The following is a 72089-nucleotide window of genomic DNA, read 5'->3' as shown; positions in this document are numbered from 1 at the left end:
ATTTCATATTAATATAAAGATAGTATATATGTATATATTTTGTATTAAATATAAATAAATAATGTATAAATGTCTAATATAAATTACACATAGCTTATCTCTATCCACTGAAATATTATGTTTGTGTATGCACATGCAAAAAAAATACAGGTGGCATACTATATATAATACTCTACTCTTAGATATTTTCCTAAAATAATATATCCTGGAGATTATTCTGTATTGTACATAGTGCCTTTTCTCATTATTTTAGGTATATATACATTTACATGTTCATACAATTTCACTGTCTATATATCATAATGTATGTAATTATCCCCTATTGATAAACATAGCTAATTTCCAAATTGACAATATTAATATAATTCCAATATAAATAACCATTGGCATATATTTATATTTCTTAAAGTATATGTTTTTATTATTATTTGTTGTTATTATTATTATTATTATTATTATTATTATGTTAAAGTTTTCCCAAGTTTTCCCCTGTGGCCCTCTTCCACCTAGCCCTAGACTGTGGGATACTCCCACAGTCAATCGCCACACTGTTCTCCATGCCCACGGATTATTCATAGGTGTTCTTTGACAAGTCCCTTCCCCCTTCTTTCCACTATTACTTCTTCTCTCTTCCCCCCGGTCACTGTCAGTCTGTTCCATGTTTCCATGCCTCTGGTTCTAGCTTGCTTATTAGTTTATTTTGTTGATTAGATTCCTCTTATAAGTGAGATCATGTGGTATTTGTTAGATTTTTTAACAAAAATTAGATTTTTTAAATTAAAAAATGCACATGTAACTTCATAATCTACTGATAAATTTACTTATATAACATTCTGCCATTTTACTAATTGACCAGCAATATATGAATCTGTTTTTAATAGTGTCTTGCCAATATTTTATACATCAAACTTTTAGATCTTTTCAAGATACAGTACTTGATAACTGATATTCAATTTTAGTTTGCTTTTTACATCTAGTAAAGTGAGGATAAGCATGTTTTCATATTGTTTGCAGGGGTTGCTTGCAAAGTTTAGAATATCTTAAAAGGTAAATCCTTGCAAAGAAAAAATATGGAAAAATGTTTTTGAAAATATTGGAAAAATTTTAATGCTAAAATTATTGAAAAGTATCAGTTTACCATAATTATGAAATTTACTATAAATCACTTGTTATAAGAGATTTTGGAGGTTATTTCTGGCAGATATGTTAAAGGCCATGTCATTTAGGATTCTCAATTCTATTTGCCAATGAAAATCACCAGGAAATTTTTAAGAAATGAGACATTTTAAGTCAGGGACTTGTTACAGAAAATCTTAATAAAACATTTGGGGGTGGGATTAATCATATGGATCAGCAGTCATTAAAATATAACCAGGTGTTATAATGTGAAGAAAAACTTGAGAATCATTGATTAAATACTCACATTTTTCACATAAGTTAGCTTGTTCAAGGTCAGTTTGTAAAACCAATATCAACTATATTACAAGGTCACCGGTAATCAGAACAGTCTGGCACTGGCATAAGAACAAACACATGGATCAATGGAACAGAATAGAGAGTCTGAAAATAAACCCAAGTCTCCATGGTCAATTAATATTCAACAAAGGGAGCAGAAGCATAAAATGGAGTAAAAATAGCCTCTTCAACAATTGGCTCCACCAACTTACCTCGACCACCAATTGACACCATATACAAAAATAAACTCTTTTTTATTGAGTTGATAAAAATACTTAAATATAAGTGATGACACCATAGCAGTCCTAGAAGGGAACATGGGGAGGAAAATCTCAGATATTCTATGCAGCAATATTTTCACAAATATGTCCCTTAGAGCAAGGGACATAAAGAAAAGAATAAACAAATGGGACTACATCTAAATAAGAATTTTCTGTACACCTAAATAAAATATCAGCAAAATGAAGACAGAACCAACTGTATGGAAAAATATATTTGCAAATGATACCTTGGACAAGGGTTTGATCTCCAATATATATAAAAAACACAAAACTCCACTACAGGAGGGCAAACAACCCAATTAAAAAAATGGGTAAAGAAGCTGAACAGACACTTCCCTAAGGAAGACATAAAGAGGGCCCAGAGACATATGAAAAGATGCTCAGCATCATTAGCTATCAGAAAGATGTAAATTAAAACCACAATGATATACCACTTCACACAGGTCAAAATGGCCATAGTAAACAAATCAACAAACAAATGCTGGCAAGGCTGTGAAGAAAAGGAAACCCTAGTGCACCATTGGTGGGAATGCAGACTGGTGCAGCCACTGTGGAAAATAGTATGGATTTCCTCAGAAAACTAAAAATAGAACTGCCTTTTGACCCAGCAATTCCATTGCTGGATTACACCCTAAGAACCTTGCAACACCAATTCAAAAGAACCTATGCACCTCAATATTCATAGCAGCACAATTTACAACAGCCAAGGACTGGAAGCAACCTAGATGCCCATCAGTAAATGAATGGATCAAAAAACTATGGTACATTTACACAACGGAATTTTATGCAGCAGAAAGAAAGAAGGAGCTCCTACCCTTTGCGACAGCATGGATGGATCTGGAGAGCATTATTCCAAGTGAAATAAGCCAGGTGGTGAAAGACAAATACCACATGATCTCACCTATAAGTGGAACCTAATAAACAAAACAGACAAGCAAGCAAATATAACCAGAGACTTTGAAATAAGAAAAATTGACAATAATCAAAGGGGAGGCTGGAGAGGGTTAATGAGGGAAAATAGGGGAAGGGTCATCAGAGAACATATATAAAGGACCCATGCAGAAAGCCAATAGGGGTAGGATCAAGGGTGGAGGGAGGGATGGGGCGGGGAGGGGTGGGGGGAAATGGAGAAAACTGTACTCGAACAACAATAAATAAAACTGTGATGTTATGTACATATAATAAAATACATAGTTCTAAATTCAAAGTCTGAATTCTGAAAAAATGTGTATATCTATGTAGCTGTTACTTCAAAACCTGACAGCTGCTCACTGTTGGAAATATTAGTAAATGTCTCTTTTACAAAGTGCTACTTTAATAATTCTTTTTTTCAGTATCTGCTACATATTATATATTCACAAACTTGGAAATGTTTTCCTTTTCAAAAGTTCTTTAATAAGTAGATATTAGAAAGTAGAAACTATTTCCCACAGCAGTAATATCATTAAGAGTATTCATGTTCTCAAACTATCTCCTACATCATTACTTAATCTAAAATGTGGTAATAAAACATAAAAGAAAACAACTCTCATGGAATATTACTAATTAGACAAAACAGAAAACAATAAAATGTAATAAGAACTCATTTTAAGTTTATTTTGATGCTGATATGCAATGATTAGTAGACCCAAATGAGTAAAGAATAAGTAGATGGAAGAAAATTGGTTTACATTTATTGAAGAAGAATTTGGGGCTTTCTAAAAGGGCTTTAATGCATTATTCGTATTGTCTTTGTTATTATTAATTATTTCTTTTTTTCGGTTAAACTTTTAAAAATATTAAAACAGCACCTGCTAATTTTATGTTATATTGTTATAAATCAAGACACCCATGGGGTTTTGACCGAATGAACTGACTGATCTGGCATGACTGAGGTTATTAAGTGATCCATATTATTGCACTGCAAGTAAAAATAATATTCAATAACTAAGCAGAGAAGAAAAGCTAGTTGAGTAAATATTTTAATATTGTATAATGACTAGAGAAATAGTATTTCTATGCTAGTAGTTTTCTTGTCATCTGCTCCTAAATCTTTAGGAGATTTGAACAGAAATGAATCATAGATAAAGAAAGCAATCTGATAGCAATATTTGAAGTTTTAAGTTCAACAAATAATTAACTAAGATGATAAGGGGGAGTAAATTGTCTCTTATGTCTCAGGTTTTGGGAATAATGTATGATAGTGAACAGGCACTAAGACTCAACAGAATTAAATAAAAGGTTAGTGCTAATATTCTATAAGCTCTAAAGGAAACAAAAAGAAAAAAACAAGTTATTATGAGTAATTGGTTATTTATAGTTAATAAAAATTTAACCTCTTGGATTTAGGAAGTCATTTTAAAGTTTATTTTGACAAAAAACTATCAACTTAAATTGTTTATTTTGAGAGATATACACTTAATTATAAAATATTTAAGGTTATATTAATTTCTAAAAATGTTCACTTTTTTGCAAAAAAATAATCTATAAAGCCAAATATAATCATTTAAAAAATAAAGAAAGAAATGTTTACCAAAAAAACCCAGGACATTTGTAGATTAGACTTGTACAATTTTTTTTCCAACTGTTGAAATTTCAAGGAGTGTTCTATATAAGAGGTTCAAGGTCAGTATATATTTCTGTGAGTAATGAACTCCTTGTTTTTTTCTTATATTTTGGTTTTAATTTGCTGTTGTTTTTCTAGATACTTAAGTTAGAAACTGAAGTCCTTAATTTGAGACCTATTTTTAATGTGGATATTGATAAATGTAGGATTAATTCTATCTCCTTGTTATTTGTGTGTATATATTTTATTTGTTCCTTTCCTCTCATTTCTACATCTTTTCTAAAGATAATTAAATATTTTTATGATAAATTATATCTTTTTGATGGTATGTTAATTATTCTCAAGAAAAAATTGACTGGATGTAGTAAAACAGGCATTCAAGATTTTATTCAAGATTATTGAAAGAGGGAACAGAGACTGAACTCAAGTCCATTGAAACAAACAGTGCACCCTGACTGGTGTAACTCAGTGGATTGAGCGCGGGCTGCACACCAAAGCATTGCAGGTTTGATTCCCAGTCAGGGCACATGCCTGGGTTTCAGGCCATGGCCCCCAGCAACTGCACATTGATGTTTCTCTCTCTCTCTCATTCTCCCTCCCTTCCCTCTCTAAAAATAAATAAATAAAGCCTTTAAAAAAGAGTTCTTTAACGAGGGTTTCCAAATGCTGGAATGAGATAGAAAAAATACTGGAGTTTGGCTGTAGGAAGTTGATCATTGAGACTAGGCAATCTGTGTTTATGCTAACTTCTGTTTATAGAAGTTAGGCTCCTCCATTTCCGCTGAAACTGGGAGATAGGGTCCTGGGTGGTAAGACTGGCAAAGTCTGGGAGAATATTTATCTAGAAAGGGCAGAAAAGAATTTACAATTGCAAGCTTTTTAGAGTAAATACTCCAAGAAAGGGGAGATAAGGGACCTCTGGCGAGAAAGAAACGTCTCTAAAATTTAGTTAAGCTGAGGAGGCTCTTAAGAACATCTTATCAGTATAATCCTTTATTTGGTCACGCCTATAACTCTCAGTCTACCTTTAAGTGATGTCCTACCTCTTTAAGTAAATATAAGAAAATTATGACTGCATATTTCCATTTCCCCATTTTTCTCCTTTCGCTATTGGTGCCGTGTATTTTATTTGTATTTATGTTGTAAACCCAATCCTGTATTTTTATAATTTCTGTTTAACTTAATTATATTTTAATAAGGTTTACTTGATAAAAATTGTGAATCTTTACATACACAATTAACATTTCTGTCCTACACTCCTTTATGAAAATTTATATTTTGGCCTAGCGTCATTTTCCTTCAAACTAAAAGACTTTCTATAATGTTCTTATCATGTAGATCTACTGATTTCTTTCAGGTTTATAGACAGCTTATAGATAATTTTTATTTGTTTTCCACTTAAATGTTTTTCTACAACATCCAATCTACTGCTAATCATCTGCAGTGTAGTTTTCATAATATCCATTTTAATTCTTATTACAAACAGTTCAATTTGTGTGTTTTTTAATATCTCTAGTGCCCTACTTAAGTTTCTGAACTTATTAAATACAATTAAAATAACTCTGTTAATACTGTAGTCTTCTAATTACAATATCTCTGTCACTTAGGGATCTGCTTTGATTATTTTTTCCATTATTATGAATTGCAGTTTTCTACTTCCTTGTATGCCAGGTATTTGTGTTTGGATGCTACATAGTATCAATAATTTGTTGGTCATTTGTATTCCTTTCATTATTTTTGACCTTTGCCTTGGGTAGTTATTTGGCAGTAGTTTGAGCCTTTCATATATTGCTTTAAGGTGTATTAGGTTAGCTCATAGCTTAGCCTCTGGATAATTATCCTCACAACTTGTACTAAACTCTCTGATTCATCTATTCAATGGCTTGCAAATCATGAGGTTTCTTCTCTACCCTCCAAAATCAGGCCCTGTGTGAGCACTGGATACCATTCCCTCCACTTGTCTCAAATGGTTTTTCTTCTCTCCAAGGTTATTTTCCCATAGCAGGATTGACTGATTAACATGCAGCTGCATACTCAAGGGTGGCCATCCTCAGGTCTCTGGAATGTTCTCTCTATGCCTCTTTCTTCTCATGAGCTCTGTCCTTTTTTACTCCAGGTGTTTCAGTTTCCATGTTCCCTCAGCTCAATTTCCTAAATTTTAAGTGTTTACCAGGCTCCCTGTACTGATGACCAGAAACTCTCTCAAGAAGTAAGCTGATAGAATTTTAGGGCGCTTCTTGTTTGTTTTCCAGTTCTCAGGGATCTTTATCTTTCTTTTACTATGTCTAGTTTAATGCCTAATGTCTTAAAGACACTTTTTAAATATATTTTGACCATTTTTGGATCATTTCAGGTAGGAGGTTAAATCTGTCTTGGCCAGTGATAGAGTCCCAGATATATTTTTCCTAAGCTCTAGTACTGTTAATGGATTTTTTGTACTCAGACTAAATTCCCCAACTCTATGGCCTCATAAAATAGTGTCAATAAATTTTAAGTAAAAATTATATTGGAATATACACTTTGAATCTAAATCTCAATATTCCCAACATTCTTTAATACTTGGAAGCTGCTCTACTATTCAAAAAGTAAAGGACAGTGTCCTATATATTGAGATTGGAATCTATCAGGTAAGAGGGTTTAGTATGAAGATTTGCTTGATGATACCAATACTTGTTTTAAAAAATCTCAATTAAAACTAACGAAGCAATAACTTATGGTGGGATTAATTATCATCATGAAGCAAAGTTTCATAAGTTATGATAAAGAAATGTATCTTTATTGCCCTGGCTGGCGTAGCTCAGTGGATTGAGCGCGGGCTGTGAACCAAAGCATCACAGGTTCGATTCCCAGTCAGGGCACATGCCTGGGTTGCAGGCCATGGCCCCCAGCAACCGCACATTGATGTTTCTCTCTCCCTTTCTCCCTCCCTTCCCTCTCTAAAAATAAATAAATAAAATCTTTAAAAAAATAAAGTCAGTTCAACAAGTATTTACTAAAAATGTTTAAAAAATTTAAAAAAAGAAAAAGAAATGTATCTTTAGTTAAGCATATATTAAATGCAACTCGTGTTTAACAGGTGCCATTTTGTATAAATGAAGAAACAGTACCACTATTCCTAATTTAAAAATCCTTGCCACAGTCTCCTCAAAATCACTGCTTCCTTCCTGGAGACAAAGGGTTGGGTCTGCATGTGTAATAGAAAGCATACTTACTTCTACATGTAGAGAAAGGAATTACATTCTAAAATTATGTTATTTATCTCTGCATCTTTTCAACAAGTTTGATCTCAGAGGTAAATGTTATTTAAAATGCTTTTTCCAGTTTCTCTGGAGGCTTTCTTTTGAAGGTTAGGTGAATACCAAAATGTTATCCTTTGTTTTCTTCTGATACCTATGCATTCTGTGAGACTCCACATATCCTACTTTGAAGTGATGTTTTTTGCTGTTCTTATGCTGCTCATATCCCCTTCTAGTTCTGCTTGCTTTTGACTCTCCTCAGCTTCCTTTTTCTTTTAGTTTTTTTCTGTGCAATTCCATAGAGTCATATGCTGAAAAGATATGACTTGGCTGCTAGCTTTCAAAAGTCATAAATTGAATAATCTCAGGAACTTGAGATATCTTGGTCTCTTTCCTAAATGCTGCAGTTTGGACAGTCAATTACATAAACTTGAGAAGACATGGGAACGTAATAAAATTATGGGAAATACTGACTGGAATACCAGAAAAGAGACCCAATATTAATTAAATTGTAGTTGTATTATTGATTTTGTTCTTTAAGAACATGCTTGAACAAAAGTAAAATATATCATTTTAGAATAACATTTTAAATCAAGTTACAAACCATATTATAGCAATATTCTGAAACATAACTTGATATGATATATTCTATTTAATTTAATATCAAAAGTAAGAAAAAAGGAGAGTTCAGTTGTAAACTTCAGACTTCTAAATTTGTGGGTCAGTTTACAAAGTAAAATTACTACAAAATATTGTATGATTAAAATTAGAAAATGTTGAAGTAGTATCTATTAGGTGTTTAATGTGTTCATAATTAGAGTTAGCTGCTGTATTCTGTAGTATTGTCATCTTAGTGTGTCATTGAATGTATGCATAATAAATAATTGTCTATTTAGCTTAATATAAAATTTCTTCAAACAACATTGTTGAACACGTTAAAAGATTGCAATGTCATTTACAGATGAAACATCTAAAGAAGTCTTCCTGTTGGAATATAGCACTTTAATTCACCAAGGGATTGAAAAGATACTTTAACAGATCTTCGAGAAAAATATAGCAAGTCTGAGCAACTATAGTGTTAGAAAGCTCAGGGAAGATTGAGCAGAATTCTGAAATTGCTACATTTATAATCCTGGACACATAAGAAAGGATATATTTTTATATGTATGTATTTTTAAAATAAATACATGTATTTTAAAAATATATATATGTTTAAAAACTTTGCTGCTAGTCACTTCTATGTGGCTTATACATCCTTACCTGGTAAGACCCAGCATGGACCTTCTCTTTTAGTATTTTTCAACCTTTTGCCATCTATAAACTTAAGGCAGTTTGTTATATTTTTGTTATATTTGAGTTTTTGCACACCCTTCCTGAAAGAGAATGCCTGTGTTTAAGCACATAGCCTCCGCAAAAGACACCATGGTAGACATAATTTTGAAAGTGCCTGAGATCTGGAGGCAGGTTCCCCCAGATTCCATTTCTGGTTCACTACTCATAAACTCTGTAACGTGAGATAATAGTGGGCCTCAACAAATGCTAATGTTCTCATCTATAAAACAAGTAGTAATTATAAAAATGAACATACAATCTGTATAAATACACAATGTGAAAATATTTCATGTTGTACATGATGGATACATAGCTGTCACCTACACATTTTATTTCTCCTTTTGTTCCACAAGAAAACAAGGCAAAAGAAACTCTGAACACATCTACTAATCAATTTATATCCAATTGCAGTGTTTTGTTATATCCTAGTTGTATTCAAGCACCATCAATCAATCGATTCTTATCTACCGTTCATAACCTCCATACTGAAGGCCAGATTTGGAATCCTGGCAAGTATAAATGTATAGATACATAGATATGTATTACTTAGTGGCTCATCATATTAAAAATCATAGAATTATATTACAGTTACATTTTCAAACATTTACTATGCATACTCTATAATAAAATAGTTTTGCTTGTCATTCTGCTGTAACATACACTATATTTATTTCTCTGCAGTAAAGGTGTTTAAACCTACCTGGATGCTAAGTAGATACTAATAACACGGAGAAAGGCAAAAAGCTTTAAAGTGTCTACAGAAATTTACTGACAAATGGCAGGATGCTCCACAGGATATTTTTTCTCTACAGAATTTTCAGTTGGGCAAATTGTGGTGCATCATCATTCAACATACACTTTCAAAAATCAGGAAAATTTTGAGTTGATTACTCAAAGCTGCTATAGCATGAAACTACTTCAGTACTGGTATAATAACTGGTTTGATTAGCCTACCCACATATAACCAGTATAAACTTTAGAAAGTTATGTAAAAATAGCTACTTGAAATTTAAAGGATTATTTAGAGAGTGACCCAAAAGGCAAAAATTTAAGGGAGGAGGATGTTAGAAGAAATCAAACTGCTCTGGGATTTGCCATTATACTTTTTTTGTTGTTTGAGGGAAAATGAAATCCTTATTGTGTAATATGAAGAGAGAAATCACATATACGCCCTGCATTCCTCCTTTTCTGACTGCTGAAGTGCATGGATGAAACTTCAAATTTTGCAAAAGAGAAGGACCATCAGGAAGTCTAAATAAAAGAGCAAAGATTTCAGTTATGGCTCACTATAGGAGAGATGAAGTTTGGGATTTGAATTGAATAAAGTTCCTGCCATATAGGCTAAAAAAAACTATTGAAAGAAAGAAAACAGAATTGAATTCTAACAACTATACTATACATGATGATAAACCCCATGCAGAAGCTAGAAGAAGTGATGGAAATAATGAATAAAGAGATGGATAACTTGTGAATGAAAATGAAAACTATAAAAGCAGGACAAAATGGTAATTCTATGAAATTAAATACAATGTATGTATAATAAAAATTGCACTAATTCGGTTAACAGTAGATCATAGGTGGCAAAAGGAAAAGTCAATGTACTTCAATACAAAATAACACAATTATTTAATGGAAAGAACAGAAAGATAGAGGATCTTTTTAAAACAATGAAAAATGTTTTAAAGGTCAACAGGAGAAAATGCAGAGGCCTAAATAAATTTAATTTCACATTCTGGAGGAGGAATATAGAGAGAAAATTGGATATGATTGTCACTTGAAAAATTATGCTACTAATTTTCTAAATTTGCTGAAAAACATCTTACAAATCAAGGATTCCACAGAATTCTAAGCAGTTTCAATTAAAAGTAAGCCACATGTAAGTGACTAAAACCCAAAGATAAAGAGGAAGGACTTGAAAACAACTAGAGAAAGAAGAATAATGTGCATATAGAAGAAAAGTGATACAAGCTTACTTCTAGGAGAAAATACAGGAGTCCAACTAAGAATGGGCATTATCTTTCTGGGATGGAGGTGAGATGAGCAATCATGAGCATATTCATTTAAAATTTTTCTCCTGGGTGTATTCTTTTTCCAAAGTCCACATTATATGGTATTAATATAAGCCTCTATGGTTTATTTTGATTAGTGTTTCTATGAATTATGCATTATCTTTTAAAAGTTTCTCAGTTAATTTTATGTCAGTTTTTTAGAGGGATAATATACATATGGTTAAACTTGTTCTTTAGCTGTACAGTCTAATGAGTTTTGACAAATGCACGGAGCCAAGCAAACTCTACAATACATCATCTACAAAATGTTATGTGCGTTCAACATCTCACGTCAAAGACACTGATTGAGAACAGGCTGACAGTGACCAGAGGGGAGAGGGGAGGGAATTTCAGGGGATAAGGGGAAAGGTTTACAGGAACAAGTATAAAGGACACATGGACAAAAACAAGGGGGAGGTGGAAATGAGAGGGAGGTGGGGAGGGCTGGGGGTGAACTGGAATGGGGGTAAAAGGCAGAAAAGTGTACTTGAACAACAATTAAAATAAAATAAAAATTAAAAAAAATCCCATGTCAAGTCTGTCCATCACCATTTATTTCCCCTGTACACTCCTCCAACTCTCCACACTCTTCCTTCCCCAGCAATCATCACACTGTTGTCCATGCCCATGTCTTTTTTTCTCTTTTAATTTTGCTCTGTCTCTCCCCAGCTCCACCCCAACAGCTGTTAGTTCATCTCCATCTAAATCTGTCTCTATTTTGCTTCTTCACTTTGTTCATTAGATTCCACATATGAGTGAAATCATATGGTCCTTATCCCTCTCTAACAGGCTTTTTCTACTTAGCATAATGCTTTCCAGGTCCATCCATGCAGTCACAAAAGGTAAAATTTTCTTTTCCTTTTTTTAAATGACTGAGTAATATTTCATTGTGTAAACGTACCAGAGATATTTTATCCACTCAACTCCTAAGGACACATAGGCTGCTTCCAAATCTCCTCTATTGAAAATAATGCTGCAATCAACATAGGGATGCATATATTATATTCACAGAATTTGAATTGCTGGGTCATAAGGTAGTTCCATTTTTAATTTTTTGAGGTAACTCCATATTGCTTTCCACAGTGGCTACACCAGTCAGCATTCCCAACAACAGTGCAAGAAGGTTCCCTTTTCTCCACATCCTTGACAACACTTGTTTGTTGATTGATTGGTTATAACCATTCTGACAGGCATGAGGTAATATCTCATTGTGGTTTTATCAGATGTATCAGCATATATGTTCTCCCACTCAGTGGGTTGACTTTTCATTTTGATGATGGTTTTCTTTGCTGTGCAAAAAATACATGCAAATAAAAAGAAAGAAAGTAGACTACTTTCTTACACTGTACATAAGAATAAACTCAAAATAGTTTAAAGATTTAAATGTTAGATTCAAAACCATAAAAATTATAAAACAGGCAATAAAACCTCAGATGCTTCTCATGGCAATATTTTTTTCTGATATGCATCCTTGGGCAACAGAAATGAAAGAAAAAAATAAACAAATGGAACTACATCAAACTAAAAAGTTTTTGTCTCTAGTTTCTTTCATTTAGCGCTACTCTTTTTCATTTGACCTTATTACTATATTATAGTAAGTAAGTCTCATTATCAGTGAATAGCATCTGTTCCTTTACCAGAGTTTGTTTACCATAGATCAGTTATGGGTATTTATGTTCTCATTTTTGGAAATAGTAAACAAAATTGCTATAGACATTTTTGTATATTTCTTCTTATATACTTTCCTTTTCATTTCTCATGAGTAAATGCCTTCAAATGAGATTGCTGAGCCACATAAGAATTGTTAGTATAATGTTATAAGAGTCTGCCAAGTGTTTTCCAAAGTACCGTATTTTGTGTTTCTACCAGCATTTTGAAGTGCTCCAGTTAATTTGTATCTTCAGCAGAACCTGGTTGTTGCAAATGTCGGTTTATTTTTCCTGTTTAAAAAATTACCTATGGTAAAAGCTATGTATTGTTATCTTACTGCATTTTTCTGATAACCAGTGATATTGAACATCTTATGTTAAGTTGCCTAGAATCTATTTAACTATTTTCTCACTAAGTGATAAAAACAAACTATAATTGTTTTTTTATTGAATTTTAAACATGATTTCTGTATTCTGATATAAGTGTATCATCAAATAATAATTATGCAATTATTATTTCCTGTTATTTTGAAAAGTAACTTTCAAAATGTAAATATTTTTCTTTCTTTTTATTAAATTGATGTGACTTTGGTTAATAAGATTATATAAATTTCAAGTATACATTTCTGTGATACATGATCTTCTTGTTGCATTGTGTGCCCACCACCCAAAGTGAAGTCATCTCTCATCACCATAAATTTGGCCCTCTTTACTACCCCACTTCCACTTTCCCTCTGATAACTACCACTCTGTTGCCTGTAGATACAAGGTTTTGTTTGTTTTTCTTGTTTGTTTGTGTGTTGCTTTTAGTTTTATATTCCACATATAAGTGAAATTACATGGTTTAATGTTTTCTGTCTGACTGATTTTGCTTAGCATGATATTCTCAAGATTCATCCCTGTTGTTGCATGTGGCAGTATTTCACCTTTTGTTGTGGTTGAGTAACAGCCTATTGTATATATGTCCCACATCCTCATTATCCAATAGCCTGTTGAAGGACTGGTTGTTTCATGCCTTGGCCACGTGAATAAATGCTGCAATAAACATAGGCGTACCTATGCTTTTGAGAAATGTTTTCAAAATTTGGGGGTAGATACCTAGAAGAAAGGTTAAAGTATAAATATTTTAACTTTGATGAAGGTCAACTCATTTTGATATTTTTGATATTCTATTTGTTTGGTATTATGTGTAAGAAATCACTGCCTAATGTGAGAGGAATAAATGTTTTCTGTGTTTTTCCAAAGGTTTATTGTTTTACGCTTTATATTTATATTTATGGAACATTTCAAGCTATTTTTTAATATGTTGTTAGGTAAGGGTAAAAATTCATTGTGTTTTTAGGGATACATTTCTGATTATCTAGCACCATTTTTTCAATAGATTTAATTACCTTGGAACTTTTCTTGAAAATCAGTTGAATATATGGGTGCATTTCTAGAGTCTGCATTCTGTTTTATGCTGTAAATATCTATCTTGTGTTCTTAACTATTTTAAACATACAGTAAGTTTTGAAATCAGGTATTGTGTATCCTCCAAATTTGTGCTTTTTTCAACATTGTTTTAACCATTTCTAAATTCTCTTTACTATTGATAAGAGAAAATTAAAACATTTAAATGAATGAAGTACTATGTGTACAGATTAAATGAAAATCAAATTAAATTTCAAGCAACATTTGTGTTGAAACTGGCATATGCATATTAAAATGCATATTAACCTTCATTTAGAAAGCCTAATATGCATTTTATTTCATATTTTTATCTTATGGTACTGTCTATGACTTTCAGTGAATGTTGACTAGGAGCAAGGAGAATGGAATCCTTCCCTTGTTTCCAATTTGGGGAGAATGAACACAGTCTTCCAACATGGAAAATAATTTTAGCTATTGCCTAGGTTTTCACAGCTGTATTTTATCTTGTAAGGGATTTCTTTTACTTCCTGTTTGAAGAGATTTTTAAAATTATGATAGATGATAGATAGAGGTTTTAATTTAGTTGTTGTTGTGGAGAATTGCACTGCTTGATTTTCAGATGTTGAAAAAATGTTGCATATCTTAGACAAGTCACAGTTGGTCATAATATATTATTAATTTCATATTTCTCCTGATTCTTACTAACATTTGTGTTAATGAAGTTTGCATCTAAGTACATAAAAATATTTGTTTGTAGCTGGTTATTTGTCTCTTTCTCTCTCAGTTCTTTTTCCTATAGCATATAGTTATTAACCCAGGCCTTTGTTTAATATTTTGGGGAGGCAGGAGTACTTTATTTTTTATGTATTTATTTATTTCTCACATATGAGTGAAATGTATGTATGTATGTATGTATGCATTTATTTGTTTTAAGACTCAGAATAGACTTTATTTATTTATGTCCCACATATGATTGAAGTTTATTTATTTATTAGAATAGACTTTGTGACTTGACAATGGCTACAGAGTAACCTTAGGCCCATTGCTAGCTCTGCTCTTCTTTCCAATAGTGGAGCGAACTGGGATGAGGAAGGAGAGTACATCTAAGCCCAATGAGTGATGAGAAACCCTAGTGGCATTTCCTTAAAGACTAACAAGCCAACGATACCCACCATAACCGCTACCAGTCAGCATTGCTTTGAAGGACCCTGAACGGCCCCCTTGCACTTCATTTTCTCTCTATCCCCAATTACCAGCTGGCACTTCTCCCTTTCTATTTGCCTTATAAATACATGTAGTTTTAGTCCTTTCCCCTTAGTCCAAGATTTTATTACAGCCCCCCTTTCACTATTTTCAAAATATCTGGGTGGTGTTTTTAGATTAGCCTTAAGTAAATTATTAAACTATCCACTCTGCCTTCCTTTACCATGATGGGGATGGGATAGGAGCATAAAACATTCTTCACTCACAGTTAATTTAATGTTTGGTCTTTTTTGGTATACCAAGGGTGTAGTAGTCATGTAGTTTTATTTTTCCCTTTGTATTTTGTGTTGGTGGATGCATTGGGAGGTGTGAAGGAGGCAGTTGCTGTGACTTTGGTTCCTCACTGGACTCCATTATCTTTTAAAACATATTTCTAAAAAGTTAGAATACAAAATTTTATCACTTAAATATTTTATTAATTTTTATGAACAAATTTCTTTAATATTTCTTGTGTTGCATGTTTACTAGTGATGAATTCTATCAGTTTTTGTTTTTCTAAAGACCTCAGTTTATATAAGTATAGAATTTTAGGTTGCCTGCTGCTTTCTTTCACCCTTTAAACATTTCACTGCTTTGTCCTCTAGTTTCATATTTGGCTAAAAGCCTACTCTTATTCATTTTTTGTGACACTATATAATTTGTGTTGTGCTCTGGATAATTTTAATATTTTCTACTCATTACTCCTTTTAAGAAATTTTATTTAAATATGCCTTACGATTTTTTCTTAATGTCAAAACTTCAAACCACAAATTTTATTCATAATGCACCTAATTTATACAACTGTATGAACAATAATGCCACAAGCTGTTGAAAATTAAGATTCAGTAAATTAGATTTTGTAGGGAAAATTATACTAGTGAAGTGTAATGAACTCAACACATGTCTTCCATTCTTCGCTTTCCCAAGTTAGTTATTTAACTTGGGAAAATAATTTATCTCCCTTAGATTTATCTTCAGAGAATACTTTTCTAACCTCAATACTACTTCATGTGTTAATAATTATTTTAATTTTAATCACTTATTTAATATATTCATCCAAGCAGTTATCAGATGCAAGTTTTGTGTCTGATTCTAGTTTATATACTAGCGACATCATAGTGTAAAAAATAGGGACCCTATTTTTATACATTTTTTTATTGTTATTCAAGTACAGTTGTCTCCATTTTCACTCCACCATGCCCCCCGGCCACACCCATCTCCGCCTCCCACTCTTGAACCTACCCGCTTTGGCTTTGTGCATGGGTCTTTTACACATGTTCCTTGATGGCCCTCCCCCCATTATCCCTCTCCTCCCTCCTCTATGGCCACTGTCAGTTCTTTATTTCAATGTCTCTGGTTGTATTTTGCTCACTTGTTTGTTTGTTGATTAGGTTCTACTTATAGGTGAGATCATATAGTATTTGTCTTTCACAGCCTGGCTTACTTCACTTAGCATAATGCTCTCCATATCCATCCATGCTGTTGTGAAGAGTAAGAGCTCCTTCTTTCTTTCTGCTGCATAGAATTTCATTGTGTAAATGTACCACAGTTTTTTGATCCACTAATTTACTAATGGGCACTTAGGTTGCTTCCAGCATTTGGCTAAATTATAAATTGTGCTGCTATGAATATTGGGGTTCATAGGTTCTTTTGAATTGGTGTTTCAGGGTATCTTATACTTTAAGATATTAAACAATAAAAATGTAATATAATGAAGGATTGTAGAGGAAACTTCAGTACATATTACTAAAGTAAAAGGATCTACTCTGAAAAGGCTACATACTGTATGCTATGGTCTGGATGTTTCTGTCTTCACTAAAATTTATGTTGAAGTTCTAACACCTAAACTTGATGGTATTAGGAGATGGAGACTTTAAGAAGCTTAATTCAGTGTAGCAGGTTCAATTCCCAGTCAGGGTACATGCCTGGGTTGCAGGCCATGACCCCCAGCAACCGCACATTGATGTTTCTCTCTCTCTATCTCCCTCCCTTCCTTTTCTAAAAATAAAGAAATAAAATCTTAAAAAAAAAGAAGCTTAATTCATGAAAGTGGTGCCCTCATAAATGGTATTAGCACCTTCTAAAAGAGGATCTAGAGCAATGTCCAAGCTGTAGTTATTTGTTAAAGCAGCTCAAATAGACTAAGACACTCCATGATTCCAACTGTATAACTTTCTGGAAGAGGCAAATCTATAGAGGCAGTAAAAAGACCAGCAAGTGCCAAGGGTTATGAGGAAGAGAAGGGTGAATAGGAAGAAGTCAGGGAATTTTTAGAGCAGTGAAAGTACACTGAGGACACTGTAATAATGGATATATGTCTTTATACATTTGTTCAAACTCACATTACATACAACATCAACAACAAATTATGATGTAAACTGCAGACTTCATGGTGGGTCAATGAAGGTTTATCAATAGTAGCAAACGTACTGCTCTGCAGGGGAATGTGGATGTTGGGGAAGCTACACAAGTGTGGGGTCAGGGGGTACATAGGAAGTCTCTGTGCTCTTACTGCACTAAAATCTAAAGTCTAATAAAAATGTAGTAGATGTCAGGTAAGCTCTAAGAGAAAAAATGGGTGAGTTGATGAGTAGTTACAGGCTACAATTAGGTAGTGTAATCAGAAAAGTCCTCTCTAATGAGCTGACATTTGAGCAAAGATTAATGTTATAATGAGAGTGACTAAGTGGGTATTTCAAGGAAGACTGATCAAGGCAAAGGGGAGAGCAATGGCAAAGGGCCTGAATTTGAGCACACTATTATTTTAATGGACCTCCCACCCTGCTTAATAAATACTATCAACCAAATGCACTGTGGGCCATTATACCCCTGCAACTACAAGTTGATAAATTAACTGATAACACTTGCAAATATAATTATGCCAGAGAATTATAATGTGTAGAGTTAAACTATCATTCAAAAGTTCTAGACATTTCAATAACAGGAGATTGTGAGCTCAACTGCTAAAATAAATTATATCATTAAAAACATTTCTTAAGATTCTAAAATAAATAACTGAAAAAATTTCTTTGAAATCACAGTTCTAGTTTTAAAAACATTGTCATATGAATGTTATTTTCCTACCAAATTTTCCATGAACTAGGAAAAATATTACTTATTTCACAACAAATGATCATATAACTTTTAATATTACAGACTTATACAAATTAATTTTACCACAAATTTCTATGCTTTAATGAAATGTTTTGAGAACATACCATGAGCCAAGTATTTCATACAAATGTATTTTTCTATCCACAGTGCTACTATGCAGTATGTGTTATCTCTATTTTATTGATGATAAAACTGAGGATCAAAAGAATTATTTAAAATCAAGGTGAAACACTTATGTCTATAAAACTGACTTCAATAACCAGTTCTTATGATTATATCATAGATTTATATTGATTTGTGACAACATATTCATTGAAAATGAAAACATATTTATATAGTATATGTAGTGTAAACATAAGTCTGTATATGTATTGCTATTGATGACACCATGAAAGTAAGGTTTTATAACAATCAACAGTCCCAGTAGTGTTATCTCATATAATACCTTATTTGAGTAGAAAGACTTTAGTAAGATAAGTACATCAAACATTTAAATACTGTTTACATATTAATGCTCAGAAAGGAGGTTCAGAAAAATTCCATAGAAGTTAAATGTTACTCTGTAATTTAAAAGCAAGTTTTCTTGTTTTTAGGTTTGTAAGTCATATGACGAAGGACATTATATATTTATATGTATATGTATATGTATATGTATATTTATATCATTTATATATGAGATGTGAATGATAACACTCAAATTAAAATCTATTTTTTTTGTTCATTTGTTGCTTTCAGTTTTTTATCCCACATCTGAATGAAATCATATGGCTCTTAACTTTTTTCTGTCTGACTTACTTTGCTTAGCATGATAGTCTCAAAATCCATCCATGTTGTTGCAAACGGCAGTATTTCATTTTATCTTATGGCCAAGTAGAATTCCATTGTGTCTATATATGTAACACATCTTTTTTATCCAATAATCTATTAAAGGACACTTTGATTGTTTCCACATCTTGGCCACCATGAATAATGCTGCAGTGAACAATGGGGTGAATATAATTTTGAGATTAAATGTTTTCAAATTTTGGGGGTAGATACCCAGGAGAGGGGTTGCTGGGTCATATGGTAATTCTATTCTTACTTTTTTTTAGGAGTGTCCATACCATTTTCCATAGTGGCTGTACCAGTCTACATTCCACCAGCACTGAATGTGAATTTCTTTTCCTCCATAACCTCTCCAACACTTGTTACACTTGTCTTATTGATAATAACCATTCTAGCAGGTGTAAGGTAGTATCTCATTGTACTTTTAATTTGCATTTTCCTAAGAGTTAGTGAATTTGAGCCTCTTTTGTATATATCTATTGGCCATTTGTATGGCTTCTTGGAAAAAGTGTCTTTTCAGGTCTTCTGCCCATTTTCTAATTAAATCATTTGTTCATTTGGTGTTGAGTTGCATGAGTTCTTTATATATTCTGCATATTAACCTTTTGTTGGAACTGTTGTCTCACATTTTATCTCACATTTGGTGGATTACCTTTTATATCTTTTGGCAGTTTCTTTTGATGTACACCAGTGTTATGGTTATCAAAAGGAAAGGGGTGGGGAGTTAGTAAAGAGTAAAGGGGGGCAGATATATGGTGTCTGAAGATTTGACTTTAGGTTGTGGACACACAATGCAATGTATACAGACTATGTATTATAGAGTCGTACACTTCAAATCCATATAAACCTATTAACCATTGTCACCCCAATAAATTTAATTTTAAAAACAGAAAGGAGAGGAAGAAGAAAGACAACACCAGAATGCCAGAAAGAACTGAAGGGAAACAGAGAGGAGAAAGTGCAATGAGAAGAGGGAAATGAGAATAAGGAGGCATAAGGTCAAAAGAAGAAACTAGTAGAGAGAGACAGAGTTTGAGAGGGAGGGAGAAGTACGAATAACGGGGTGTGCTCAGGAGAAGAAGGAAGTGGAAAGGAGTAAGATTGACAGAAAAAAGAGGGGGGCAAAGATGAAAGAGTTGTGTCCGAAACAGGATGCAGGAGCTTTGTCCAATCATCATCTAATTCTGATCATTTCTGAGCCTCAGTTTTATCAAATGTAAAAGAAAAATCTAATTTTCTTGTTAAAAAGATGCATTTTAAATAATTTATAAGTCCTATCTTTTGATCATGATTTTTGAACTTAATTTTGAAATGTTAAAATGTTAGTAATGAGTATAAGGAAAGCAATTTTCCTAAATGCAGCCCAATTATTCTAGATGCAGGCACCTTTTGTGTGACATTCATTATTTGCTGAGACTAACATGTAATCTGGATGAATCTGTTCTCATATGACTAGAGTTTATTTTTAGTTTCACATAAATTATTGTAAGTATGAAATAAAATTGATTACCTTCTTGAAAAATAAGGATTTTGTATTTAGAATAAATTAATAACAAATCTGGAATATAGGTTACTAAGCCTAATTTTAGTATAAATGCCAATTTTAAAAATTTTAAGTGAAAAATTCTTCAGAAAAACTCTAAAGCACATCTCACAGGGAGAAGACCAAACTCTCACAAAAAATCAGGTATTAAAGAAGCAGACATGACTAAGTTATAATAGAATTTGCAATGAATTTCGGTTTCTTAGACTATTATTGAGTTCTCATCCTGCTGGAGAATTTGCTTGTAGACACTTCAAATTGCATTCATGTTCATGAAAATTACTTTCCTGTCCAAATCAAAGAGGCAAATCTGTTTGCCTCACAGTACAAAATGAAAAAAAATATTGGATTACACTTTTGCTTTATTTATTAAACTAATATTAATTATAGAACTTGAGGAACTTCAAGGAAACAAAAATGAATGATAAATTCTTTGCTTCCAAGTAACTCTCCATTCCAGATTTTCTAGAGAATTTCTCAATTTCAGCATAAAATTATATATTTTAGACCAGTGATTATCTTTTTATTTTTAGCTTCATATATTTCTATGTATGGAAATGTATGCAAATTGGGACACCAAGAAATTATTTATTAATTACAAGGGCTAAATAAACAAAAATTGCCTAATTTTATAGGAAGTAGATTTTAATAATTATGAATTTTAATAACTATGGAGATTCAATAATCTGCATCTAATTAGGATAGTGTGGAGTCAGCTGGTAGTTGGTGGAGGAATATGCATAACAAGAAGTCTTCTTTGCCTGCAATTTCTACACAGTCAGTTATGAACACTCAATGCATAATGGTTATACATTCCCCATTACATTTTTTCATGTTTTTTCATCAGTCTTAACACCTGTTATGTCAGAATGTTATTTTAGAAATAATGAAGAGGAACTACTTTTAAAGGATGTAGTAATAAGGGGGATAAATGGTAATGGAAAAAATACAATAGAAAAGAAAAGTAAATAAAATAAATGATGGAAAACAAGAATGTAATTAAGATTCAATCTTTCCAGTCCCTTTATCTGTTTCACAAATGTGCCGAGGTCAGAAAGTAGCAGGTGGCTTCTTAGGCCATGTCCTGGTAGGAGTCCATGAACTTTAGCACAGTTATCCAGGGATTTGGAAAAATATAGGTATTTACCTGTAATCAACAGTCTTCTAAGGACTCAAAAAGGACTCAAACCTTCTATAAAGACTAATGCAAAAAATATTCATTTTAGACATATTATATTTCAATCACTGTGCTTGGTGATCTTATAGCTACTTCATTTAATTTTTTAAACAATTATTGAAGCAATAACTTTTTGTCACATACAAGGAAATATGTCAAATAAAAGGAAACTGACCTTAAATAATTTTCCTAAGCTTGCAAAACTTGAATGTAATGTAGTATAAATTTCAACATATTTTATTCTTATTCAATATTCACTCTTCTTTTCATACATCATTATTGCCAAATAATTGATTAATGAAATGTGAAAAATTGATGTCAAAAGATTCATACTTTACAATGCTTTTGTAGCAAAAGCTTTTTATTTAGGATTTTTCAGGACATGAAAATCAACGTAATAGACAATCAAAATATTATTTGGATGATTATGGTGTATAATGAAGATAAATGTTTATATCATGCTTTTTAGCCCTTGTTTTCAGAAGATTAAAAAAATCCCAAGGTGGCAGGAAATAAAATGTATTCTAAAAATTATTCAAGAAGCAAGGCACTTTGAAAATAGTCCTGTTTTGTATAAGAAACTGGAATTATAATTGAAATTGTTGCTAGTTTACTAATTGGCTTATTTTGTTCAACGTTCACTAGAAAAGTAACCTAAGTTGTAAAATATAAACCGAAGTTCTCTGAGAAATATAGAAAATTCCTTCCTTTGTTCACCTTCATAAGGAACCTCAAATAACTGAGAAAGCAATGAACTAAAGTCAAAGTATTTTTGTATGATCATATTTAACAAGTAGGAAATTATTTAAATTTTACTTCATGTAAAATTTCTCTTAGGTTTTGTTAGTATCCATTTTAGGGATGTGATTCAGGGATGCTGAAAGCTAAAGCAATTACCCTAAGTGTAATGGGTAATAAAAGGGAGAACTAGGAGTAGAACCCAGGCAGATTGGTTCTAGTGGCCTAAGTTTCACATGAACCCATGTCATGTGTAGCTTTTAAATAATGGAAAACAACATAACCAATTAAAAATATAAAATGAAGTTTTAAATACTTTTGTTACTGCCTTTTTTTCTGATTTTGCATTCAATACATATGTTTACATTTCCTGTAATTACATTGAAAACTCACATAATTTATATTTTAACATGACATTTTTAACATGAAATACTCCTTCAGCCCTTGGTTGGTGTGGCTCAGTTCGTTGGAGCGGCAACCTGTAGATGGAAATGTAAGGGTTCTATTCCCGGTCAGGGCACGTACCCGGGTTGTGGTTCCATCATCTCTTTCTCTCTCTCATTCTCTCTTGTAATGAAAAAAATATCCTCAGGTGAGGATAAATAAATAATAAATAAATACAATAAAAAGAAATATGAAATGCTCCTTTAAAATTTGGTTATTAATGCTGACCAACAGAAAAAGAGAAAATTACAAACAATGTTTGAAAATATAATGTAATGCTTGATTGAAGAGTTCGCTTCTTTCTCAGGTGGTGACCTCTTCCCATAGACATAGGTATTGTTGAAAATTAAAAAAATACATATATAGTGAAAACCAAGGAAGTGTCTAGATAATCAGTGAAATTTTACTCTTTCTTCTGGATAATAGGATCTTACAACTTCAAAAGATTAGTTTATGCACTACTTTTGTGAACTAGGTCAACTTCCCAAAAGGTTTAAGAACCAAATCTGCTTAGGTCTCTTAATTGCTTGTTGTTATAAATTTGCTTTTTGTAACTTTTATCACAACCTGTGTTGGTTATGATTGACAGACTTTTCTCACTAGCTGACCATTGTTTATTGACATTAGGGACAGTTCTCACTGATAGAACATATTGGAAAAAAGCTACAGACAGTACATATAATCTCCATTGAATCTGCACCAAACTTATTGACCTAACTCTGCAAGATAATTACATGTATTCTTTAAAACAAATATAAATAAGCAAGAACAGTAAAATATAGTTAGACTTAGAGAGTGATGGGATTGATTTAGGTCAGAGAGCATTTGACTAGGGAAGGGGGAGATATGTGTAAATGTGGGGGGATATTGTTCTAAGCAGAGGCAATAATTCTGAAAAACCTAAGAAAGGGAGTGTGAGAAAGGAATCAGAAAGGAGAAGAGTGAGTGACAGAAGGTGAAATGAGAGAGAAAGAAACCCAAGGGCAGATGGTACATGCCTTTTAAACCAGAATAAGCAATTTGATTTAAGTGTGAAGAGGTAACATTCAAAGTTTTGAATATGAAAGTGATTCAGTATAATTGATATTTTAAAATAATCTCTCTGGAAATTAAACTGTAAGAAGAAAAAGTGAAAGCTTTTAGCTCAGTTAGCAGACAGTTACCCTAATTAGGGTATGGAAAAATAAAAGAAGGGTGAGAAATTTTAGCATATGGACTTGTTGTAAGGTAGCAATGATACAATTTTTGATGGATTGAATGTATAGTGTAAAATAAATATATTAATTAATAAACTAAAGGATTTGATTTAAGCAATCATGTAAGTAGTGGCACATTTACTAGGAGGAAAAACACTGGAAAAGGAGTAATTTGAAGACAGAATCAAAACTTAAAACCCAAAACACTAATTCAAAAGAACATAAGCACCCTATGTTTTTTGCAGCATTATTTACAATTGCCAAGATATGGAAGCAGCCCAAGTGTCCATCAATAGATGAGTGAATAAAATACAACTATAGAATATTTACACAATGGAATATTATTTGGCCTTAAATAGAGGAAAATTTTACCCTTTGCAACAGTATGCCAGGACCTGGTGAATATTATGCTAAGTGAAATAAGCCAGTCAGAGAAAGAAAAATACCATATGATTTTATGCATATGTGGAATCTAATGAACAAACTGAATAAGGAAAACAGAGATAGATGCATAGATGGACAACAGGGTGACAGCTAAGGGGGAGGGCAGGTTAAAGGGTGGATGGAAGGATTGAGCAAAAAGGGAAAGGACTCATGGACACGGTCAACAGTGTGGTGATTGCTGGGGGTAAGACATGAATAAGGGGACTAAATGGTAATGAGAAAATACAATAAAGATTTTTAAAAACTTAAGAAAACTTATATTCCAGAAATAATTCACTCATCCATTAATATTATTGTAATGTGACTTTGTTATTAGGTAAGGCAAATGAGATCATATCACTTTATAATCTTAGTAGGGAGAGGGAATAATATTATTCTTTTTTTATTGGTATCACATTCCAGTGTTATTACCATCATTATTACAAATTTTATTTGTTATGCACAATGTAAATTTTCTTCCAGAATTATTGCTGTCAGGAGTCTTACATAGAGTTTAATTTTCTTCCTCCCCACCACCACCCTACCCTCTGGTAATCACCTAACTGTTGTCTGTGTCTGTGAGTTATTTATTTTTTTGTGCATTTATTGATCTCAATTTATATCTCACATATGAATGAAATCATACGGTCTTGATTTTTTCTGTCTGACTTATTTCACTTACCATGCTATTCTCAAGATTTATCTATGTGTTGCAAATGGCAATACTACTTCATTTTTTCTTCTGGCTGAGTAGTATTCCATTGTATATATGTAGCATATCTTCCTTATCCAGTCCTCAGTTGAAGGATGCTTTTGTTGTCTGCATGTCTTGTCCAGCCTGAATAATGCTGCAATGAACATAGGAGTGCATATATCTTTGCAAGTAAACCAATGCCAATTTTAAAATGATAATTCAGATATTGAATGTAGGCAGAATTGAAATATATATATGAAATATATATATACATATATTGATATATGTATACATACATATATCATATACATACATATATATTGATATATGTATATCTATCTATCTATCCATAGAGAGAGAGAAGAGAGAATATTAATTGTGTGGGAGAAATTTCAATAATGTTCTGTTGTATAAATGAGAAAATTTAGTATATCATAGTGAATATTATTTGCACCAGTGAACTCTTGGTTTGATGTTTCCATGAAAAGCATTAGTGTTTCTACTAAACATTTTAGTATTGTATAGGGCTGCTTTTCTGTAGCTTATTATAAAATAGAGATCAAATTTAAAACATTTTTGAGACCATTACTCTGACACTAAGTCATAGCATAGCATTTGTGTGTTTCACCAGCTATTGAAGTATCAGAGTTTGTAAAGCAACAAATGATGTTGCGTTTAAATTAAATAAATATGTTTTTCTTTAAACTTAGAAAGAATAAATTGAATGCTGTCTAGAAAAGTGCAACCTCAAGTCCAACAGAGTCACATTAAGGTGAGGCTATAGCAGTTGTATTTAAACTATATCTGAAATTGAGCAACATAAATATTCTTTTAATTGTAATTACCTTCATCTCTTTTCCAGAAGCATCTTATTTTCAAAATTATCTTCTTAATGATGATATTATTCTTCTCTGATTAGCGTTGATTCTTGCTATATTTTACATCTTTGTTGAAATGTAATTGATATACAAAAACTGAACTTTTTAAAATAATTCTCACCTGAGGACATGTTTATTGGTTTTAGAGAGACAGGAAGGGAGGGAGAGGGAGAAGGAGAGAAACATCAATGTGAGAGAGAAACATTGATTGACTGACTCTCACATAAACCCTGACTGGGGACCGAATCCCCAACCCAGGCATGTTCCTTGACCTGAATCAAACCCATGACATTTTGCTTTACAGAACATATGGGTTGATGATCCAATCAACTGAACCACATCAGCCAAGGGGTGTGTGTGTGTGTGTGTGTGTGTGTGTGTGTGTGTGTGTGTTTAAATTGAAAGGTAACTGATATACAAAAAACAGCACATTTTAATGTATATAATTTGATGAGTTTGATCATATGCAAACACCTGCAAACACCTGTCATCACCACTATCAAGGTAATAAACATATTCATCACCTTCAAAAATTTCCTCCTACTCCCTAACTTTTTATTGTAATAAGAACACTTAGGATTATTTTAAAAGATTGTATTTATTTATTTTTAGAGAGGGAAGGGAGGGAGATAGAGAGAGAGAGAGAGAAACATCAATGTGTGGTTGCTGGGGGTCATGGACTGCAACCCAGGCATGTACCCTGACTGGGAATTGAACCTGCGACACTTTGGTTCACAGCCTGCACTCAATCCACTGAGCTATGCCAGCCAGAGCTTTTAAGATTGTTTTCTTAACAAAGTTTTCAGTGTACAAAGACATGTTAACTGTAAGCAGTATGTGGCATATCTAGCATAGCTCTAGAACTGATTCATCTTGCATGACTAAAACTCGATATAACCCGAAGGACATTGTGCTAAATAAAATAGCATAGTTACAGAAAGACAACATTCTTCTTTTATTGGGTAAATAAAGGGACTAGCACTTTTCTCCTTGAAAATTAAAACCCATGTCACTGCGAGCTACCATAGGGGAAAAACCCTCAGCACTGTTTTTTCACTTTGTGGAGAATCCTGTCTTCTCCCAACCCTTCTGCAAGCTGGAGGAGTGTTTCAGTGATGTCACCCCTCTTTCCACCCACCACAGAAGCCTGAATAAAATCAACTACTCGATGGGATTTTTCACTATACTCTACACTTCTATTATTAAATTCAAACATAAATAATAATTTATTCTTTTGAAAATGCTGATTTGCATTACTGACCATTCCCCTTTCCTTATGACCAAAATATGTATTTCTCCTCATCTAGGCCCAACCCCGATGATTGATATCAACAATACTGGTGAATTTAATGTCACGGAGAGGTAGAAATATGACAGCTTCCTCTCCAGGAAACAATAGAATCATTCCTTTCCTTCTCTTCCGTTCCTTAGTTGGTAGGGATGGAGGGTGAACTGGGTAATCTTTACAATATCTTCCAAATCAAAAGTTTTATCATGATATTTGCAAATGAGAGATTTCTGTAATGATACATTCTTAAAACCTCTATAGAATATATAACTGGGAACAATATTTTCTTTCCAATAAACCTTTATATACATGCTAAAGACATATATAAAGTCACACCAGCAAAATCTTGTGCAGTAAAGCTTAAAACCAATAATTTGAACAGTTTGTGATTAATTTTGGAAAAAAATTGTATTCTGTGTTTCTAAATATATAACAGTGCTCTTTAATTTTGGAATGTATAACCAAACCTATATTTCCACACTTGAATACTGTTTCTGAGTCATGATTAAAATGTGTTATTATATATATTACATACTTGACTATTGAAGGCCCAAGGGAAGCAATTATTTGGCCTGGTATTTGACTGGCAGAACTATGAAAATAATCACTATTTGCACATTCTTTAATTTTATAACTACTTTCATGTTTTTCCACTTGTAATAATAGTAATTATTATTAATAATGCATATTGTACACAAATGAAGAGAAGTAGAAACTAACCTCAGTATGATTATATATTTTCAGTATTTAATTCAGTAGACAAATCATTTAGTCTCTGCTATGTGTAAAGCACTATGACAGCCCTGGTAGGGCATAAAAAGTGATATAGGCATTATCCCTGTTCTGTGTCAAATAATATTCAAGTATAAATAATTGTGAACTCAGAATAAGAAAATGTGTATTACAGGTATAACACTATGCCTGTAACACTATACCTGTTTACACACTATGGATTAGTAAAGAAACCTATGTTTTATCATTGAATGCATTATGGAGAAGTTAATTTTGAGCACAGAATAAGAATTAAATAATTGAATTTGGCAGTGCACTGTTGTAGGATATATATATATATATATATATATATATATGGGCAAGTATAGGAGATGAGACATAGAGTGTGTCTTCAGGGAATTGTGAGTATCCCAGGGTAAAACAGGGCCTGAATAGGAGATAGAAACTAAGAGGTAGGTTAAAACCAGAGGAGCAGGGGAAATGGTGGGGGGGAAATAGAGAAAACTGAATTTGAACAAAAATAAGAAAAAAAACAGAGCATTTGCTATGGCATGCTAAGCTTTTCAGTTTTTACTGTTTAAGTATTTAAGAATCTAGAGCAAATTTTTAGCATAAACAAATTGAGTCTTAGAATATTAACTGTGTGAGAATTATGAACATTTCTTTCTTTAATGAAGCAGACATTGTCTAATATAAGCAAAACAAGTATTAGACAGTTTGAAGGGCTCATGAACAACATTAAAACTTGAAAAACTAGGCTCAGAACTAACAGCAACTATGGGACTTCTGGAGGTGATTATTGAGGTTTTATTGATGATTATCCAATAACTCATTGAAATAAAAACTAAATATAACATCAAAATAATAAAAGTAAATCATTTTAACAACAAAATAATAATACTAATAAGAATATGAACTGAGTTGAGAGTTAGGAAGCTGATGTAAGGTATACCAATTTTGACATTACAGGACATTAGTTAGTACATATTTAAGATGAAACTGGGTGAAAAATTGAGACTGAGTTTATATATACAATATAATCTAGAGGTACACACACACAAGGGGGTACCCCCCAGAAACAGATTTATCTTCTGGAGGATGGGCCCCTTGTAGTACAGGCTTCTCCAGCTCTGTGAGTGCTTCAAGGGGAACCTATCTATTTGGCCTCAGTGAGTTTTTCTGAAGACTCTTTTAATGTGTTTGCCCATTTCATGATGGGTGATTTATAAGCACATTGGCCCACAGCCCACTGAGTGTTCAGCAGTTTTTGACTCAAAGGAACGTGACCCCCACCCCACCCTCCCTATTCACTGGATCTCCTGAGCTAGTGACTCTTGTTTTGTTTGTATCTCTGGGTGAAAAGAGTCCTTGAAGGGAAATGTTTTGCCAATGAAGTGAAACAAAAAAATGACAGAAGCACTAAAAGACACCAAAATCAACAAGTCCCCCCCAAAAATGTTTTGAGCAGTAGAAAAATGTCTCAACAGGTGTACTGCATCAAATGGAGGGTACTCTGAAGGTGACTGAAGTTTAAACATGTAAGAATAAATACACAATTTTTAACAGATAAATTCTGGGTTTTGGGGGGTCCTCCCTCATGTGTGTATTGTTTATATTTAAATTTACAAATTGAAATTATTATTCAAAATACAGAGATCCCATAGTGCTTAAAATCAAATTTTTGAGATTAATAATTTTAAAAGGCATATGATGAAACAAATGTCAACACAAATTATAAAATTATAGGAGATGCAATCTCTGCTAATTTTCCCTTCTATCAACTTTAAAATGTTTACCTAGGCTTTTCTCAATTTTCAGAATAACACATAAGTGTATACCTTAAAATTAATCTATCAACATAATGATGTGTATTGTTTGTAAAATTAAAGAGTAAACTAAAGATTTTTTTAAAGAAACATAGTATTTCCTAGCTCTGACCTTCCTTACTCTCCTCAGTATTTATCCTCTGAAGCAATTTCTTTTAGATGTTTCTTCTGGCAATTTTAAGATATTTCTAAGTGCTATCATAGCATCTTTGTGGGTATCAATTTTAGATACTCTCTTGACTTGCTATTTTGATGAATGAGGATTTAATTGTCTTATGCCCACATATTCTCTACTTCCCTTCTTGAATCTTCTCAAATCAATAACAATATTTAAATTATACACCTGTGAAATTGTTATCTATAGCTAATATTTTATTGAACTAATATCACCAGTTTCTTTAGTATGTTTCTTGGAGATTTTAATACTTTTCTCAGTAGCTTACTTTTCTCTGTAACAAGTCCTAATTCTTGCTAAAACTTTCAATAATCCCTCAATTTTCCAAAAGGCCAATCTCCTCAAACAATTCAAGTTCTGTTTGGTGAAACTCTTCCCGGACATCTCCTTCTGAGGATGGTTGCCATTTTAGCCTGGTGAACAGTGGTGAAATTGGAACATCCGTTGGATGCCATCCTTAAATTCTCTCACGCGTTCCCTGCAGTGGATTCCCATGCTCCTGAACGTCATGTCTTTTAGTTCTTCTGGGTTTATACCCATTTAGGTGGGTCGTATTTTCTAGTAACTTCGTAAAATTTAAAGCATCTTGTAAAGTCAGAAGACAAAGCGATGCCAGCCTGCATACAACTAGCTCGCATAGCACCCTGATAGTGCCGCAGGTACATGCAGTGCATGTAATACCAGGAGACAAGGAGACTCAAAGTAGAGTGGTATAACCCACGCTCTAGGAGGCCCCCCACAGCTGCCCTTAAGCCTCATGGAGATGTGGAAGGCCTGGCCTGGTCCCCGCAGCCCTGGGCCTGAGCAGTGCAATCCAACCCAGCCACCCCAGGGCCTGAGCATCCGCATCCCTGAATTTCCTTTTACTAAATGATTCACAATGGCCCCATACCCAATCCACACTCACAGCAATCCATGCAGTTGAACATCAGGCCCTTTTTTATTTCTTGCTTTATTTCTCCCCGAAAAGAATGGGAGACCCCAATTGCTAGATTCCTCCAACACCTACTCTTTTTTCCTATGCAAGTATCAGGACATTTCCTCTTTTTTTCTGCAAGGGCCCTCACAGTGCGCACACCACATGTCCTCTCCACAAGCAGTGACTAATGGGTTCGAGTTTCTCACATTTCCGTGCACAAATTGTCAATGGGCGTATACGTTAAGGTCAATTTATGTGACTATGTCAAACTTTTATTGTATGAATTTTACATGTCTTAATATAATATGGCTATTTACCTGGTAATATATAATTTGGGGGCTGAAATTTTTAGTTTTTCAAATATGGTTGAATACAATCTAGTAGGAAAGACATTTTAGGTATGTGAGAAAAGACATCTGCCTCTTCAACATTTAAACTGGATTATTCCTAAATTATGAGAAATTCTGCTAAATTTGTATGACTTAATACCACAAAACTTATAATGGAATTGCAAAGATTAGAAAAAAATGCTCAAATTATTGTTGTAATTTGATTTTGGTTTGACAGATGTTATGTGCAATGTACTGTGTAAATATTCACTTCAGGAAAAATTGTACTTGCAATATTCTTGTCTTTTCTATAACCATTATGCATGTCACTCTTTGTGAATATGAAATTATGCTACATAAAATAATTACATAATAAATATATTCACCTACTAAGAATAGCTACTAAATAAAAACTATTAAAAAGTGATAAAATTAATCAATTTTTCCAACAATTGAAATGATTCTGTCATTCTTTATTGATTTTACAGGTTGATTGACACATTTAAAAAAGATGAAAAATAGACATGATTTGTAAGCTTATGAGCAAAACAACCTCACAGAGTTTTTTACACCTGTGCCACTGCTCAGATCTTCAGGTGTCCTTTAGTGCCACTCAGGTGCCGTGAGCAGTGTGCCAGCAAGGTATTTCCATTAGGAACTTTACTCATGAAAAAAAATTACCTCAAAATTATATAAACACTCTAGTCATTAATATTTGGTATATTTAAGTGGAATAGTATTGTTATGTTGGGAACCGCCCTGACTGGTATCAGAAACTGAAACCCCCGCCTAGCTAAGGCTAAGGGAACGCCCTTGGAACCGTGAGCCGGCAAGGAGACAAAAGCTTATCTTCCTGGCAGTAATGCTGTTTCTGCTGCTTTGTTCATAACTGAACCCCCCAAAAAAGCTTGGTCGGTTAGCCAAAGACGGGTAAGATTCCCCACGGGGGAACAACCCAAGCCAGGCACGATCACTTTGGGAGGCCCCCCAAAAGAAGGACTTGGGGGGCTGCAGCAAAAGGGGGTGATGGACCCTCACTCCTCGGCTTTGACAAAGTCTGAGTTCTCAGCGTCCGGAAGAAAATCTCCTTATCTCTCGGTGGCTTTAGTTCCCGCGCTCCACCTAAGCCTGAAAACAATGACGGGGAAGTACAGTTCGGTACTGGGAAGTGCGGATTTCCCGGGGTGATCAGGCCTAAGAAAGAACATGTAAATTACTGTGAAACCTTTCTTTGTTTAAGAACGCTCTCAGTTGAATGAGGAGGGTCTTAGGAGGAAGCTAGTTTGTTCCTCAGCCTTACAGCTCTTTGACCCCCCAACTCAATAGACCGGCAGAGTTCTTTGTTTTATATATTCCTTACTTCCCCTAATGAGTATTGTATGTTACCTGAGTTATTATGCAAAATGAGCCTAATAAAAGCAGGTATGGACAGTGGATCAGCGCGCTCCCCACTAGGGGGGTGGCCATTCTGTCCCTACTTCCCCACAGAAACTGGTTTGTCTCTGTGCATGTGTGTTTTTTCTCGCGTATTGTCGAGCCATCCACAGTGTGCCGTGGTCACTGCTAGCCGGTGACCCACGCGCAACAGCTGGCGCCCAAACATGGGGCAGCGATTCGGGACCACAGAGGTGGGACCCCGTTCGAGACCACTTGGAACCAGCGGCTACGAGCCGTCGCTGTGGACAACGCATCAACTTCGGGTGGATTTGCGCGCTAACAGCCCAGGTAAGGGCCAACGACCCCGAACTCTTTCTCGGGCTTGTCGTGGGATGCGTTGAATTTTCAGGGAAGTAGGTCTTTCTTTTCTAGGTCGTTTCTCTCTTCGCGACCGCCTATAATTGGGTAAATAGTAATTTAATTCTCAAGTTTGGGGAAAAAAAAGATTTGCCTTGAAAAAAGTAATCAGGTGATTTGTTTTGGCCAATTAAAAGTAAATAAAAGTAAGCTTTTTTCTTTAAAAAAAAAGAAGGGAGGTAAACATAGGTTGTAACTTATCTAAAGGGCAGAAATCTTTTCTGCGTATATTACAACAAGTTCTTAAAGAAGCAAAGTATAAGGAAGTATAACAAAGTATAACAAAGTATAAGAAAGAAAAGCATCTGGTTCAGCTTTTGCAATCTATAAGAAAATGTTGTCCTTCATTTCCTGATAGAGGGACGTTAGACATTGATGTTTTGGAAAAAGTGGGTGAAAGGTTGAAATCTTTGCAAAACAGTGGTATATCTATTGGTGCACACACCTTTGTAACCTGGAGGCTTGTCAGGGATTCTCTCGAGTTCATTTGGACAAAGAAAACAGAGCTAGATGATGATGAATCTGATTCTGACAGTGAAACGGTGTGCAAATTGAGTGAGCAGATCACGGAGGCCCCACCTTCACCCCTCACAGAGAAGGATGGATTTTGCTCTGTATCTGCTCTGAAAAGGAAATTGAGGATTCCAGGGAAGGTTGAAACTTCACACTGTAGGAATGTAAATGGGAAACTGTAAAGATAAATGGAAAAGTAAATGTTTTAAGAAAGAATTATGTGGTGTGTGTTAGTAATGGAAGGTATAAGGCATGGAGATACAATCTTGGTGGATATCAGAAAGTGTATGAAAAAGAATAGAGTTTGTGAATGTTGCAGAAGGTCTGTGGAAGTGAAAATTTTAAGAAGCCTGGTAGATAGCAGAAGGAAAAGGATTTTCCTTCACACTTTATATTTTCTCCCTACCTGATCCCTCCAGAATTTGGCATTCTAAAGGAGTGAATGATGACATAAGGTCTCTTTGCATAAATCTAACAAGATCAGTCGTTAATAGTGGTTATGATTTAATTGTGCCTTCCAACTCTTTCCAAATCTGTTATCTCCAGAATATGACCAAAAAATGAATGAATCCAAATGGCATTATAGCATTTAACAATGCACTGCTCTCCTTATGAGTCCGACAGTTTGTTAACACCTGGTTGCACTTATGGTTTAATCAATGCTACTTTAGAATTAGTCCAACAGGCTCAAATAGATCAGGAGATCCTGACCCGCCTTTCTGCAGTTGAATCAGCACTGGACTGGATTGGCGAACGCCAGGGACGCTCTCGTGATTCGTCAACACCTAACCTGTGACCCTGGTTTCTCCAGACTGTGTGTCACACCGCTACAGTGGAATTCCAGCCAACATACTTGGACTGATATACAACATCGCTTGAGGGGAGCTTTCTCCACTAACTTAAAAAGGACAAATTGATAAATTGCAGTTGGAGTTACATCATCAGCTGCAGGACATTCAACGTTTAACCAAACAGGACATTTTTCAAGCCCTTAATGAAAATATTGATTGGCTGAATCCTAAAACATGGTTTGATGGAATTAATTTGAGAATTTGGGTTTTTGGAGCTGCTGGTTGTTTACTGATTGTGATATTGATTTGTGTACTTCGGTGTATTTGCAAATTGTTTTCCCAGGGTCGTATCAGAGACCAGCAGGTAGCCACCTTTATGGAACCCTTAGCAGTCCTAACTGAAAACAAGGGAGAAGGTATGAGAAACCACTCTGGCAGGCGTAAAATTAAAACTCAACACCCACGTAAGAAAGTAGGTGATGAGTCGGTGCGCAGAACTGCACCTGTTAAGAAATCCTCTTGTAAAAAGTCAGGCTTGCATTATGCTCAAACTGCCTTGTAATTTGCCTTTCCTGATATCTGTGTAATTTCTCTCAAAGATTGAAATGTAATCAGACCTATTACTTTTGTTTTTCCCTTAATATGTTTTCTTGCACTGAATTTAGAAATTTAGGTATTCACCACCCATAGAATTTAGTTTCTGCTTTATATTTCTATTATTGCCTTATGATGTATGTAGATGTTGCTTTTCTTCTGATTTGCATTCGAAAACAGCAAAAGTAGGTTTCACAGGCTTAACGACCACAATTGATTTTAAAAAAACTAAAAAAGGGGGATATGTTGGGAACCGCCCTGACTGGTATCAGAAACTGAAACCCCCGCCTAGGCTAAGGCTAAGGGAACGCCCTTGGAACCGTGAGCCGGCAAGGAGAAAAAAGCTTATCTCCCTGGCAGTAATGCTGTTTCTGCTGCTTTGTTCATAACTGAACCCCCAAAAAAGCTTGGTCGGTTAGCCAAAGACGGGTAAGATTCCCCACGGGGGGAACAACCCAAGCCAGGCACGATCACTTTGGGAGGCCCCCCCAAAAGAAGGACTTGGGGGGGCTGCAGCAAAAGGGGGTGATGGACCCTCACTCCTCGGCTTTGACAAAGTCTGAGTTCTCAGCGTCCGGAAGAAAATCTCCTTATCTCTCGGTGGCTTTAGTTCCCGCGCTCCACCTAAGCCTGAAAACAATGACGGGGAAGTACAGTTCGGTACTGGGAAGTGCGGATTTCCCGGGGTGATCAGGCCTAAGAAAGAACATGTAAATTACTGTGAAACCTTCTTTGTTTAAGAACGCTCTCAGTTGAATGAGGAGGGTCTTAGGAGGAAGCTAGTTTGTTCCTCAGCCTTACAGCTCTTTGACCCCCAACTCAATAGACCGGCAGAGTTCTTTGTTTTATATATTCCTTACTTCCCCTAATGAGTATTGTATGTTACCTGAGTTATTATGCAAAATGAGCCTAATAAAAGCAGGTATGGACAGTGGATCAGCGCGCTCCCCACTAGGGGGGTGGCCATTCTGTCCCTACTTCCCCACAGAAACTGGTTTGTCTCTGTGCATGTGTGTTTTTTCTCGCGTATTGTCGAGCCATCCACAGTGTGCCGTGGTCACTGCTAGCCGGTGACCCACGCGCAACATTGTTATTCTATAAAATAATAATTTAATTATATGTAAGTATTATGTATCATATATTAAATAATACACATATATTATATAAATTACATATGTATTTCATGTAACTGTCTTGCCAGAAAAATATATAATATAATTATAATAAGCTTAATAATGTTATTTATCTTCTCAAATATCATGGTTTAATGTATCTCTGGATTAATTCCTCATTTTTTAAATTTATCTCTATAATAGATGTACTATACAGAGATGAGCAAAAGTAGGTTTGCAGTTCATATGGAAAAATAAAAGCGGGGTATGATTATTTTAGTAGCCTTATTAATTCAAAAGAATGTTACAACTGTACACTTACATTTTTGTTCACTTATGTATACTATATATCATCTAACATGCTATATAGTATAATACATGCATTGTACATATCTTATATAACTTTTTTTTACCAAATATACATGGTTGAATTATAATGAGTTCACAATTGATATTTATTTGTCTTCTCAAATGCCATGGTTGGCTTGGCATTCACTGAATTAACTCATCAACTCCTAATTTAATCTGAGGATAGCATAGTTTCTGCCACCTCATGTTCTGAGTTTGTATTATCTAACAAAGATTCTTTGTGCTCTTCCTAACAATGAAATCAGTATAATTTAGTTTTGGAATTCTTAAAATAATAGTTGCCTGGAAACCAATGTCAGAGAGCTTGTAACAAATGCAAGCTCAAAGATAGATGAATGAATGAATGAATGAGTCTTTTACCATTGCTGATACGTGGAGTTTTAAATATTTAATACAAGCCTGCTGTAGTAGCATTTCAGTTGAGACCTTTCCTATCTGTTAGTGTCTCTGAGGACTTTACATAAGGTAAAGGGTACTTGTTAATTCTCAATTGCAAGGTTTCTTTTGGGGGAAATAAAACTAAGAATTTTCTGAAAAATGAATAGTTGTTATTCAAAAATATAAATTATATTAATGGTTTACTTATTGGGTTAAATAAATATGTGTGTTTATAGTTTTCTTTATTAGCTTATTAAAATTTTATGTGATTTAATATGTTTTACTAATCATGGTCTCAAAAATATTGTTGTCACATAATTGTATTACCTCACCACCATTTTAGCTTCAAAATTATTTCATTACACTTGGGCTGCTTCCACATCTTGGTTATTCTAAGTAATGCCACCATGAACATAGGGGTGCATATATTCTTTTGAATTAGTGTTTCAGGTTTCTGCAGATGTATACCCAGAAGTAGATTCATTGGGTCATAGAGCAGTTCTATTTTTAATTTTTTAAAGGAAACTCCATACTTTTTTCCACAGTGGCTGCATCAAACTGCATTTCCATGGCAGTGCATGAGGTTTCCCCTTTCCCCACATCCTTACCAGCACTTGCTTTTTGATTTATTTCTCATTGCCATTCTGACAGATGTCCAGTGATATCTCATTGTGGGTTTAATCTGCATTTCTCTGATGACTAATGGTGTTTAACATCTTTTCATATGTCTATTGGCCATGTGTATGTCCTTCTTGGAGAATGTTTATTTAGGTCCTTTGGCCATTTTAACATTTTTATGGTATTGAGTTGTATGAGTTCTTTATATATTTTGAGTATTAATCCCTTATCAGTTGTAGGATTGCTGAATATGTTCTTCCATTCAGTGTGTTTCCTTTTTGTCTTATTGCTGGTTTCTTTTTCTGGGAAGAACCTTTTTAGTTTGATGTAGTCCCATATATTTATTTTTTCTTTTGTTTCCCTTGTCCAAGAAGCTATATCAGAAAAAAAAATATTGCTACAAAAAAATGTTTTGTGATTTTACTGCCTATGTTTTCTTCTAGGATTTTTATGATTTTTCAACTTACATTTAAGTTGTTGATCTATTTTAAGTTTATTCTTATGTATAATATAAGAAGGTGGTTTAGTTTCAAATATTTGTTCAATTTTTTCCAACACTATTTATTGGAGAGACTCTCTTTCCTCCACTGTATATTCTTGCCTCCTTTGTCAAATATTAATTGACCATAAAGGTGTAGGTTTATTGCTGGGCTCTCTATTCTCGTCTTTGATCTATATGTCTGCTTTTTTGTTTGTTTGTATGTTTGTTTGTTTTTTGTTTTTTGCTAGTACCATGTTCTTTTGATTACTATGGCCCCTTAGTATAGTTTGATATCAGAAGTAGCATGAGTTCTTCAACTTTGTTCTTCTCTCTCAAGATTGCTGTGACTATTAGGAGTGTTTTATGGTTCTATATAAATTTTTGCATTATATGTTCTCGCTCTGTGAAACATGACATTGGTATCTTAAGAGAAACTGCACTACTTCTATAGATTGCTTTGGGTAATAGGGACATTTTAATGATGTTAATTCTTCTCATCCATAAACATGGTATACACTTCAACTTATTTGTATCTTCTTCAATTATTTTCTTCAGTATTTGCAATTTTCTGAGTACAGGTTTTATATTCTTGTTTAAATTTATTCCTAGGCATGTTTTTGATACAATTGCAAATGGGATTGGTTTTCTTAGTTTCCATTTCTGATAATTCATCATTGGTGTACAAAAATGCAATTGATTTTTGTGTACTTATTGTGTATCCTGCCCCTTTACTGAATTCATTTATCAGTTCTAGAGCCTTTTGGTAGTATCTTTAGGGCTGTCTATATTCAGTATTATATCATCTGCAAATAATGAGAGTTTTGATTCTTCTTTTCCGATGTGCATGCCTTTAATTTCTTCTTGTTTTCTGATTGCTATGGCTAGAACTTCCAGTACTAGGCTTAATAAAAGTAATGAAGGTGACATCCTTATCTTGGTCCAGATCATAAGGGAAACAATCTTAGTTTTTGCTCATTGAGCATGATGTTGGCTGTGGGTGTGTCATATATGCTCTTTATTACGTTGAGGTATGTTGCATTTATTCTCACTTTGCTGAGAGTTTTTATTATAAATGGGTGCTGGGTTTTATCAAATGCTTTTTTCTGAGTCTATTGCTATGGATATGTGGTTTTTATCCTTCATTTTATTTAAATGGTGCATTATGTTTGTTAATTTGTGGAAATTTGTACTGGCCTTGCATCCCTGGAATAAATACCACCTGATCTTTGTGCATTACCTTTTAAAGGTATTGCTGGATCTAGCTCGCTAATATTTTGTTTAAGATTTTAGCATTGATGTTAATCTGGGATATTTGACTATAGTTTTTTTTTCTTCTTAGTGCCTTCATCTGGTTTTGGAATTAGGATAATGCTGGCCTTGCAAAATGAGCTTGGGAATCATCCCACCTCTTGAATATTTTGTAATAGTTTGAGAAGGATAGATGTTAGTTCTTTCAATGTTTGGTAAAACTCACCTATGAAGGCACCCAGTCCAGGACTTTCATCTATTGGGAGGTTTTTGATTAATGCTCAATTTAATTAGTTGTAATCAATCTATTCATATTTTATGATTCTTCCTCATTCAGTTGTGGAAGATTGTGTATTTCTAGAAATGTGTCTGTATCTACCAGATTGTCCAATTTGTTGATATATAGTTGTCTGTAATGTTCTTTTTGTAGAATCCTCTGTATTTCTGTGGTGTCAGTTGATACTTCACCTCTTTCATTTCTGACCTTATTTATTTAGGTTCTCTCCCTTTTTTCTTGATGACTCTGGGAAAAGGTCTGTTAAACTTGTTTGTTTTCAGGGAAACAACCCTTGTTTCACTAATCTTCTATATTATTTTTTAGACTCTATTTCATTTATTTCTGCTGATTTTTATTATTTCCTTTTTTCTACTCACTTTAGGCTTTACTTCCTGTTCTTTTTGTAGTTTCTTAAGTCTAAAGTTAGACTATTCATTTGAGATACTTTTTCCTTGAGGTAGGGCTTTAATGCTCTGAATTTCTAATAATTGCTAAGACTGCTTTCAACATGTCCCATTGAATTTGGGTTATTTTGTTGTCATTTTCACTTGTTTCAAGGTATCTTTTTATTTTTTCTTTGATTTTATTGTTAACCCATTTATTGTTTAGCAATATGTTATTGAGCCTACATGTGTTTATGTATTTTCAATTTTCTTCTTATGGTCAATTTGTAGTTTCATGCCAGTGTGGTCTGAGAAGTTGCTTGATGTGATTTCAATAGTCTTAAATTAATTGACACTTGTTTTGATTTTTAACATGTAATCTATCCTAGAAAATGTTTCATGTGCATTTGAAAAGAATGTATATTCTGCTTTTTGGGATGAAACACTCTGAAGATATCAATTTCATCTATTTTATCTAGCCTGTCATTTAAGGCCACTGTTTTCTTACTGATTTTACATCTGGAAGATCTATCCATTGATGTTAATAAGATGTTAAAATCTCCTACTAATATTGCATTGCTGTCTGTTTTTCTCTTTATGCCCATCAAAATTTGTTTTATATATTTAGGTGCTCCTGTGTTGGGTGCATACATGCTTATAAGGCTTATATGCTCTTGTTGAATTGATTTCTTTGTCTTTCTTTGTCTTTTATATCTTTTGTTTTAAAGTCCACTTTTTCTGATATAAGTATTGCTACTCTATCTTTTCTTTAGTCTCATTTGCATGAAATGTCTTTTTTTCATCCCTTTACTTTTAGTCTGTGTGCATCTTTTTTTAAGGCGGGTCACCTGTAGACAGCATATACACAGGTCTTCTTTCCTTATCCATTCAGCTATATCTATGTATTTTTATTGGAGCATTTATGCCACTTACATTTAAAGTGATTATTAGTAGGTCCATATTTACTGCAATTTGCTTTTTTAAATTCTTCTGTGTTCAAGAAGACCCTCTAACATTTCTTTTTTGTATATATTTTCTTGATTATGCTATATACAGTTGTCCCATTACCCCCTTCACTCCTCTCCACCCTGTACACCCTCTCCCACCCACATTCCCCTCTTTAGTTCATGTCCATGTGTCATAAGTTCTTTAGCTTCTACATTTTCCATACTATTCTTGCCCTCCTCCTATTTTCTACCTACATTCTATGCTACTTATTCTCTGTACCTTTTCCCCCTCTCTCCTCCCCCCCACTCCCCTGTTGCTAACCCTCCATGTGATCTCCCTTTCTGTGGTTCTGTTCCTGTTCTAGTTGTTTGCTTAGTTTCTTTTGGTTTTGTTTTAGGTGTGGTTGTTAATAATTGTGAGTTTGTTGTCCTTTTACTATACATGTTTTTTCTGTATCTTCTTTTCTTAGATAAGTTCCTTTTACATTTCCTAAAATAAGGGCTTGGTGATGATGAACTTCTTTAACTTGACCTTATTTGAGAAGCACTTTATCTGCCCTTCCATTCTAAATGAAAGCTTTGCTGGATAGAGCAATCTTGGATATAGGTCCTTGCCTTTCATGACTTGGAATACTTCTTTCCAGCCCCTTCTTGCCTGTAAGGTCTCTTTGGAGAAATCAGCTGACAGTCTGATGGGAACTCCTTTGTAGGTTACTGTCTCCTTATCTCTTGCTGCTTCTAGAATTCTGTCCTTCATATTTACCTTGACTAATGTAATTATGATATGCCTTGGTGTGTTCTTTCTTGGGTCCAACTTCTTTGGGACTCTCTGAGCTTTCTGGATTTCCTGGAAATCTATTTCCTTTGCCAGATTGTGGAAGTTCTCCTTTATTATTTGTTCAAATAAGTTTTCCACTTGTTGCTCTTCCTCTTCTCCTTCTAGTACCCCTATAATTCAGACATTGGAATTCAGATGTCTTGGAGGTTCCTAAGCTTCTCATTTTTTTGAATTTTTATTTCTCCATTCTTTCCTGTTTGGTTGTTTCTTTCTTCCTTCTGGTCCACTCTATTTTTTTTGAGTCCCAGTTTCCTTTCCATCACTATTGGTTCCCTGTGCATTTTTCTTAATTTCTCTCATTGTAGTCTGCATTTGTTCATCTAATTTGTGACCCAAATCAACCAATTCTGTGAGCATCCTGATCACCAGTATTTTCAACTATGCATCTGATAGGTTAGCTATCTCTTGGTCGCTCAAAAAGAAGGATTCTGGGGCTTTGATTTGTTCTTCTGTTTGAGCCATCTCTCTCTTTCTCTCTCTTTTTTTTTTTTGGTCTGGTCTCACCTGTTACAGTAAGGGGACGAGCCTTAGGTGTTCACCAGGCAGGGCACCCCAGTTGCTGGGTTGTGACCTTGTATGTGGGGGCGGCGTCGAGAGGGAACAATGGCACTTGCTCCATTCTCCGAGGGACCTCAGTCCCCTCTGCTGCTTCCCCCAAGCAAACTGGGTCCCTCTGGTGCCAATTCCCGTGTGGGTGGGCTTTTGCATGCCGTGGGACCCTCCAAGGACCTCCCCTGTGAGGTTGAGTGTCTCTCCATGTGCCTCAACTTCCACAAGTTTCCTCAATCAGTGTCCCAAGGCTCTATTTCCCAGCACTGTGATCCTGGGTTGTGCTCACTGCCTTGCTTTGCAATTGCCACCTCACTGGGTCTGCTGGTTGCCGGTTGCCACCCCTGGGCCGGGGTTTGCCAGCTGCTGCCAGCACACTCAGGGCCCACCTGCTGTGGTCTTGCATGCCCCAGATGCCTTATGTGCCCCTGGATGCCTTATGTGCCTGGTCCCACCGCTCTCTGTTCTCCTCACCTCGACCCTCAACTGGCTACTTGTCTCCGCCCCACCTACCGGTCTGGATGCACAGGTCTAATTCAACTTCTTGGTTGTCCGACTTCCATTCAGATAAATTTTCTGTTATTTCTGGATGTTATTCTGTTCCTAAGTTGTTGTTGTCCCTATCTTGGTTGTGCATGGAGGTATGGTGCATCCACCTATGCCTCCATCTTGGCCGGAACTCCGACCCTCTAACATTTCTTGTCATACTGGTTTGGTGGTAAAACTTCTTTATCTTCTTTCTCTTTTTGATTTGGGGATTTCTGTATTCTTTAATTTTAAATAAAGACCTTGCTGGGTAAAATAGTCTTGTTTGCATGTGCTTGTTTTTCATCACATTGAATAGTTTATGCCGTTTTGGCATAAACTGTTTCTGGCCTAAAATATTTCTGTTGAGAAAATAGCTCATGGTCTTATGGGAATTCTGTTGTAGGTAACTAATGGACATTCTCTTGCTGCTTTCAAGATTCTCTCTTTGTCTTTAACCTTTGTCATTTTAATTATGATGTCTCTTGGTGTGGGTCTCTTTGAGTTTATTTTGTTTGGGACTATCTGTGCTTCTTGGACTTGTGTGTTTTTTTCCTGGCTAGGGAAGTTTATTATTATTTCTTCAAATGCATTCTTAATCCCTTGCTCTCTGTCTTCTCATTCTGGTGCCACTATGATCTGGATGTTATTGTGCTTCACGTTGTCCCAAAGATCCCTTAAACTGTCCTCATTTTTTCAATTCTTTTGATTTTCTGTTTTGATTGGGTGTTTTCTACTACTGTGCCTTCCAAATTGTTGATTCAATCCTCTGCTATATCCAACCTATGTCAATTTCTTCTAGTAAGGTATAGTTTCTATGTCCTTTTTCATGCTATTGAAGTTTTCACTAAGTTCCTTGAAGTTCACTAAGTTCATTGAGCATTCTTATAACCATTATTTTGAACTCTGTGTCCGTAAGTTGTTTGCCTCTATTTAATTTAGATCTTTCTCCTGGAGATTTCTTCTGTTCTTTTATTTGGGACATGTTTCTTTGACTCCCCATTCTAGCTGCCTCTTTGTGTTTGTTTCTATGTATTAGGCTGACCTGCTACGACTTTCAGTATTGACAGGGTGGCCTTATGTATTAGGTGTCTTGTGGGACCCAGTGATGCAGTCTTCTTGATCACCTGAGCTGTGTACTCCAGGATTATCCCTTGTGTGGGTTATGTGAGCTCCCCTGTTGTAATTGAGTATTAGGTGCTATTGGCCCATTTATGCATGCATGGGATTGACCCTCAGGTTGGCTGACTGCGAGGATCGATCCCAAGCACAGCATGTGAGCTGCTGTACAGGTCCTGACCAGACTTAAGGGAATTTGCCTCAGCACTGCCCACTGTCTGCTGAGATCTCACTTTGGATATACCTCTTGTGAAGTGAATTGGATCCTGCTCTAATGTCTGAAGCTGGCCACTGGGTATTTCTCGGCTGTCCCTGGGCAACCTGTTTAGAGCAACAAAGTGATCATTAGTTTGTGACTAACTCTGCTGGGCCTGGCTGTGCATGGGAAGAATGAAGCTGCACACCAAGGCTGGATTTGAGCAGCACCATGACTGGGGGAAAGTTAGCAAAAGTCCCAAGATACCATGAGATCTACCTCAAACTACCTCTGCCTGACAGCTGCTTGTTAAGCTCAGTCAATGAAAAAGCCTCTTGTGGTACACAAGTTGCATGAGGTAGGTTCTCAGTGAGCAACCAGGGAGGGGTGGGTGGTATTTACTAGACTAATACAAGTTCCAACATGGTGGCAGTGTTGAGTCTGAGACCACTCGTCAAATGTTTCAGAGTATGCCAAGTCTAGCTGCCCCAACCAGGTGCCACTGACCTTGGTGATTGGGCAGGGTGTCAGGGTGCTGTCAGGGTGAGGCCAGCAGAGTTTTTCAAGCCCAGACATACCAAGATTTGACCATGTGAAGGGATGACTATGCACTGGTTGGGTGTGTGAAGGAAAAATGGCCCCCATCCCAGAGCCACATAATTCAGTTTGTCCTAGATTCTGCTAGGAGCTGGAGCACAGCAGAGCAGGGCAACAGGGCCTGGGAGGATGGGCTAGTGGGTGTCCTGTGAGGGGGAGGCACCAGTCAGGCTTATGGGAAGGTAGCAGGAAAGACCCTGCCCCATATCCACACAGTTCAGTCTGTCTTGGATTCTGCTCAGACCTCCTTGGTAGGGTGTGGCCTCTAGGAGCCTGAAGGGTGGGTCTAGAGGATTTCCAGTGGTGGGGAGGTAACAGCCAGGTTCAGGGGAAAGTGTGGGGAATGACCTCTGCCCCAAAGACCACAACTCAGACTCTGACATCCCCTGTGTTTGCTTGGACCTCTAGACCTTGCCCCATGCAGCTGACCTCTTTGCAGGGGGTCCAGAGGGCTAGGCTATTGCATTCCCCCAGGCTGATGTTGTAAGGAGGGTGGTGCTCCTCCCAAGAAAAATGGTGTCTGTGATGTAGAAGAACTCAGTTTAGGAATTCTGGCAGCTGTCCTTTCAGCTCTCTTCCCAGAGTCACAAACCCCTGTCTTACCTCACAGAACTCTCATATGCTCTTCCCTTCTTCTGCTGGAGCCAAGAGTGAATGGATGTGAACAAAATTTTGTGCACTGGCCCTTTAAGAGGGCATCTTTGTCTCTAGCTGACTTTTGTTTTTCCCTGGTGGACAAAGTCATTGCTGATTTTCACAGCCATATGTTATGTGAGTGCCTATTCCTGAATTTCGTGATCTATTCTAAAGAGCCCATTATGGGCTTAGACACCCACAGTCATTGTGAGGAACCTTTGTAGCTGAGATATCCTTCTGAAATCACAGTCACCACCTATGGAAACAAGGCCAACCATATTTCTTTGTACACACTTCTACCAGTCTGACTGTAGCTTTTTCTGTAAATCTTTGGCTCTAAGACTTCTAGTCAACTAGTCTCCCATTGGTTATTTAGGTTGATTTTTCTATATTTTAGTTGTAATCCAAGTTTGGTCCTGGGAAGAGGAGAGTGTAGCTTCTACCTATTCTGCTGCCACATTGGATCTCCTAAACTGTTCCTCTCTTCACACAGTCTTTCTCAGCCTTATTGGAATAACATCTGTCATTTAAAGGAAGTTTGCATGGTGGTTTCTGATAAAAAGAAATGTGCTCTGTACAAATTAATTTTTCCAAATTCTAATGTGGGAGAAATATTCTGTGATCCTGTCCCTGCTGACCACTTTCCCTACCATGACTTGGGAGATGTGCAACATCTCCATGCAACCAATCACCAGACTCAAGAGGAAATTATAAATTATATACACATTAAATGTTTATAGAAAACAGAAACTGACAAGAAATGTATCCGAGCTAATAGAGAATTATCTCAACAGTTTTGAAACAAAGTATACAATGAACATAATTTGAATTCAAATGCTAAGTGCTTCTGATTCTAGTGGAAGCATTGGAAGTCATTTGAAATTTTCTAATGGATATCTATAAATTGGACGTCTGTATAAAAGGGTTTTAGTTTTGAAGGCATATAATTTTAAATTTGCAGAGTGTGTATGTCTGTCTTTGTATATAATGAGTCAAATCAGAATGCTGTTACCTGTAAGAATAGGTCTGTCATTTTCAACCCTCAAGTGTAACCCACATACCAACTACTTAATTGAAAAAGAAAATAGTAACAGTGTGTTGCTTCTTTCATATGCTTCTTACGGAATAAAATGTCAGGGAGCAATGAAAAGATTTAGCAATTCCACTTCTAAATGACTTTACTGACAGATGCAAGGCTCAAACCCCATGCAGCATCGAGGAAATTTATCCCATGTGTGCTTTAATCATATGTGCTAACTTTAGAGACACACCCAGATTGTTCTGGCTGTCAGCACAGGGAATCAAATACAAATACGAATGCTTGCAACACACTGCGTGTTGATTTTTCTAACAGCATTCAAGCATTGTCTGCTTTCCAGTTTCCTACTTGACTTTAATATTAACAATGAATGTTAGACTAAGATGAAAATGAATAGAAGGCAAAATGAAATTGTACTCTTATTATTAGTTCAAAAAAGGAGTCATAGATTATTCTATATGTAATTTAACAATTAACAGAATTATTAAAGCACCATAGTCATTTTTCATCTTTGTCCACAGTTACCAATGAACTAGTACAAGCAAAACTTAATGGGATGTACTTTAGAGGGTATATCGAGGACCAGAACAAAGATTAAGACAGCTGGATCTCCAAAGTATCCTTATTCTAAGTGAAAAATGCAAGTTTATTTTATAATATCAAATTGAAATGCAAACTACCCTAAAATGCATTTCCTTTATTTCTAGAGACCACTTTTAGTGATCACTTTCATTTTAAATCATTATGTTACAATGAATTTATTCTTATGTTAAGCCTGCAGTTCAGACCAAAAAAAATTGTTAGTTTAATATTATTTCAGAGATTGACTCCCAGAAGTTGAAGTTACTCAGTGTACTTTGACAGTAATGTTTGCAGAAATTGCATAATATGTGTCTACCTATGGAAATACACTAATAAATAAATCAAGTGTATCAATGGCCTTAATTATCTACCATTTCCTCTATCCAAGCCATTTGTCATGTATCTTTGCCTTTCCACTCATTTTTGTGTTCCTCTGCCTTACCTATGAGAACATTTCAGTGATACCTTGTTAAATAGTGAAATAAGTAGGGAGTACTAATCTATTCAGTCATCCTACATGAGGCCAATCTATAGCTGATCTCCACACATAGAGGCGAATCTAGCTAATCCCAGATTAAATGATCAAACTAAAGGCTTGTGAACTAAAGAATACTTATTGATACAAGGCACTAAGTTTTGAGATGATTTACTGACCATAATTATAGTCATAGGTAATTGATTCATACACACACACATATTTACACATAAATATATATATTTACATATATATGTATTTAAAATTTTTATTTATTTATTTTTAGAAAGGGGAAGGGAGGGAGAAAGAGAGGGAGAAGAACATCAAAGTGTGGTTGCCTCTTAAGTGCCACCCACCGAGGACCTGTCCTGAAACCCAAGCATGTGCCTGATTGGGAATCGAACCAGCGACCCCTTGCTTTGCAGGCCGGCACACAATCCACTGAGCCACATTAACTAGGGAGAATATATATATATATATATATATATATATATATATGTATGTATGTATATGTATGTATATGTATGTATATGTATATGTATATGTATATATTATATATATATAAAATTATATATATATAATTTTTAAAAGGTTTTATTTATTTTTAGAGAGGGGGAGAGAAGGAGAAAGAGAGGGAGAGAAACATCAGTGTGTGAGAGATACATCAATACATCAGTCAGTTGCCTCTCACTCTCCCCCAAACTGCAACCTGGTCATGTGCCTTGACAGGGACTAAAACCAGCAACCTTTCCATTCACAGGCCAGCTCCCAATCTTCTGAGCCACACTAGCCAGGGTTGAATTCTTTATTGACAGAATCAGTCAAACATTCATGGCAGAGTGGACCACAAAGACCCAACGCAGCACACCTACTAAAGACATTCAAGTCAGACTTACTAAATGTGACTCCTTTTCACTGCCAATTATGTACAATGATCACGTGTTTACTCAGTTTTTGGAGTCAAACAGCTTGCTCCAAATTTTTTAAATGATAGGCTAAAAGACAAAATAATCAACTGAAATAAGCTATCAGGTCTAATCAAGAATAGCTTAATATATTTCATTCTCTTTGAACATTTTACTTAAGAGCTTGACTAGAGCTACTAGCTCAGGGTTCCCACCAAGCTCATCAATTTGTTTATAGGCTTTAGATTCAAGCTCTTTAAGAGTGTTCTGAGTGTATTCAAAAGAACCTACATTCTCAAGATAATGTACACAGTATTTTTTAATATCTATGTTTTTGATTCTCTGGTGCAAGATATTCTGCACCTGCGTGCTTTCAGGCCTCAACCAAATAGCATGAATAGTAGGAAATGAGAACTTTCCCTCTGTTAGATCTTCAAAAAAGCTTTTGCTTTCACTATATTCTTTGGAGTGTAGATTAGCATAACCATCCCTAATTGGGAAAAAGAGCCCAAGTGTATCAAGTATTGGCTTTAAACTACATATATGTATGTATGTGCATACACACACAAACATACATGTATATATTTTTTCAGGCATATATATATATAGTTTAGTTTTGAACCTGTGTTGAAAACATATTGCTGAGTGGAACTATATATAGTTTAAAGATTTAAAATTTTAATTTTGTACTTTTCCACATTTTTCCACCTAAAGAATATACCTTAAGGAATGTGTGGTTTTATCACAATTTAGACATTCAGAAACAGGATACTCAGTCCATTTAAATAGAATTTTATTTTAGCACACCAGCATGGAATATAGCATGCTGCCTTACTAACATCTTATCCAATCAATAGAAAAACTCGATTTTAAATAGTTTATTTTTTGTTTTTATTTTTAAAATATATTTTATCAGTTATGCTATTACAGTTGTCCCATCTTTTTATTCACCTTTATTCCCCTCAGTCTTGCACCATTCCTCCCACTAGCATTCCCCCACCTTAGTTCATGTCCATAGGTTGTACATATAGATTCTTTGGCTTCTCCATTTCCTATACTATACTTAACCTCTCTCTGTCTATTTTGTACCAAATATTTATGCTTCTTATTCCCTGTACCTATTCCCCCATTCTTCCCCTCCCCCGCCCCCTTCCTTACTGATAACCCTCCATGTGATCTCCATTTCTGTTCCTGTTCTAGTTGTTTGCTTAGTTTGTTTTAGTTTTTGTGTGTGTTTTTTTAGGTTCAGTTGATGATAGTTGTGAGTTTGTTGTCATTTTACTGTTCATATTTTTGATCATCTTCTTTTTCTTAGATAAATCCCTTTTACATTTCATATGATAAGGACTTGGCGATGATGAATTCCTTTAACATGACCTTATCCGGCAAGCACTTTATCTGTCCTTCCATTCTAAGTGATAGCTTTGCTGGATAGAATAATCTTAGATGTATAGGTCCTTGCCTTTCATGATTTTGAATACTTCTATCCAGACCCTTCTTGTGTTTTGAGAAATCAGCTGACAGTCTCATAAGAACTCCTTTGCAGGTAACTGTCTCCTTTTTTCTTGCTGCTTTTAAGATTCTCTCCTTACCGCCCTGGCTGGCATAGCTCAGTAGATTGAGAGCGGGCTGCGAACCAAAGTGCCACATTCGATTCCCAGTCAGGGTACATGCCTGGGTTGCAGGCCATGACCCACAGAAACCTCACATTGATGTTTCTCTCTTTCTCTCTCTCTATCTCCCTCCATTCCCTCTCTAAAAAAAATAAATAAAATCTTAAAAAAAAAGATTCTCTCCTTACCTTTAATCATGGGTAATGTAATTAGGGTGCGCTTCCTTGGGTTCAACTTCTTTGGGATTCTTTGAGCTTCCTGGACTTCCTGAAAGTCTATTTCCTTTGCCAAATTGGGGAAGTTCTCCTTCATTATTTTTTCAAATAAGTTTTCAATTTCTTGGTCTTCCTTGTACTAGATATTTGCTAAGTCATCTCCCATTCTATATCAAGTTTGGATTATAATTTAACCATTGTCTAATAAGTGATTTTCCATCACATTTAATTTAAATTTTGGAACTTGAGAATTTGCTACTGAGATCTGTAAAATCTACTAAATCTTTCTAAAGTAACAATTTTTTGGAGAAGCTGTTGGTCTTACCATGCTTAATGTGCACTGGTGTTTCAAAAAGGCATGATTATTTTTCCTTTCAAGAACAGGGGTCTCCTGGCTGGCATAGCTCAGTGGATTGAATGCAGGCTGCGAACCAAAGTGTCCCAGGTTTGATTCCCAGCCAGGGTACATGCCTGGGTTGCAGGCCATAACTCCTGGCAACCTCACATTGATGTTTCTCTCTCTCTCTCTATCTCCCTCCCTTCCCTCTCTAAAAATAAATAAATAAAATCTTAAAAAAAAAACAAAACAGGGGTCTGCAAACTAAGGTCCACAGGCCAACTCCTGCAGCCACTTGTTTTTGGTTTTGTTTTCATTTTAATTAAGGTTTTTGTGTGTGTGTTTTTAGAATACAGCTATACTAACCAATTCACATATTTTCTATGTATATGTGCAACAATGACAGAATTGCATAGTAACATAAGCAGAGAATGACACATAAAGGCAAAAAAATTGTGATTTGGTACTTTACAGAAAAAGTTTGCTGTCTCCTGAACTATTATACCAGTTATATTTTTAGTTTATCTTTTGATTAGTTTTGATCATTACTCACTCATATATTTACCCTACTTTTCATTGATTTTTCCCAATTCTACTCATTATTTCCATGCATTTTGGCATTTTTTTTACTTTAAACATTTACATATTTTTATGTAAGTAGAGAGCAAAATAAAATCAATAGATAACAGAAAAAAAGTATTGCCTGCCTCCAAAAAGTAGATCAATTCCAAATGATTCATTTAATTTTTCAAAATTCTCTATAAGTTATCACTGTCACTATACTATAATTGCTTCATCATTATCCTTTTACTCTAAAATTCTTTAAAATTATGCCCGATGAGGAAGATTTTCTGTTAATCTATCACTGTCCCCATCCCTTCCCTTTCATTTGGATACACATTAGTTCCTTTTTTAAAATAAAATTTAGGATTGAGGCTCTAAGATTGTGTCGGAGTAGGAAGGAGCGATTCGGCTTCCCTCTGCACAGGGGAGAAAATCCTGGCCTATCTACGGAGTAGAAGGGAAAGCAACCAACATACTTCAGCATATGTGAAAATAGGGGACCAAAGATTGTGGCAGAACTGAAAAACCAGATCCTAAGAGGAGTGCTGCAACACAGTAGGGTCCCAGGGACCAGCTTGAGGTCCAGGGGCTGCAGCCCCAGCTCCAGCACCCACTGCTGGGTTTGCCACAGAGTCCTTGGGGGAGAGCGGGGACAACTGCTCCCTCCCCAGCCAAACAAGGTCTGAGTGGCACTGTGAGGAACCCAGCTGCTAGCAAACACACAAGGGCTGTGAGCAACCTTGGAGGCTGTGGACACCAGCAGGGTTGGGTCAAGCGTCAGGGCCTGATCCCCACAGTCACTGGTCTGGCTGGAGAGTTGGGCTGCAGGAGAAGCCAGGCCACTGTGTGGAGCAGCAGGCTTGAACAGGAGAGATTTCTCAAGAGGAAAAAGTGAAAAGACAGACACTGCTTGGGGAATTCTCCTAAAGTGATCAATCACTCCAGCCTTCCTGCCATCCAGCCCCACCCCAGGTTGCACCGAAGGTATGCTTCTGTGGAGGGCCCTGCGCACCCCCACAGCACTGGGAAGGGTGAGTCAGTCTGGCCAAGGGTGTGTGGGAGTGCACGTGGGAGAGCATCCTCACACCCCATTCCACAGCAGTAACCCTGAGGAAAAGCCTGATTCATACACTCAGGGCACAGGGCTGACAGTGTGCTGCTGACAGTGCGTTGCTGACCGAGGAAGAAAAGCCATACCAATCACCCCTCAGCCTGCCACAGCTAACAAGACCAGAAAAACCTGTTTGGCCACTTTGAACCCAAGAGACTTTTTAATTTTATTCTATTTTTTAGCAATTATTAATTTTTTTAATTTTTATTATTTTTATTCTGTTTTAATTTATTTTTCCTCTCTTCCCTGCTTTCTTTATTTTTTCCTCCTTTCTTTCCTCCAATTTTAACTCTTCTTCCTTCCTTCATCTGCCTTTTTTATTTTTATTTTTTAAATACCTACAAGTGAGACAAAATCTTGGATCTGTGAAATGACCAGAGTTGAACCCAAAGAAGGGGCATCACAACAGCTGAGACAGTGAGACAAATTTCACTCTGTTATTACAGAGAACCTGCAAGTTATTGCATATTTGTATTATTATTATTTTTCCAATATTCTTAAATCTTTTTTTAATAGTATTTTTGTATCCCTCTTCTTTTTGTATAGTCTGCTTTGCTAAGGTGGTTATATTGTATGACCTGACAGCTTTCCCCTGATATCTCTTTCATAGTGTATTGCTAATCGACTGTCCTTTAACTCACCTGTGTCCCATTAGCACACTACTTGAGGTTCTATACTCCCTATTCTTGTTACCTAGATCTCATAGACTCTGTCATATGATTGTTGCCCTCATATTATTGTAAATAATTGCTGTCCCATGCAATTGTAATTACTTCACAACATCCCTCCCAGATCTTAGCCCATTTCAAAGTTTCCTGAACTCTATTACTGTAGTGGTTAACTCTTTTCTCTCACACATTACACCTCTTTACTATCCTTTACTCTCACCTTACCTCAGAATATGACCACCCACAGCCTCACTGCTTTCTAGATCCAACTCACAATCCTTCCTTCCCCAACAAGAGTTTTATCTTTTTTCCATCCTTTCTAAAAATCAGCTAGCTGGGTGGAAGATCACAGTTAACACTATACATAGTCAAAAGATCTCCTATCTCTTCTCTACTGGCTGCTACTGTAAATATCATAGAATACTCTCTTGCTGTCTTAAACCATTTTGCCTTCCCCCTCCAACTGATCACAAAAAAGAGTAGGTAGAAGTGGTGAACACCAGGATACCTACTGGATAAGGAAACCCAACAACAAAGGAACCATTAACAGATAACAACAGAAGAAGGTGAAGGAGGGAGTGGAAACCACACAAAACTCATTCCAGGACCTATCTGGAAATACAACTAGACACTAGAGACAGTACCTGATACAAACAACTGAACAAGAGCAAGAGAGAATTCTTAAAACTTTATACACACAGAAGAACCAGCTTCAACACAACCTGCCCTCACCAGCACAAAAAAATATAAGAGGTGGTGGGAAGGGACCACCAAAGAAAGACCCAACAACAATCAAAACCCAAAGACAAACAGAAAGCCAATTTAAATGACAGCCCAAGACCAGTGAGCTCGGGAGATCAAGGAAACTTCAACACTGAAACTCACTGGTATTCTACCACAGAAGTTCACACCACAAACCCAGGGAGCCAGAACAGATCAATTTAAGAAGCTGAGGCTAACAAGAAGAATCTTGCAAACAATGGGAAGACAAAGAAACAATCCCCAAATGAAAGGAAAAGAGAAAGCCTCAGAAAGAATGCTAAATGAAATAGAGGCAATTCAACTATCAGATATTGAGTTCAAAGCAATGATCGTCAGGAAGCTCAATGAGCTCACAATGAGCTACCAGAAACTACAGGGAAGCTACAATGAACTCATTGAAAACTATATCAACATGAAAAAGGAAGTAGAAACTCTCAACAAAGGCCAAGAGGAAATGAAGAATACAATTTCTGAACTGAAGAACACAGTAGAAGGAATGAAAAGCAGGATGGATGAAGCAGAAGATCGGATCAGCGAGCTAGAGGACAAAGTAGAGGAAAACACCCAGAAAGAGCAAGAAAAGGAAAGAGGCTCAGAAATAATGAAGAGGGATTAAGAGAAATGTAAGACAATATGAAATGTAATAATATCTGTATAATAGGGATACCAGAAGGAGAAGAAGAAGAGCAAGGGATAGAAAACCTATTTGAAAAAAGTAATGATGGAAAACTTCCCTAATTTGATGAGAGAAAAAGTCACACAAATCCAGGAAACACAGAGAGTCCCAATCAAGAGGAACCCAAAGAGGCCTACCTCAAGACACATCATAATTAAAATGGCAAAATTTCAAGACAAAGAGAGAATATTAAAGGCAGCAAGGGAAAAACAGGAAGTAACATACCAGGGACCTCCACTAAGGCTAACAGCTGACTTCTCAATGGAAAAACTTCAAGCCAGAAGAGAATGGCAAGACATATTCCAAGTAATGAGAACCAGAGGTCAATAGCGAAGGTTACTTTACCCAGCAAGGCTCTCAATCAAGATAGAAGGCCAAACAAGAAGCTTCCCAGACAAAAGAAATATAAAAGAATATACCTCCACCAAACCAGCTCTGCAAGAGATGCTAAAGGGACTGCTTTAAGGAAAGGAAGGAAAAGAGAGAGAGAGGAACACAGGTACGAGAATGGCAATGAATAAGTGCCTATCAGTAATAACCTTAAACGTAAATGGATTAAATGCTCCAATCAAAAGACATAGAATAGCTGAATGGATAAGAAAGTATGACCCACACTTATGTTGCCTACAAGAGACCCACCTCAGGACAAAAGATCTACACAGACTAAAAATGAAGGTCTGGGAACAAATTTTCCAAGCAAATGGACAGGAAAAAAAAGAGCCGGGGCAGCAATACTAATATCTGACAAAATAGACTTCCAAAAAAGGTCCATAAAGAGAGACCCAGAAGGCCACTTCATAATACTCAAGGGAAGAATCCACCAAGAAGGTAGACATAAACATTGTAAATATGTATTCACCCAACATAGGAGCACCCAAATACATAAAGAAAATCTTAGAGGACTTTAAGAAGGATATTGACAGCAACACAATTATAGTAGGGGATGTTAACACCTCACAAACAAAAATGGACAGATCTTCCAAACAAAATATTAACAAAGATATTGTGGCATTGAACAATGCCCTAGACTAAATGGACTTAACTGATATATATAGCCCTTCATCCCAAAGAAGCAAAATACACATTCTTTTCAAACGCATATGGAACATTTTCAAATATAGACCACATGATGGGACACAAAGCAAGCCTCAACAAATTTAAGAAAATTGAAATCATACCAACCATTTTCTCTGACCACAAGAGACTGAAACTAGAAACCAACCCCAAGGGAAGAAATACAAAACACTCAAAATCATGGAGATTGAATAGCATGCTATTAAACCATGAATGGGTCAAGAATGAAATTAGGGAAGAAATCAAAAAGGTTCTGGAAACAAATGAAAATGAACTCACAACAACCCAAAATTTATGGGACACAGCCAAGGCAGTTCTGAGAGGGAAGTTCATAGCGATACAGGCCTACCTAAAAAAGATAGAAGCACTTCAAACAAACAACCTAACCCTACATCTACAAGAACTCGAGGAAAAACAACAAAGACAGTCCAGAGCAAGCAGAAGGAAGGAAATAAACAAGATCAGAGCAGAATTAAATGACATAGAGACTAAAAGCACAATTCTAAGGACCAATGAATCCAGGACCTGGTTCTTGGAAAAGATAAACAAAATCAACAAGCCTTTAAGCAGGCTCATCAAGAAAAAAAGAGAAAGGATCCAAATAAACACAATCAGAAATGGAAGAGGAGAGATTACAACAGATATCACAGAAATACAAAGGATTGTAAGAAATTACTATGAACTGTATGCCAAGAAATTTGAAAACCTAGGTGAAATGGACAAATTTCTAGAAAAATATAATCTTCCAAATCTCAATAGAAAAAAAACAGAAAGCCTGAACAGACCAATAACAGCAGATGAAATTGAAGCAGTAATCAAAAAAGTCCCAACACACTGAAGTTCGGGTCCAGATGGTTTCACAGGAGAATTCTACAAAGCATTTAAGGAAGAGCTAACCCCTATCCTTCACAGACTATTCCAAAAAATCCAGAATGATGGAAGACTCCCAAACTCTTTTTATGAAGCCAACATCATCCTAATCCCAAAACCAGATAAAGACACAACAAAGAAAGAAAACTTTGGGCCAATATCACTGATGAACATAGATGCTAAAACCCTCAACAAAATATTGGCAAACTGCATACAACAATACATTAGAAAGATCATACACCATGACCAAGTGGGATTCATTCCAGGGATGCCAGGGTGGTTCAATATTCACAAATCAGTAAATGTAATACATCACATAAACAAAAGAAAAAACAAAAACCACATGATCATATCAATAGATGTGGAAAAAGCATTTGATAAGGTACAGCACCCATTTTGATAAAAACACTCAGCACAGTGGGAATAGAGGGAGCATTCCTCAACATAATAAAGGCCATATATGAGAGACCTACAGCCAACATCATACTCAATGGGCAAAAACTAAAATCTTTTTCACTAAGATCAGGAACAAGACAAGGTTGTCCACTTTCACCACTTTTATTCAATATAGTATTGGAAGTTTTAGCCACAGTGATCAGACAAGAAAAGGAAATAAAAGGCATCCAAATCAGAAAGGAGGAAACAAAAACATCATTGTTTGCAGATGACATGATCGTGTACCTAGAAAATCCTACAGACTCTGCTAAAAAACTGCTTGACCTAATAAACAAATTTGACAAAACAGTGAATACAAAGTCAATATCCAGAAATCAAAGGCATTTTTGTATACCAAGAATGAAACAGCTGAAACAGTAATCAGGAAAAAAATCCTATTTGACATAGCAAAAAGAAAAATAAAATACCTGGGAATAAATCTAACCAAGGAAGTAAAAGACCTGTATAAAGAAAACTACACAACACTGAAGAAAGAAATTAAGGAAGACACAAACAAATGGAAACATATACCATGTTCATGGATTAAAAGAATTAATATCATCAAAATGTCCATACTACCCAAAGCAATTTATAGATTCAATGCAATACCTATTAAAGTACCAATGGCATATTTCACAGACATAGAACAAACACTTCCAAAATTTATATGGAACCATAAATGACCCCGAATAGCTGTTGCAATTTTGAGAAAGAAAAGCAAAGTAAGAGGGATCACAATACCTGATACCAAACTCTATTACAAGGCCACTGTAATCAAAACAGCCTGGTACTGGCATTAGAACAGACACATAGACCAATGGAACAGAACAGAGAGCCCAGAAATAAGCTCGAGTCTCTATGATCAATTAATATTTGACAAATGGGGCAGCAATATAAAATGGAGTAAAAGCAGTCTCTTCAACAAATGGTGTTGGGAAAACTGGGCAGCTACGTGCAAAAAAACCGAAATTCGAGCACCAACTTACATCATACACAAAAATAAATTCAAGGTGGTTAAAAGACTTAAATATAAGCCATGTCACCATTAAAGTCCTAGAGGAAAACATAGGCAGGAAAATCTCACATGTTTCACGCAGCAACATTTTTACTGATACGTCCCCCAGAGTAAGGGATGTAAAGGAAAGAATAAACAAATGGGATCTCATCAAAATAAAAAGCTTCTGCACAGCAAAAGAAAACAGTATTAAAATAAAAAGAGAACCAACTGTATGGGAAAACATATTTGCCAACGATACCTCAGACAAGGGTTTAATCTCCAAAATATATAAAGAACTTACATGACTCCATTCTAAGAAGACAAGCAACCCAATTAAAAAATGGGCAAAGGACTTGAACAGACACTTCTCTAAGCAGGACATACAGAGGATCCAGAAACACATGAAAAGATGCTCATTATCACTAGCTATCAGAGAGATGCAAATTAAAATGACAATGAGATATCACTTTACACTGCTCAGAATGGCCACCATAAACAAATTGACAAGCAACAAGTGTTGGAGAGGTTGTGGTGAAAAGAGGACCCTAGTGCACTGTTGGTGGGGTTGCAGACTGGTACAACCACTGTGGAAAACAGTATGGAATTTTCTCAGAAAACTAAAAAATGGATCTCTCTTTTGACCTAGCAATTCCACTGCTAGGATTATATCCTAAGAACCCTGAAACACCAATACAAAAGAACCTATGCACCCCAATGTTCATAGCAGCACAATTTACAATAGCCAAGGGCTGGAAGCAACCTAGATGCCCACCAGTGAATGAATGGATCAAAAAACTATAATACTTTTACACAATGGAATTCTATGCAGCAGAAAGAAAGAAGGAGCTCCTATTCTTTGCAACAGCATGGATGCAACTGGAAAGTATTATGCTAAGTGAAATAAGCCAGGCAATGAAAGACAAATACCATATGATCTCACCTTTAACAGGAGGAACCTAAACAACAAAACAAACAAGCAAAATATAACCAAAGACACTGAAATAAAGAATAAACTGACAAAGTTCAGAAGGGAGAGGAGAGGGAATTTCAGGGGAAAAGGGGAAGGTTTTACAGGAACGAGTATAAAGGACACATGTATAAAAACCAGGGGTGGGTGGAAATGGGAGGGAGGAGGGGAGGGTTGAGTGGGTGGGTTGGGATGGGAGTAAAAGATAGAAAATCGTACTGCAACAACATTTAAAATAAATTTTAAAAATAAAATAAAATAAAATAAAATTTAGGAATCAATATTTATGGACATATTTTTCTTGATAATTATATTAACTTATTTTTTAAAGTCTTCAAATGCCAATTGCATGTTGATCTTTAAGATAATTATGCACTCAATTATGTATATTTTTGATGGCATATTTTAAGAAAAAATTGACTTTATGAGCAAAACATAAGTATTCAAGCCAATTGTAATCTTCTAATGTATTTTACATTTTCCAAGAAATGAGCAAATTGCTAGTTTCTTAGTGTTTCATTAATTAAATAACTAGTCTTAAAGTTTAAACCAAAGAGTTCAAGGTGTTTAATGAATTTGGATCTAATCAAGCATTAAGATTAAAAGAATTGAAAACAAAGGGGTGCGTGGCCAAATATGACAGTTTGAAAAAGAAAATTATGTAAATGAAACTCATTCATCGAACTAGCTATAAAAAAATATAAAATAGATATCAGAAAAAGGACTTGATGCATTTTAATGAACATGATTCAAATTTTTGAAATAAAAGAATATTAGCTATGTGATAACCCTATGTATGTCTCAAATGTGGAAATACGACTGCCTATGGGATCAATCTCTAATGTCACCACAACATGCTATTTTCATTTTTTTCACATATTTGGGAATATACAAATGTAATCAATAAATGGTATTTCTAAGTTAAAGGAGTTTTCTAAAGCCATTGAGCAAGTTATGAAAAATATTAGAGAGGTAATTTTGAAAACAATTTAAGATTTAATTTTAAATTACTAAAAGTGTAACCACCATTCCTTATGCATTTACAAGAAACTATCAGTTTTCTATCTTTCATATATTAATATTTTCAGTTACCCTTGAGTAACAGGAACAACGTTGTGACACAATCTCATTATATCATATTTAAATGACCTCAGATCAAAAATAATTTATATGGAGATTAAATTTAAACACTTAAAGCACATTGGAATTTTTGAAGTTGAAAATATTGAAGTTTATTGCTATCTAAATTATCGGGATTAATAGAACACTCCTTAAAAAATTATGAATATTTTCTTCCATACTATGAGGACCTTTTGAATATAAAGTCCTGATATTTAAATACCAAGAGGGGAGAACTATGATTTTCTGCTCTTTTCATAGTGAGGCAAAATCTACTCTAAGAACAGTCTCTCAGGACATTTATCTCCTTAAATAAACTATTGGCAGTGTGCTATTTAAGAATAGAATGACTTTTATACTTTATAGTCAGATATCAAATAAAAATTGCAAAAATACTAACATTAATTTATTCAGTTTCACATTTTAATAAAATGTTCTAAATGAAATTTCCCATATCATACAGTAATTTGTAAATCTTCTAAAATCAGAATAACTTTGATTCAGTACTAGAATGGAAATGTTTTAAGGTATCAGTCAGAAACAGGAAAGCATTTGAAAAAGGCAGGGCTTATTTAATTCCTAGGACAATAAATATTTAAGAAAAAATCAAGAAAAAAATAATAAAATGTGAAATACTAGACATAAAGAGGTAATCACTCTATGCATTTGTTAACATTTATGGCACATGTTCAAAAATTAATTTTTTAAATTCTATCACTTAAGACAATTCCTAGCAAATAGTAGTGAAACAAAGTGTATTGAAAACTGATTTATCAAGCCTTTGTGTGCTCTCACAATTTAGAAAAAAAAGTCTGAAGGCCAAAAAGGAAACTATGATTGATAAGTCTGCCTTTTTGGAGAGGCTTAAGGATGAACTGAAAATTTTCAGCATCCTAAGAAGCCTGGGAGATGAAATACCATGATATTTGATCTTGTTGGGCGTAGGGAATGCGGGCAGAGATAAACTTGGGATCAAGGTTTGGCTCAGCAGGATGCAAGGCTGAGCAGTAAGTGCCTGAAAACACTTTAAGGAGATGAAAGTAAATTGCTTGAGAAGAAAGGAAGGAACAGATGAAGGTGGGGACTAAAAATGAAGACATAGCACCTGCTTATCTCTGAAAGTAAGCTTTATGGCTCGAAGGAAAATTTATCAATTGAAGTCCAAAAAATTTTCATCCTTATGTTGTTTAGGAGACGAAAATTTATTTCTACTGTGCCTTCCCCATTCCAACCTACAGAACTATATGTAGTTTAACTTCTTTTTGGAATTAGTGCTTTTGTGAAAAAGAAAAATGTATCAATTGTTGGTAACATTTATTAACTGCTTTAAAGGTCCTATGAAATAAAAAAAAACCCAAATAAATGATTTGTTCTGTGTCTTTTCGACTTAAAAATGCATTTTTATACCAATACATCATCTGTAGTCTAGACTGATTTGCAGAATGCCTACTGTCTCACAAAAGGAAAGACCGGCATTATATCCACATTGGAAGGATACTTACAGATCTCATTCAGTAAAGTTTTATTTCATTAAATGAACAAAAACAAAAAAATGAATACATGTTGGAGAAAAGCCACAAAATTGAATCAAAATGTGATGAAGACCTGGAATCACGATTCACTTATTTGTTGTTCTGTGTTTCTACAGAGAAACCTTTAGTTTTCAGGCATTCTTCACATAGAGATCTATGGAGTGATATAATAGGAGTTCTCGAGAGAATAACTACTCTACTGCTGCATTTCACACAAGGTGGAATTTAAAACAAGACAAGCTCAAAAGTTAAAACGGAAAGGTACTATGTGTACCTTTTAAGTTGATTTTTTTATTTTGTTTTATTTATTTACTATAATGCCGTTATGACTTGGATTGTATACTAACCAAAAAATAAAAAATAAATAAAAGATACATTGAAGTTCTAACCCCCGGTACTGTAAGTTATTTTATTTGAAAAGAGGGTCTTTGCAGATATAATCAAGCTGAGTTCCTTATGGTATGCCCTAATCCTGTACGACTGGTGTCCTTACGAGAGAAGAGGGAAATTTAAACACAGGGACACACAGGGAGATGGCATTAACAACAGAGGCAGAGGAATGTGTCTGAAAGTTCTGGAATGTCAATTATTGATGGCTTCCACTGGAAGCCAGGAATCCAAGAATTGACAAGAAGGATTCTTTCCTTCAGGTTCCCAAGGGACCACGGTCATGCTGACATAGTGGTTTCAGAATTCTAGCTTTCAGAACTGTGAGACAATAAATTTCTGTTCTTTTAAGCCATCAAGTTTGTGATATTTTGTTATGGGAGTCATTTATTAAATAGCAGGGGATTATTCTCAAGTTTAGAAATTTATCGGGATTTTTGCCTATTGAGTTGTAAACTTGTTTCAGACCAGTGATTCCTTTACTTTTTTCCCCATTTTCCCTCTTGGAATGGGAATTTAGATCCTATGTTTGTCCTACCACTGTAACCTGGAAACATAACCCATTTTCTAGGTTTCACAGCTACACAGATATAGAGAAAGTTTGCCTCAGGATTAAGCACACCTGAAGTCTCAACATACATAGTTTATTATGATTTATTATGTGAGAATTGTGATCTTTTGCTTTTGAGTTGATTACACTTAGATAAGATTTCCAACTTAGTTGATGCTGGAATGGGTTAAGACTTTGTGGATACCAAAATGGAATGAATTTTGCATGTAGGAAATATATTAATTAATACTGCTTACATATTTTCACTTTATTTTAAATTTATTTTTCTACATGTATTTATTACTAATTGATCTTAAATCTTTCTTTCAATGTTTAAAGTCCTCCCCTTAAATGTGTTCAACAGCATAAAATATCTGATTTCTTTATGCTGGAGATAGTCATATTACAATCTTTTGCTCCTGTATTTCAGTCTGTACTATTTGCTACCTGGATTTTCTGGAGAGCTCTTCTGGGATTTCTCCTTGTCCTCATTATGGAATTCCTTATCATTGCATCCTTGTTTTGGGGATTCCATTTCTTCCTCCCATTCTGGTAGGGCATATTTTTGGGTAGCTTCCAGAGAAAGGGAGGATGGCAGGTGAATCACTCAAACTTTGTTCAGTGAACACATGCTACTATTGATTTTTAGCATAAACGTTCTTTATAGGTCTCAGAACTTCCATCAATGAAAGAAATAGTGCAGCACCTTTGGCTAGCTGGTGTTTCTGCACCTAATTTTGAGCTTGAAGTCATTTTAAGTCAGCTGTATTGACAGTTGGGAGGGAACAGTGGACATGCAGGATAACAAAGGTAACTGGAACCAACTAGGGCAACTGGAACATGCAAGGCTTACTGGAATTGTCTTCCATCATTTCCTACCTTGATGCTGTGAGTGGCTGGCAGAACAAATTGTTGCCCATCGCCATAGAAATAGACATGAAACTGGACATTAAAATCTAAAGCAGAATATGTCTTGTGACTAATGTTAACATGAAGCCATACAGAAAAGGGGATTGTGGAAATTATTGGGTCAAATTTTGAATAAAAGTGGAGGCAAGCATATGTTCACATCTACAATATAAATTTTAACCTGTAAGGTGTTCTTACCATTTGTTATCACACTTGTGAGCTGATGCCTGTTTACTGGAATATGGTCAGGGCACATTTCTTGAGTAAAGGAGCCCAAACAAGTGGCTCAGTGGCAACCTGTAAAGGATTTTGCTCCTTTCTTAAGGTCTGCTGCTTTCATATAAGGGCAGATTCAGTCTGATTTTCCTTCACAGAAGCCAGTTTAAATTATCATTACATTTTTAATAATTTGAGTCTTTTTGTGAGGGTTCTTTGGCTTTAAAAATAATAGTTATTAATTTTGAGTAAATGTTTTGTGGAGTATGAATTTGAAGTTAATAGAGTAAGGAATACTTGAAATTTCAGAACTATAACAAACCAGGGCTTATCAGAATCTATTGCTCCATCTAGAGTTTCAGTGTAATGAGCATGCTAACATTTCAGCATCCATTACACACTGAAAAAAGTTTTCAATAATTAAGGATAATTGGCAATAGAAATAAAATGAGCAGATGAAAATGACTCTGCATTAGACTTTGGCAGCCTGCTATTTCCGCATGTGCTGAAAAGAGAAGGGAGGATGAGGGTTTTTAGAAGCAATCCAAATTGGTCAACTGTGTTTTATTACTTTGCACCTTTTTATTTCATGCTCTATATTCTAGCTTCTCTTTAAAAATAAATTTATCAGGTTTCCTCATATTGCCTCATTCTGGGATTAGATACAAATCAAGCAATGCCATTTTGTGTAAATTAGCTTTAATTTTTAATGTCATTTGAACAACCTACCTACCTACTAGAGAACAGCATTGTTTATTATATTCCCCAATACAATACACTTAAACCTAACATGATTTAATGAGGGAGATTTTTGTTTAAAAATAATCTTCAAAACAGCACATTTTGGGTTTTACTTTATACTGGTGCTTAGAGGAGAAAAAAGTATCTTTTATGTTGTTAAAAACATTAAAATTATATCACATTCTACTCAGTTGATTAAAAACCAGATTAGGTACTTGTCTAATAAAATTATTTCTAAATTCCCTATATCATTCTTATTAATAATATTTGGACATTGAAATTAAAATGGCATCTTTAATATTATTTCCTAAATGCTTATGAAAATGCCTCTAAACACAAAACATGCCCAGACACAGATACACAAGCAGCCATTCAAAGACATAATATACATGCACAAGCACACATACAAAAACACATGGATACAAATGTATTCACATATATACATGTTCTCACATAAATATGAGCAAATACATATTAAAATTAACAAACACTACCATCACTATAGGCTAAGCTTAAAGGAAATTATTATTTAAATTTTGGGGGGATTATATCAAATATAATCCCAAAGGAATAAAAGAAATAGACCAATAGTACATGACTAAGAGAAAATGTTTATACTTTTGGAATTTGCTGTAAATTCTCTTCCTATTATAGTTATATACCCATAAATATAGTAACATCAGAATTACTTGAGTTTAACTCTTAAATTTCAGATTCATGAATATTACAGAAACCTCTTGATTGTTACATGTTATGTGTCTTAGAGATACATCAAGCAGCCTCAGGGACACTAACCTGTGAAAATCACTGTGGGGAAATATTAGTGTCGTGTTTGAGGCAGGCCACTATTAATTTTCCTTCTCTCTGCTTAAAAAATTATTCATAAATTATTACTCCAAGAAAATGATAGCAAAGAAAGAAGAGAGAATGGCAGGTGACACATTCTATTCTGTGATATGCAAACTTCTTCAATGAAATGTATGGATGGTTTAAGTGTATTGGAGAAGTAAAGAAAAACAAAAAGTCCCTATGTGGTTGAGCTTTCAGTTCTACATATGTTCTGGTCATAGAATGTTTGAGGGATAGGCAGAGGGACTGGGAGTCTACTCCAGATCATTACAGTAGTTCTGCATTAGGAAGGGAATGGAAATTATATTTGGATCTCTATGTATTAAGTCATCCATTATATTTAGAAATGAGGGAAAATTAGATGAACAGACAACAGGGTCAAACAAACCAATGAAAAGCAAAATTTGACATCTCCTCTCCCAGGCCATGCATTCATTTAATAAATAGTCACTGAGCTTTTTGAATATATCAGTCACTGAAGAGACCACAAACACAATCTCATACTTCCATGAAGTTTACCTTTAAGCAGAGAGACATAAAAAACAAAAAAACAATTAAATAAACATGGAAAGTGATGTGCTATGATAGTGAAAAAGTAGGAAAAGGTATAAAGTGAGTGTAGTGGGAGAGACACTATTTTAAATAGAATCTGCTCTGGCTGGTGTGGCACAGTGGATTGAGCCTGTGAAGCAAAGGATCTCTGGTTTGATTCCCAGTCAGGGCACATGCCTGGGTTGTGGGCCAGGTCCAGAGTGCGGGGAGGGCAGTGGCGCATGAGAGGCAACCACACATTGATATTTCTCTCCTCTTTCTCCTTCCATTCCCCTCTCTCTAAAAATAAATAAATAAAATATTTAAAAATTTGTTAGACTTAAAAAAATAGAATCATAGAAGAAATCCCTGTGAAAGTGACAGTGAGCACAGACATGAGTGCTTTGTACCATACACGAGGATACAAACCATGAAATTTCTGAAACAAGAGCATTTGCAATCACAAAAAGGACAAATGCAGAGTTCTGAATTGGGGGCTCACTTAATGTGCCTGTAAAAGCAAGGAGTCCAGTGTGGCTGAACTAAAGGGAGAATAAAAGGGATAGGAACGGACAGTTAGAGTCAGGTAGGTGGGTTTGAGGAGCAGACATGTTGAGTGCATTTTTGACTATGGTGACATCTACACATATTACTATGAGACAGATGGAGAATTTTACGAGGACTTTGAGTCAAAGGATGACATAATCTGATGTATCCCTTAAAATTCAGACTCTTGGTTGTTATTTTGTTAATACATGAAAGAAGGAGGAAGCAGGGAGACCATTAGGAGAAGATTATAATGATAAAAGAGAAAGGTTGAAGCAGAGATGAGATGAAAAGATTTGATTGTAGGTACATTTGGAAAGTGTTTCACCCCTCCCTTTATTCTGATATGAGATAATGAGAGAAGCACTTCACTTCTGTGGCATCCTTTTTCTGAGCACATAACACCAGTCTAACCAAGACAAAACATCAGACCAACTCACAATGAGGGACATTTTGCAAAATATCTCACAAGTATTCCTCAAAGGTCATGGGAAACAAAGAAAAGAGTGAAAAATTGTCACAGACCTGAGGAAATTAAGGAGAAATGATGACCAAATGCAATGTGAGATCCTGGGAGAAAAAATACTCTTGGTGCAAAAACTAGCATAATTCATTCAAAGTCTAGAGCCTAATAATTTTGTTGTTCCACTGATGATTTTTAATTTTGATAAATGTACCATCATTATATAAGATGTGAACATTCAGGGAAAGAGATGGGTAAAGGTGCTTACTAGAACTCTCATGTATCTTTTCAACTTTTATGCAAATCTTAAATTATTCTAAGTTAAATGTTTTCAGTAATGTCAACATGATTCATCAAAGAATTTGCTATGTGATGTAAGGGAAATGAAAAATGACATTGAGAATGACTCCAAGAATTTCAGCCTGATTAATTGCAGAATAAACTTCCTTTCACATTATAAAAAGGATGTGTCTTTTCCAGATAGTTTCTTACATTCTTCAAAGCACAAAATTGGAGTCAGAACAGAGAAGACGGGAACAAAAAAAATCAGAAGAACAATAGAAAGAATATATAAGTAGATTGGGAAAAGAGAGAAAAATGTATTTGATGGATAAAAATGAGAGAGTCAGAACAAGTACATTTGGAGAAAATAAAGAATGGGTTAATAGAAATGTTTCTGAGACTTATGAATTATATCAATTTTAATGTTCTTTAGGAAAATAAAGAGTATATTGGATTTTTTATCTGGTCTATGTTTCCTTAAAAACACTTCACTATTGAGACTGGACTACTTGGTTCCTGTATTTGTAAGTTTTACTTCGACGTTTTTAAAATCTTTACATTTTTAAGGACAATAAGAGAAAACTGTATTTGGTACACTAAATCAAATATTACAAAATCAGAAAATAAGAGAATTATCTTTATAAACCAGAGGAAGAGCATGTTTTAAAAAAATCAGTGTATAAGAAAAATGTAGAAAATTGAAATTAAAAAGTCTAAATCAGGGAAATATGTGGAGATAATTAAAATAAAGTTTGATTGGTTATAGAAAATGTTTTTGTTTGATTACATAATCTTGGCAGAAAGATATCCGTGTGATGTGTCAAAAAACAGTAACCTATGTAAAAATCAGGGAATGAACATGTTAAATAAAGAAAAAAAACTAGTATAAATCATTAAGGCTATAGTTAGCAGTGTATGCGAGAAGACAATAAAGGCCAGCATGGCTCCAGTGTGCAGGCGATTTGGAGGACTGTGACATGAAGTTGCATAGGTATGGAGACACCAGTCATGGTTGTTGACCCTTAAAAAAGATTAAGTTTTTAAAGTGCTACGTCAGCCATTAGATAGATTTTTTAAAGGAGAGTGTCGTAACTTGATTTCTGCCTCTTATGGGTATACTTGGGTTGATTGTGAAGAGTGGAATTGGTGTTATCACGGGAGGAAGGAGGCAACTTAAAAAAATGACAAAGAAGTTAAATTTTCAAAGTGTACATGCACACATGTATTCTTTGAAAAGAATTAAGAGTAGGGCTGATAGTGCCAAAAATTAAATGTCAAGTACTAGCAGAAACGTTCACATTGATCAAGTGTTCGATCATTTGATCATTTGATCAAATGTGTCCCCTCACATTTACTAGCTACTTCTGTAATGATGTTTACTATGTTAATTATTCTTGCCAAATTCCTCTGAGCATACCTAAAGTGTGGCACTGTTTAAATTTGAAGCACACAAGAGACAATGCCAATTTACTTTCATCCCCACTACAATAACTTCAGAGGCCAGGTATTCCATAAATGCAGCCACCATGCAGTTGGGCCCCCGGAACGCCAGCCGACTCTACCCAACAGACAAATCAGTTAATCTTTACTGTGTTAAGCCATGGAGATTCAAAGATTTGTTACTTTCAGCAGCTAGCATTATTTATTCTAATATACTCATTAATATTATGCTTAAAGAACTATTAAACTACTTGAGTCAGTCAGATATGGTGATATGACATTTAATAATAGAAGCTGATATGAAAATATCCATACACCACGACTCAAAATACATTAAGATAAAATATGTAGAGTTAAAATACCTGACAGAAATTATACCAACACGGTAACCATGTTTTTTGCGGGGTAGATGATTTTTATTTATTTTTATACATCGCTCTGTATTTTGTTTCTTTGTATATATGTTTTTCAGCATGAGAAAAATTGCATTTATAAATAAGATACACATTTTTGACAAGAGAAAATGTAAAATTAAGAGCAGTTCTTTAGGAAGCACATGTGTTTTCTTCTCCTTCGTTACTTAGTAGTTGTAAGGCCTTCAGCTAACCATTTAATTTTGTGAGCATTACTGCTTTAATTGCTTAGTGGGAACAACTCCTTACCTGAGTGAAGGCAGGGAATCCCCCAAATAGCCTTTTAAAAACCATGGAAGCATATGCTTCTGTGGCTAGTCTATATGATTGTAAAAGTATGCCCTTTCTTTGTCTTCTAATTTTCTATGAAATTACCGGAGCTGTTTTGCTGTCTCATGCACCATCCCCATAGTTATTAATTCCCACATTTTGTATATGAGTAAATTCAATAACTTTGACTCATCTTATAGAACATATATTAGCTCTGTGTATCTCTTTTCTGAACTCTATCCAAGTTCTTCATTTATATCCCAAGTGGAACATATAACTCCAATAATGTTCTATTTAATGCTGGCTATGTTTCAAAATGGCAGAGTTTTATTTATGTACTATTGAGAAAACAATTTCAGAAGTATAGCTGAATCACATGCATATAATTGTAACACATATAAATTTATATATATATGAATATGCATATTACAGAATTGTAAAACACTAAATCATTTAACCATTCTTTTATGGCTGATTTTATTTTTAGTGATAACATTTAGATACCCTTAAGGCACTTTTTGCTGATACTGGACTTATTTGTCCTCAGAGGCAGCCCTCACTCTTCTGTGTATGCTGGGAAAGTGGGTTGGGAGACTTCAGTGTGTGTTTCCCAGAATCTTCTAGAACATGGCTCCTAGATGGAATCAATGCATAAGAGCCAGTGGCAAAGGCTGAAGAACAGGATGGTAGAAGTTGGGGTGTTTTCCTTTCTTTATCAGTGGGAGCACCAATGACAGATAGGCGCTCTATGGTTCTATCCTCCAGCAATGACTCTGGTCTGTAGGCTCTACTAACTCTCCATCTCCCTTTTTTCATCAGACGAGAAGCATTAGTGATTTCTACTAATCACACACTTGATTACCATATTTTTCAGACTGTAAGATGCACTTTTTCCCCCGAATTTGGGAGTTTTTATTATCTGGCTTGTTGTGGGGGGGCAGTGATCTATGTTATTTATGTTATTAAATATTTTATCACATTTTTTGTTTCAATTTTTTTTTCCTATTTTCTCCTCTAAAACCTAGGCGTGTCTTACAGTTCAAAAACTTTGGTATCTCCTAGTCCTATATTTGGCTTAACAGATTTTCAATCATTTGCATGGCCAGTGTTTTCAAACTAGAAAGTGGTTTATTTTTTTTCCTAATTGGACCCTAACTAGTAAAGTACAATTGTTGGTACCTGGAGTGGTCCTGGATACAGACCTTCAAAATGGAATCCTGAAATTTGGATTCTCACTTATTTATCCCATTACAGTGTAGAAATATTAATATGGTGCACATCACAGTGTGTATCCTGGAGTCCCTTCAACATAGGACAGGCCCTGCAGCTGGGGATACTGTTTTAACATAGCTTTTAGTGATCAGCCCCTTCATGGATTGCTTTTGTTGCAGAGTTACCATGAAAACAATGATACCATCACAAATAGCTGACATCAGTGACTAATCAAATGGTTATATAAAGGCCTGCCTATCTTAGAACACATTGGAATAATTAAGGACCATTCTAGTTCCAGGATTCCCCCATGTAGCTGATCAAAGTAGCATTAGGTGTGTTTAACAGTTTAAAATATTTCTTTGTCTGCCATCTCCTCTCTTTCCATAGGCACTCCTTGATAAATATCCTGCATAGTAAACTCTGTTTATACTTTTCTTCCAGAAGACTCATTATTAAACAAAATTATTTAAGTTATTAACTGAGGTTGCTTTAGATGAAAGCAAGGTTTTGTTATATCAAGTAGAGGATGTAATAATCACATGGTCTTATTACAATAATACAAAATATGAAATAAGATGTGTGTTTCTGAATGAGCTTTAAATCTATGAAAACAATGATAACCTCAAGATTTTGAAATATTGGCTCAAAAATAGATAGAGATCAAGAAAGTTTCTGGGAAACAATGAGAAATTGGTTATCTCTGGTAGCACAGAGTAATATGGCCAAGAATTAGAGGCCAAATCTAATTAGAGCCCAAATCTAATTTCTTAGGTTGCAGAATTAGAAAAAAAGCAGAATTTACAACCTCAACATGTTTTTTGCGTTAGCCTTTGGAATTCACTGGGACTTGAGATTTCAGAAGAGAGTATTGAACAGACTCAGAAAGGGACTGCTGTGGACTGAATGCCTGTGTCCCCCCAAAACTTCTCATGTTGAAGCCCTAATATGATGATATTTGGAAGGAGGGCCTTTGGTGGGTAATTAGGTTATGAGGATTGATTCTCTATGATGAGATTAGTGTTCTTATAAAAAGAGAAAAGAAGAGCTAACTTTAAAAAAAAATCTCTATGCCACGTGCAGATACAAGGAGAAGAGGGCTATATGTAAATCAGGAAAGGGGCCTTCACAAAAACCCAACTGTGCTGGCATCCTGACATTGGACTTCTAGCTTTCATAATTGTGAGGAATCAATCTTTGTTTGGTAACACAGCCAGTCTATGGCATTCTCTTGTAGCAGCCTAAACTGACTTAGACAGAAACATTAAACACTCTAAAATTCCAGTGCCTCCTTAATGAAAGTAGGTTCTCTCCACTGTCTACAAAACCTGTAAGATAGTACACCTATCTTACAAAGGGTACTAATTCTTTTTCAGATTTCTCAACTACTTCTTATTGAATCAAGACTTATAACTAGAATTGGATTCTAGCATATCCCAGGGCAAGATCACATATATTCAAAAAGAATCGAAGGATAATTGGAGTCCTCAGGAGTCAGGGAAACATGCATTGGATGTACACCCAAGGGCCTTAGATTAAGAGAGAATAAATTCAGCATTAGATTGAGCTAAATTTATGTGTATAAGCACACTTCCCCAAGTCTCCAGATTTCGTTGTCTAGCTCATGCAGCAGAAGTGGTTTAACAGTTTAGTTTCTATTTAACTGAAAATTTATTTAATTAATGGGCTACTTTCAATAAGATTGAGATGTTTAATGTTTTCCTTGCATACTATGAAGAACTCCAGTGAGAGCAAATGTATTTCTGGACGCTCACTTTACTAAGCCACTGAAAATGAATCCACATATGAATGCATGCTAGTGAACTAGAGAATGCATACAGGAATAGTTCTGTGAGTAACTATTCTCTGAAGGGT

This window comes from Phyllostomus hastatus, unplaced genomic scaffold, assembly GCF_019186645.2.
Source record: "Phyllostomus hastatus isolate PE091 unplaced genomic scaffold, TTU_PhHast_1.1 phas_contig_80, whole genome shotgun sequence".
Classification (NCBI taxonomy): domain Eukaryota; kingdom Metazoa; phylum Chordata; class Mammalia; order Chiroptera; family Phyllostomidae; genus Phyllostomus; species Phyllostomus hastatus.
Note: the sequence above shows the minus strand (reverse complement) of the source record.